The sequence below is a fragment of the Lepisosteus oculatus genome, chromosome 5 (genome assembly GCF_040954835.1).
Source record: "Lepisosteus oculatus isolate fLepOcu1 chromosome 5, fLepOcu1.hap2, whole genome shotgun sequence".
Taxonomy (NCBI): Eukaryota; Metazoa; Chordata; class Actinopteri; order Semionotiformes; family Lepisosteidae; genus Lepisosteus; species Lepisosteus oculatus.
The window spans coordinates 34,643,849-34,705,687 of NC_090700.1; the positions used below are offsets into that span (position 1 = coordinate 34,643,849).

General features: G+C 39.9%; 1 protein-coding gene and 1 long non-coding RNA gene across 8 annotated transcripts in view; both read left to right on the plus strand.

Annotated features, from left to right (window-relative positions):
• Positions 1-251: 251 nt before the first annotated feature.
• On the plus strand, positions 252-31,121 carry LOC102694203 (hematopoietic progenitor cell antigen CD34-like). Of its 2 annotated transcripts, XM_015342817.2 has the most exons (9): positions 252-501; positions 14,315-14,440; positions 15,793-16,061; positions 16,779-16,853; positions 22,472-22,592; positions 22,817-22,875; positions 24,073-24,225; positions 26,312-26,403; positions 27,278-27,367. In XM_015342817.2, exons 1-8 carry the CDS (start codon positions 420-422, stop codon positions 26,363-26,365), a joined length of 939 nt encoding a protein of 312 aa, XP_015198303.2. In that variant the 5' UTR covers positions 252-419; the 3' UTR covers positions 26,366-26,403; positions 27,278-27,367. The 2 variants fall into 2 exon arrangements, with proteins under 2 accessions (XP_015198303.2, XP_015198302.2); XM_015342816.2 differs by lacking the exon at positions 26,312-26,403 and having other exon boundaries at positions 253-501; positions 27,278-31,121.
• A 16,207-nt stretch (positions 31,122-47,328) lies between these two features.
• LOC107076865 (uncharacterized) overlaps positions 47,329-61,839 on the plus strand; it is a 23,881-nt gene continuing 9,370 nt past the window's right edge. For 2 of the 6 annotated variants that reach the window (XR_011189657.1, XR_011189659.1), the window contains exons 1-4: positions 47,329-47,526; positions 48,597-48,645; positions 48,955-48,999; positions 57,225-57,419. This is a non-coding gene — a long non-coding RNA (uncharacterized lncRNA). Of the gene's footprint in view, positions 47,527-47,552; positions 48,219-48,596; positions 48,646-48,954; positions 49,000-57,224; positions 57,420-61,839 lie in introns of those variants that run through there. The other 4 variants (XR_001477993.2, XR_001477995.2, XR_011189660.1 and 1 more) reach the window with 3 other exon arrangements.

The following is a 61,839-nucleotide window of genomic DNA, read 5'->3' on the forward strand; positions in this document are numbered from 1 at the left end:
ACCTTATAAACATGAAAACCTTATAAAGTAGTCCCAAAGGGGGTTAAAAATGTTTACCTGTGGACACACACACTGACGCACACAGAGAGCACATGTTCAGTTTGAGATCAGAGCCTTGTGTCTTCAGCCTTCACACTACAGCTCTCCAGCACGCTTCCAGGCCAGCTGAAACAGCCTAGCCAAAGGGTTAAAGGAGCCAGTGAGAAAAGGGGTGTGGAGTATTGGTAATGAGGGGCTGTATAAAACTGTCTGCCTATACTAAGACCATAAGCACTGCTTTATCCTGCTAGCTTGAAGGAAACCCCCAGCACAGTGCTGCTGCTACACTCACAGTCAGAGGAAACTCTTAACGCGGAGCTCCAGGAGCCCACACTGCTCTCCATTCACACAGAACAGAAAGCTGCGCTCTCAGAGAAGGGATGGCTACACTAGGAGGGAGAATGAATGAATCTAAAGGAAAGCTGGCTGCAGCCCTATTTCTTTATACACTATTTCTTCTAAGTGAGTACCACTTTCTACCTTTCTTTTACTGTAGCAAGCAATGGTAGTGTTTTTGACATTGTCTGAGGGAAATATATGTGATTTTTTTTTGTGCTACCTGCTAGGTATCTTGGGTTGGAGAGATGTTGAAATAAGACTGAGGTGTGTATCAGCTGAAATACAACATCTAAATTCTTCAAATTGGTTCAGTTTTCCAAGAAATTAAAATGCAGCTTTTTTTTCCTTTGGCCAAAAGGCTCTATATGTATTATACAAAATCATCTCATACAAAAGTTCATTTGTATTGTTATGTGATGAATGTATTGGCAGTGTGTTTACAGAAGTTGGAAAAGTGTGCCATGAAGTTACTAGTGTACTACTGGAAACTTTCAGCTCAGCTCAAATGCCGACCTGACTACATCCTGCCTTGGAGAAGTGGAGTCTGGGGATGTGTGAAATTAGTGGAAACTTTAGTGCATTTTGAGCCAGTTTTTTCCAAGGTTTGGCCATTTGCCTTGACACTAGCTCTTTAGTCATTTTTACAGTTTTATTTTCAGAGGTTGCCCTTGTTTCTCGCTATCAAACACTTTTTGTCCTGACATCGCTTTTTTTGATAAGTAGTTTCCACTGTTCGCAGATCTGTTCACATTGAGAAATGGTCTTTTTTCTCTAACTTCTTTTTGCCCTGTAAAAGATCCAAGTAAATTCAACAGAGGGAAGTGGTATAAGGAAAGGACACTGGGGATAGGGATGTGGCCGGGGTTCTGTCAGTTCAGCAGGGATTAAATTAAGGCCTGGGTGACGCCCGCTGGGTGAGACGATCTCCAAACCATTACAGCTGGAAGGTGAGCTTGCTGCAAATTTAACAGCAAAACCATTTGGGCCCTGGAAATTACAGGGCGAGGCACATTTTGGGAACAGGATTTCACAAGCTGTTGGAACTGGTGCAGCACAGATAGGGCAAAATTGTCACTGGGAGGGAGTGGGGGATATTCTGGCATGAAAGCTGGCAGTGTGCAGTAAGCAGGCATTCGCAGATAAAATTAGAAAGTCTGCTCATATTAAGATCGAATGCTGTTTAATAAGCATTTCTTAATATGAAAGCACATTTACTACCAAATAAATACATGTGTGCTGCATACATATAAACACACTCCACACATAAAAGACACAAAATAATGTGCAGACAATTAAATCTCTAATACTGTACAGTAGATCTGTATATATATATAAAACTGTATGAATCTGTATGTATTTAAATCACATAGTGATTCTTGTTTTTAGTTAATAAAATCCTGTCCTGCAACCAGGTTTTAATAACCTCCCCTGTATACATTACTAAACACCTTTAATCAAAGGATTTAGTTTCATCTGCCTGTTGTGATCTAAACACGTGGAGCAGTTTTTCTTTTTAACACCAAAGTCAGGAAAGCAAGCACACTTCTGCAGCACATGCCAAACTGAAGAAAATCCCAGCTCTTTAAGAATACAACGGATTCATCTTGCACGGCACAAACAAGCCAAATGATAGTCGAGAGACAGTCGAAATGTTCACTGATGGTATTGGATTGTGGCACCTTCATATTACAGCCATGAAGTCAGGAGCTCAGAATAGCAAAGTGCAGCTGCCTGCAAGCCTCCTCTTTCCCCTTCTTATCCTCCACCCCAGACACACCCTCCTTCGCTGCTAATCAAAGCCTGTTAGAGCTGTTTGCAGCTGGGTGCAGTTTGCACTATTATGTGTGAAAGCAATAAAAAAGGTGGAAACAAACAGCAGTCATCCTGAATGGAAGCTGGGAAAAGCCATCACACTACCAAAATATAGAAATGGATCAACTCCTAAACAGAAAGAGCTTTGAGATACTTGTGGATAGGAAATACTACACAAAAAGCAAGTAATTATTATAATCCAATAGGTTACTTGCAGAAAACTGGAGTGATTTGTATGATATTAACATATTCTCCTGACAGACCTCCGCCCTCACACTCTTTTTGATGTATCACAAAGTGCAAAACACTTCTCTGGAGACATGGAAAGTACTTTCAGGAAGGAGAAGGGTAGTATGTGTAAATCTGAGAACTTACAAACTTACATTGTCATTAATAAATGATAATGAATGCTTTGTTTCTAGCCCACTGTTCTTAGGTATTTGCTGTATTGATTCACGTCTGGAACACCTCATCGTGTTTTTTGAGTTCATTGTTTTGCCCCTGTTCTAATCAATGACATGCCAAATTTGGTGTAAGTGATGTAATTTATCCCATGAAAGAAAGCAGCTGACCTCAGATGAAAAAGCCCCTTGTGTTGGGAAAGTCTTAGCAAAACACAAAGAGAGTTTGGTTTTGATTAATTCAAACAATTAAGGAGTTGTTTTTCATTTACATTAGAGAACATATGTAAGCTTTATAAGTGAGGGTATGCTGCTATTTTACATTTTGTTGCAAATTCTTTAAATTAAACCTTCAAAATGAAGTGTAAAGTCCAGACAGATTCCACCTATTTGGACCTTAGGTTAGAATTCAGACTGAACCTCATAGCACAACCATCACCAGTTTATGTCCCTAAAGAACTATGATGGGCACAAGACGTTGAGCCAACCAAGTTGTCCTCACAAGTGTGGACCCAGTGACATACTGGACACACATGTGAACTTCCAGTGTTGACAGAGAGAAATGCATTTATCCTTCACTGTCAGCATGTGCCATCTCAGGCACGCACTTTGGGCCTTGCGGTGTTTGAAAAGAAGAAAATGCCTCTGGCTGTGCACATGCATGAGACTCGGCCTTCCTGTGCTGATCCAACAGCCATACAGGTAAACTGGGAGGATTAACATTTGGCAGTTCTAGAACAGGCAGGACATGAGCTAAGAATTAACTCCCAATTCCAGACTTTATTTTTGAAAACAAATATTTTGAGTTTCCTGATCTTCCAAACACATCCAAAGATTGTCCTGTACAATATGTGCCTTTCATGCACACCGGGCACAGTGGTCAAGCAGGTTAAGACTAGGAAGGCGGCCAGTTCAAGTGGAGTCTAGCTTCCAGTTAGGAATGGTTGGGTGTGAGTCCAGGAGAGAGGGAGGAACACATTCCCTGTGAAACGTCAAAGTGGGGGGGCACCTCTCCAAGGAGTAGTTTTCCTTTTCGTGAAGACTGGGAGGTTTTGTGTATAGACTGGCGCTCCCATCATGAATTATGAGGTTTGAACCTGACGGGTTTCTGTGAACAAAACCAGCCTCCTATTTGTGGCGTCGGCTGCTCCCTGCCCATTCCTGTCCACTGGTGGCGTGACTAGGCTTATTGTGACAAGGACAGCCACTCCCACATTTACTTGAGTGCCGGACAGAGATGAATGAATACAAAACTAAAAAGAATGAACATACACGCAGAAATATTTGATTAAACTAAAGATTAGCTACATCTATACATTACATCTTTCATCTCCATCTGTATCTGATTGAGGAGCAACATTTACTGTATTCTCTTGGACAATATGGAGATTTTCCTGTTTTATTACAGTTTCAACTGTAGATTCTATGAATAGGATGCACACCTGAAAATAAAACACGAGCCTGAAAAGTGTTTTGTTTTTCAAGCCCCTGATATCCTGTCATCCCCTCTGGTTTTATAGCAGTTTTAGCTACTGTGGAGCTGTAATTTAGAGAAACCTGATGCCAAATTCATACAGTACATTTCACAGGCACCGGCAATTCAGCTAGAACCTGGGTGTGGTCAGTAAGGAGGCATTCCCAGTGAACTAAATTTCAAAGGAAAAAGCAAACCCCAGAGCTCTCCAATAGAAGGAAGAAAGCTCACAAACTGATCTGTTTCCTTGTTCTCCACTAATGCTCACACAATCTTTGTTCAGCCAAAATCTGACCTAGGAATAGAGACATTCCAAGGCTAGACCCACAGATATACCCCAGCACAGGCACATGTAATGGGGGCCCATGTGTTAAATTTCCACATTGCACACATGAAAACAGAATACAAAAACAGATCCCTTTGTATAACTGCAGGTGAATTTTACCCTGATTTGTAGTAAAATTGTTTGGTCCGTCTTGCACAAAACTTATCCTGATCCTGGCAAACGTCTATATTAAATGCAACTTTAAGAAAAGTGTGCAAACAACAGGTTTAAATTATTAGGAAATGTATTCCATTTCAATGTTTTCCGACTTTAGAACTATCTTGGCAACAAGGAATAAAGAGGTTTCTTGTGGCCTTTAAGTAATACAGTCTTTGTGAGCTATGTCTTAAAGACATAAAAATGTTATCCAGTTTTTTAAACACTCTTCCTTATACAAAGCATGTGCAAATTGTAGAAAAGCACAGGGTCAGTTTAATGAAAATAATATTTCTACCAGTATGAAAAGGAACCACCAAATGAAACGACCAGTGAGGTAAGCAGGAAAAAAAACACTATTCCCTAAAGTCACAAACATCCTGTAATCTGAGTTCCCTCTTTCCTCAATAATAACCTATTCATGAAAAACACACACAGATACAACCAGGGAATTCCTTATTCTGTGCTTAACGTGCTAATGTGGAAAAAAATCTCCACCATTTCTGAAAACGTGATGTTAAAGTGTCTGACTAAAACAAAAATGCAGGTATCAGATCAGTTTCAGCTAGCAGAAAATTCACAAATAATGTCTCACAGAATCAGACATACCCCTTAACACTAGTCTTTAATTAAAGCCAACATGACATTGTTCATGATTTGCAAAATTAGCCCTCATGAAAGGCAGACCTGAAACTCAAATCTTTCTTCTAGAAATCACTGCTGTGCAGTTTTTGTTCCTAAATCCTCTGGTACTGAGAGGCAGCTTGACAGCTGTTACAGTGGTTTAATAAGAGTTAATAAGAGTTTGCATAATATTTTTATCATAATGCAGAATATTATGCAAATGAAGTATATTAATTCTGTTTACTTACAAATACCAGATAATGGTCTTTGGTCACTTAAAGAAAATCCAACTATTCAAGTTCAGCTAATGCAAATCTGAACAGAAAACCAAAAAGTCTAGGTCATGAATAATACATGTATTTGTATTTGTAAGGTTGTTTTTTTTTCCAATATGCAACACATTGCATTTACATGCAAACAGTGAAATATACACAGGAAGCTGCATGTCAAATAGCCTGGAAAAACAGTCCGATCTGAAATAGAATACAAAGACACTCAAGGAAGATACTGTAAGGTTCTTAAAAGAGGAAAGAGAACTTCATTATTTTAAAAAAGAAAAGAATGCCCTAAGGGAAAAAAGGAAGAAAAAAGATTTCACCTTCTTCAGCTGTGCCTGTGCTCTGCAAACGTTTCTGCCATTATGGGCTCTGAGTAATTGCTCCTGCTAATTAACGCTGTGCAACAACGTAAATATTCAGACTTTGTGTGGCTAATTGAAAACACATTACATCCTTTTCCTGCTTGGGACGGTATTGGAACTTTCTCATAGTTTTCTTTTCCTGTAGCAGAAAAGGGTCTCCTATCGTCAGTCAAGCAGACAGGAGGCTGAGACTGGGGTCAGGAACATGCTGCTTAAAATAATGTTTGACAAAACACCCCACTAAACACAGACAGCTCAGGAGGACACTGGCATTATTCCTGTTCTCTATACAGATAGTTTATTCCAGAGTTCCTTCCAGAGTATTGTATAGAATCAGTATGCAAGGACAAACCATATATCCTTTTGTAGCACCAGTATATAATCAATCCATATACTTGTATACAAAGAACTTGAACCAATCTCTTGCCATCTGTGTTTTTTGGATGAGAGATGATTTGTGTTGGAGTGAATTTCATGGTGTTGATTTTTTTTTCAAATGGAGATTGTCAGCACTGGCTCTATCAAGAAAAGGGGGAATACTTATACAGTGTTGCTGTAACAAAAGAGTTGATTTCAGATGTGTAACACATACTGTACAGAACAGCTGTGTGGAACAATTTAAAACATCTATGGGTAAAAAAGGGAAACTTTTTTTTTAAGTTGTGCGTTTCCCATTGACAGGAAGTAACATTTCCCTTTTATTTTAAAAAATGAATGAAGCACTTTTGACCTTACTGAGCAAGACAATTTGATATTTTGGTAGAAAATGTTCAGAAGTTCTAGTCATTCTTTTTATTTGCACCTTATATGAAATGAGAAGAGAGACAATCACAGCTGTTCAGTGTAAGCGGATGGATAATTGGCAGTACTAATACTGTATGTGGCACACACATGGATTAGCAGTGAGGACAATTTGTATACAAATACGGTGCCATAAATTCAGTTAAAGAAGACTTAATATCAGGCTGTCAGGCAGGACACAGAGGTTGATTCAAGCAAAGGGAGTACACCATTGCAGAAGACAACTGGATGATTTCATTCCTTTACGACCTCTCCTATTAATACACACAAATCACCCCTGACCCTCCTATGCGTGCATACTGCACTTGACTCAACTGCACATTCCACACCCATATCCTGTCTTAATAAGTGTGCAAAAATTCAATTTTATTATTAATATGTACTCAGTTCTTTATCAGAGTTTTATTTTTTTCCAGGGAGTTTGTTTGAAGGAATCAGGAGAATAGGATGCCAAAATAATATTTTCCATTTAAAAAAACTTATGGCATATGATTCTTATGATATCCCAAGGCAAACAACATATGAAACTATCGCGTTGTTCCTTTTCAGTGTTAACTCCAAAATTATCAATGTTTGGGTGTCATTTTTTCTGCTTTGTGTCTCACTGCAGCTAAAGCATCTATCTTATGAGGTTGGGTGGAGGTACAGTACAGTATCTTTAGAGTGCATTTGTTCTTGGTGAAAGCAAGACCACTAGGTTACATTTTGCCAAGGTTACGTGTGTTTTCTTAAAAACTTAAATATTTCCCGTTTCCTTCTTTTTAGTTGGTGAGCTCACATTCTCTTTTCTTTTTGGTATTTCTTGTTACATGATGTCATATTTTGGGAAACTAAACCATGTGCTAAAAAAACTCATAGACTTATATGCAGCCTCCAATCAGCCTTGATACAAATATAAAATAGGATTTTCCGTACCATCCAATAATGGGAGATTTATTTTATTACTGCAAGCCAAAATGGAAATCAGATTAATCTTCGCTTGTTCACTTTTGCATAATGTGAAAGAGAGCCTATGCAATCATATACCCATTCTGGTAAATTGTTAAAGTTAGAATTAAGGAGGCCTATTCTAATTTAGTGTTTAGACAACACTTTCTTTTGATCCCCTTTCTGACTAAGGCTGTTGTTGGATGTTCTAGCATAACCTGTGGTTAAGAGCTCAAAATAATAGTGCTCATCCATTGAAGGCTTCATACTGTACTTGCCTAAGATTTACAGCAAACACACTTTACTGTGCATAGCAACTAAATATCCAACCACAATTCAGACCTATTGCATTCCTATTTTTGGCAAATCGATTTTGACAATCCAAAGCAAATTCTGCGTAGCACAAAGCTCCATGGTCTCCCGAGACCTGTGTGTTGCGTGGGATGTGTCCAGACTGCGGGTTTAGGTCTACCACGACTCCACCTCCAGCTGACTGGGGCTTGGGCTGCGAGGTGGAAGGCCAGGGCTGAGTAAGTGATGGGCTCCCTCAGCAAAAGGAACCATCTGTCCTCCTCCACAGCACTAGACTCGCTGTGCATTCCACAACGTAAATTCCTCAAGAGATTAGAAAGGAGAAAACTCCCAGACAATGTTTTGCGCCCCTCGATTAGCAGACCCTGGTGGGGAAATCTGAGTAAATCTGAGTACTGGGCTGCCATGGTGATAGCTGCAGTCAAGAGGTTAGGCGCGCACTGATTTCTATCTGGGTGGGGGTCTCCCTACAAAGCCCAGGCCTTGTGTAGCCCCATTATGAGTAAGTGATGTCAGGCCTATGCTCAGCCTGAAAGCAGAAATGAATTTCCCAATGGGTATCAACATCTGTTCACTGGGAGGAACCTCCTCCAAGTGAAGTGAAGTCATGTCTTTTTTTTAAAAAAAAATAAAGGAAATACTTGTAGAAGGACACACACCAACCTGCTAGATCCTTTTGTCCATTCTTTGTGTTGTTCTTCGTCTCTTGTTCCTCAGAGTGTTTGTTTTTGTTCCTCTGCCCTGACCCCTAACGCTGAGAATGGCAGGAAAGATAAAACTGGGGAAGAAGGGTGGAGGGGGTAGAGAAAGAGGAAAGGAGGCTCCTAAAGTGGTTGAAAACAAATAAGAGAAATTCATGGGAAATCATAGGAGAATGAGCTGGAACTGGAGTGCAGCACGCATGTGAAAAACAGCCGTGGTGCCTGGTAATGGGAATTAGAAGACTGTCAAGAAGCTTGCTGATATTTTTGCTGTCGTCTTCTTATGGAAGGTCAGCCGAGTTGAACTGTACAGTATCACTTACCAGAATTAAATGCCAAAAGCCATTATAAAAGGGTGGTTCCCTGTCCCTCTGAGCCATCAGGAGGCTGCAGTGTGAGAACAAGTGATATTATATTATATTACGTTAAAGACATACATTTCCTTTGTGCGAGAGATCTCCTGTTTGATTTTAAGAACCAGCTTTTACCAGAAACCCAACCCTGAAAATATTGTGATATTTGTTTCTGATGAAAAAAAAAAACTGTAAGGGAGATTTACAATTGGCCTAAAACTGACAGTAGGCAGTGTTGCTTTGCATTTACAGTATGTACTGCTAAATAGGCCTTGAGTATGATGTGACACATGTGATATTGTAGAAAAAAAAGATCTGTTTGTTTTTACCATCTGGCAACCACATTTTACAATGTGGAATGAAAACTCTTAATTCCTCCAGCAAGCAATGTTACATTTGGTATCGCTTCTGTCATGACATTACTGTCATGGGCCAATGAAACCTTAATTTTTGGACCATTTCTACAAAGGCTCCTCCTAGCTTCTTGCTCCTTGAAATGCAAGAGAAGACATTTAAAAATTCAAACTGCTATTTTAACATTTTTTTACAGATACAAAATACATATGGAAATTAACTTTACAGTAAGATGGAGAATCGACTGAAGTCTCATAATTAAGCAAGGCAGTGTGCTGAAACTTATATCTGCCCTTTTTGCTAGGCATGGGGTAATGTGCTGAGTTTGAACAGAGTTAACTCTCAAATTACAGTACACAGCACATAAAACCAACCAGAAGTATAAGATCTGTTTTGAGGACAGCAAAGAGTACAGTGTGAGGGCCTTTCTCGAGGTGTTGGCTCTCTAACAGGCAAACAGAAATGAAGAACACTGGAGGTGAGAGGAAAGTAGATGGCCAAGATTTCTTTATGAAGTCTAAATGATTTTGAGCATTGTTTGTGAGCTATTCGGTCAGGAGCAGGAAAAAAAATGAAGAATACAAGCAGTATACATACAGTACCATAATTTGGCCTGGCATCCACACAAAAGGCTCACATCACTGAGAGCTGACTTGTACAAATGACAATTGTGACATGTTTCTCTTGAAATCTGTAATGGGATTCAGTGTCATGTTGAAAAGGGAATAGATTCCTCGTGCAGAAGTTTTTTTAAGCTCCTTTACAATCTTATCTGTTATAGTAACCAAATCTGTTATGGCAACAGTGGAAGTGAACTGAATTATTCTGACTGCTGTTACATGTTCCACATCTACTCTACAAACTGTCTGAATGAGGAAGGTCTGCTTCATTAGTGCAGATGTCTTTGATTTCTCCAGAACGTGTGTGAGGACACAAAAGACCCAGCTGCTTAATCTTGACCACATATGATTTTTTATGAGAGTAGCTTAAAGGCAAAGTAAACAGGCACAGACCCTAGACAAATGAAGACCTACTGTACAAAGTAAAATAGCCAGCTGCTATAGGCATTTCAGAAGAACAATGGTTGTGACAAAGTCAAAAGGATTGTTATAATTTCTAATAATTTCCATAACTTTTCTTGTAGTGGGTGCTGCACATATCATTTTACATAAAAACATGCTAAACCTTGTAAAGGATCAAGAGAAACATCTGTAGGAATTTGGTAGTCACATGCAAAATTCTTTTGTGGAGATCCTACCTGTATATAGCTATATATGTACTTTGATATATGTATGTGTATGCAGAAATAGTCAATATAAATATATATATATACTCAGTATAAAAGAGAAATATCCTATTATATACATATATATTGTAAAATAATAAGTATCGTAATAATGTTTTATTCAGCTAATACATTATGTTTATATAAATACTATACTTCTGCTACAGTATATTTGTCTGCTCCCAAAAGTAGAGTGTGAAACTGCAGTGTTACCATCTGGCACTTGTGTTTGGGTGTTACACTGTAAAAGAACATACTCTTTCTCACCATAAAATTATCAAAGGGCACTAGAGTTATAGAATGTTTCAAATGTATAATCCGTCAAGAAGATACTGAATGCAATTTAATACTTAGACACTAACTGCATCTCGCATATCTGTATAGGCTAGCCACCAGCACTTAGAACAAACCCATAGTAGTAATCTGTAAACTATTTTAATTAGGTGTTTGATCTTATGTTCACCATTGCCACCTATACTTACTTTCACTCAATATACGGTATACAGCAATTTAGACATTTTCCCTCTTTAGAGTAAAAGAGCACTTCAAAATCTTTTAAAGGCACACATTAACCTCAAACGTTTAACCATTTTAGCAGAAAACAGAAAATGGGGCCACATTTATGGGTATTTAAAGCCTAAAATCTTTTTAAATACAGTAGTCATTATGCTGATGGTGAGAAAGGCTCCTTTTTCTTGCTTAAAAATAACAGAAAAGCTCTTCAGTCATTTAATACATTATTAAGATAATAAAGTCATCATTCCTGCCTTAATATATTGACACAACAATGTCCAGATAAGAAATGGTCTTACTGCTGAACAAGGCTACTGAGAAATTAGTTAATGACTAATGACAGTCAGAGTGGCTGGAAGATATCTTGAGCAAGCACAGCCAAGACTGTCCTGGAAAGCCAACAATCAAGGGATAGATGAGGAAAAGGAATGTGAGACAAAGTCAGGACTCAGGTTGAGGAGGTTAATTAGCTCAGAGACCGTTCCTCATTCCCCAAACGTATTTGCATCCTCAGAGCCTGAAACGCAGAAATAAACTCCTGTCACATCTTACGAGCTGACAAAGAACAGAAGTGGGCATTGTGTATGTGTTGGGCATGGGAGCGAGAGAGAATTGCTAGGTCCTTATTAATTTAACTTAACTGACTGGCAAAACATCGTTAAACTAAAAACCTAAAACCACAAAAAATTTAACCCCTTGTTGTTTTTCTGTTGAAAAGATTAACTATAAACCTTCTGGCAGACTGAGTAGAAAGTATTTTAATTGGTTTCAAAGCAAATGCTTACAAGCAGTGGAGAGAGGAAGGATAGAGATTTGAGAGAGGGTGGGGTAAGGTGAATAAGCATGGGTTTTGGTAAGTCTGGCAATTGACTGTGCATTCTTGTGTGCAATTATTCTTTCAATAAACATTAATTTTCTGCCACCAGCAGTCAGAAAGCAGGTTTATTAACATAGTAAAACTTAGGATTTAAGCTTAGTAGAAGTCATTAAAATATATGGCCTCTCCTGCACAATGTCCAACACATTAATGCTACGATATTATGAGCAAAAATGAGTTTACACATTACACTTATAGGAGATCAACAGCACTCACAGTTTCCAGAACGTCTTTCTTCTTGTTGATAATTCTTGCCAATTGCAATGCATTCCTGGGAAATGGTAAATAGTTCAGGAAATGGTCCTTTTGTAATGTTTTACCAGAGTAAACTAAAAATCAAGAAATTCAATAATTAGTTACTGGATTTATAAGCTAAAGTACATTTTAGTATAAAGAAGACCATAAGAATTCTTCCAAATAATAATAAACCATAGAATCAATACCATACAGCATTGCTGTTGTAGGAATATTTTATTATTTTATTATTGTTGACATTGTCTCACCACTCTTTAGCATAGATAGTCAATGAATGTCTTTCAGTCTTGCTGCCAAAGTAGCTCTTTCCTTTCAAAACATGGGAACATGAAGACTATTATTTGGGTGGGTGTCATATTAACTGATATGTTTTGCTGTACTTTGCAACATTACAAAAAAATAACCATCCTTATGGGTACCTTATAAGGGAAAAACAACTATACAGTAGATCTAGAGCTGGCTACATTCTGAAGCCAGGGTGAGAATGAGTTCTGTACCAGACCTCTGGAATGTTTGAACCGAAGATTAGAATCGCATCTCTACACATTCCCTGGGCAAATGTGTCTTTATCTTAAACGAATAGCCCTTAAATATTACAATACATCATTTCAATAAAGCATGCATACCACAAAAATACAAAAGTGACATGGTATAAATCAAAAGCATTACTTTGTCAAATATTCTATCTTTTCTAAAGATGTAGTCTTCTAATTCAATGCCTTGAAGCTCCTAACCTTCATAAAGTGAAGTGCTGAAGAAATAAAAAAACAGCGAATTGCATTGTTGAGTACTCATTGATATCTTCTGTATTTTAAAAAATCTTTCAACACAATTACTTACTACCATTTAACAATAATATGCAAGTCTATCATGAGTATTGAGTTTTAGCCAAAGATGTTATTACAGACCAAAAATGCAAGCAGAAATCAAACATGCTGTCATGAGAAGAGATGATCGCTTTAGTTATAATTATTTGATCCAAATGTTTCTTCCCCAGAGGAGCAACACAGAGTCTAAGGTCATGACCTTTGGGGCTGTCACAGAGTGACATTTATTTGCACAGCACCAGGAGGGGGCATTACTCCACACTTAGGCAATTAATTACTTTGGCTCCTGAGCAAATAGACCTAATTGGTTTCAGGTCAGGTCCTGCTGTAGTCAGTCAGTCAGAGGGCAGATTATTTTAACCCTCAGCCCAATTTAAGCAAACACCATGTGTATGATAAAATTCCTGGCCAATTAGTCTTCTGCAACGGAATATTAGTTGCTACATAACAAAAGCGTGCTGTAATCATTATTACAAATTTATCACCACAGTATGCAACTGACATCTCTTTCACACATGCCTCTATTAGAACAAGGGTATTGAAATGTTTCACTAATGTGATAATCACAGCCTTGTGAGCAAAAGAGGTGTGGTAGGCATAAAAGTGAACAATGCTTGAAAAATGTACCCAGACGTTTTCATTTAGACTACTGAAATTCCTACCCAAATTTATTTTATGTGCAGCAGCATACTGTTCCTTTAGAGGACATCAGTCCTGTGAGACAGGCATTGCTCAGGCTGGCTTAGGTGGGTTCTTTACCTGTGGCAATGTAAGGACATGGGTGTCATAGCTGGAGTTATTGGTTTTAATTAAAAATAGGTTAATGGAATTTGTAGATGGTTGCAATACCATAAACCAAAAGGGCAAAGGGGGCTGACTGGCCTCCTCTTGTCTATATTCATTCTTCTTTTCTAATCTTCTTTACAAGACACAGACATGGCATGCTTGTCGCAAGACTCTCTTTCCAAACTGAAAATGCAAATACTACACATCAAATAGTGATTGATGACAGCGGGAGTTGTACCTGTCTAAAATATTATTTGTTGATAACCAGAAGACCTTTAGAAATTTCCATTGTGGGCGACTGAATTTTTACCTGTTTTAACTTTTGCAACATCAGATGTCTCAATTTGGAATACCAGATGTATGGTTCCATTCAGTACAATCTGCATCCTGGTAATCAAGTGGATTCTGCTTAATTTAGGCTCTTAGAGAGTGATGCAGTGTTCTAATAATATTTTAAAGCTCCACTTCAGATTAAACATTCATTGATTAAAGAACAAAATTGTCCTTTTTCAGATTGTGCACTGTGTGATGGTGAAGCCACGGTGGCATCTACTACTCCTGTAGCAAGTACAACACAACCTTCGGGCCCAGTCAGCACCAGTAACGGGGCCTCAGAAAGCACAGCTAGTGCTCTCTCTGGTAAGTTCAGCCATTTTCTTCTCCCCATAGCAACCCTATTCAAGAATTCATTGTCGTCCTTCTAAGATTCATTTCCTTGATTCAACCCTAATTAAATATCTACAATGCTTAGTTTGCTTATTAAACCAACTTCTTTCACAAAAGTTCTGTAGCCTTTTTATGTAAAAAAAAATGATGATGGTCTTATCGACAAATTCACAGGAAGCCTCAGCTATCGTTATTAATAAATCAGCTGTCCCAGGAGAAATGATTGCTACTGCATGTTCTTTTTTATGTTCTGAACATTGTGAAAGTATGTCTGTCTCTCTCTCTGGAGAGCTGCGAAATTCCTTGAGCCATGAGCAAGCTTTTTCACTGTAAACAAATCCAATCATACTGTGTTTATGTTTCTAGTTTTATGTTTCTGTTGGTAAGCTTTTATGTTATTTTATGAGTGTAACAACTTTGAGAATCTTGCCTGATATCAGAATAAATGACTTGCTAATTCGCATCATTTGAAAGAACTGGATAAGTACTGTAATTGAGACTTTTTTAAAGCAACTTGAAAAAGAGTGGCTAGGATATTCTCTGAGCTACAGCCAGTACCCAAATTTTAGTGCTTTTCCAATTGCTTTGAGATTGAACCAAGTCATAGTTGTGATAGTCATAGAACGAAGTTGTTGTAATCCCATTCTTGATTACAAATTTCTGCAATCTAGAACATAAAAACATAAATGTTCCTAGTCTTGTCCAGATTTGAGGTGAGATTATTGCTGCTGATTAATTTAAAGGGCAAACTTTACATCTAGATAACTCTTCATGATTGGAGAACATAACTGATGATAGAACTTTATAGTTTGTTGCAGCCATGGGCCATGTCACTTGCTGACCGTGACTGGGATTCAGAAATTACCCTTGCAACAATGCACAGTTGGCTCAGGGACACTGAGAGTTGAACGGAATTGGTCAACCAGGGCTCTATCAGTTCTCTGTGACACAGTGATCCCTGTAGTCACTTCCCAGGTGCTTGTAAGCATACAGTGCCGTTGGTACGGGATGTGCTTCCTTTTTGAATAGTGTTGATCCTCAGGTACAGAGCTGTGTTATCTCTGAGGTGGTGAAAGACGACTGGCCTGCAAGTGGGCAGGTCAGAAGAGTCCTTCCTCATTCTTTTGTTGGGGTCATAGCAATACATATGAGCAGAGATGTACAAAGCTCATGACTGGCTTTTGAGATTTTTTTGGGTGAGATTTTAACTCAGTAAGTTATCTTAAATAAATGGAGATTCTACATTTTTAAAAAAGGGCAGCAGATGTGTTGAAATTGTGACCCATTGAAATAAACTGATTGGTACTGTATGTGTGCTTTTTCAGGAATACAAGAGAGCACAGCTACTGCTGGCGTGGAAAAGAAGGAGTCCACGACCCTGTACATGTCATCAAGCACAGAGATGCATGTCAGCACAACAGAAGGCAGCACAATCTCTAAGGTGTCTGAGGGAACCACAGGATCACCAACAACTGAAACGGCAACAAGCAGCCCCGTTACCACCTCCCTCCCGTTTTCCACAGTAATGAAAACAATGTTACCTGTCACGTCTTCTTCAAGTATGTTGTCTAAATCACCTCTTCCCTTCCACGAGGTGAGGATAAGGACGTCTGCAGAGCAACAAAGGCAGATATCGTGAAGCTTTGCTTGTGTCATTAACAACATTGGTGAACTTCACTGACTCGGATTCAGCTCTCGTATTTCAGGTTAACACTGATTGAAGTCCACAAGTTAAACATTTAGATTGCTGTGATATGCTAAAAGAAGAGTCGCCTCTTCTCTCAGTTTGTTAGCACTGGGCTTCTCATTCCAATAAACAGCTTGTCTATTGAACTGTGGAAAAGACTAGGTCATTCAGATGGTACGTTTTAGGAGAAAAGAATGACACCAGGTCAACTTCAATAGTTTCTGTGATTGTTCCCCCCAGAATGCTGTGAGATGAAATTCTGTCACATTTTTGGGGTATGGTAAAAAAAAAAGAAGCAGGTTCTAGACAATCAAAATATTGAAGGGTCTTCTCATTCAGGCCTTGTTATCTGGCAACCTAAGCTGCTCTGGTGTACGCTATAAATCTCCCTCAGCTCATTAATCACTGTCTCCCGCCACCCTGCCCAGCTGAAAATAAAGTGCCATTCTGGACCAGCAAGCATTTTAATTAGAAATGCAAAATTCTCCATCAGTTTGACCAGTCATTCAAGACAAAACTAGGTGTTCTGTAAGAGTTGTACAGTGTTCAATGGCCCATCAAACACAAAGGATTTTAGAGGCTACTGCCTTGTACAAAATATAAACAATTCTTGTCCTGTTTCAGGTCGAGTGCGTACACAAGGACCAAATAAGGGACAGAAATGCAGTGAAGCTGAAATTGGAGCAGGCAACAGACTGTGTAAGTATTGCTGAAAAATGGTCAATTTCAGTCTGATTCCTTGAAGAAATCAAAGCAATTCCTAATTTTGTTGTATATGACAGTGTGGTTTGGTTATATGTATAAAGGCCCATGGGAAACAGGGGACAAGGGCCACCATTTTTCTTGACCATCCGACACTGGAGGTGGAGGTTATGTGGTCAGCATCGCACTCCAGCCAACCTATTAACCCCGGAAGGATTAACCCCCAGTACTCATTTGGAAAGCAAGGCTGGACCTGAGAGCCATCTGGAAGGAATTAGGGAAAGCTAAATTGCTTGCCCCTACCTGGGATTGACCCCAGGACCTTCTGATCAGGAGCCAGACACCCTTGTCTTCTGAACTACCACGGCTACTTGGTTATGTGAACGCCTAAACTTATTTAAACAGCTGAAGAGTACAACTTAATAATGCTTCACTTTTACATCCCTCCATGTCTATGGTAGTATTAAACCCCCTGTACCATTTATTGTACCATCATGTTTTGCAGCACAGTTATTAATAATTAAGAAATATAAAAATGCCTGAGATTTAGAGAAGGTGAACACTTGTACTGAGTGAATCACTCTAAATTGTGCCCAATATTTTAACCCAGAAACAATGCTCTCTTAGTCTTGCGGTACATAGTTTAGCGAGAAAGAGAGAGAGCTACTGTTTTATGGGAGTGAGACTGGACGTTTGTCAGCTTAACCAGTAATGGCCCATATTCAGAGCACAGGTGGAGGAGCTCTATGATCTAGACATCACTTGTTCAATCCTCAGTCATCATCTATCCATTTTCATGCTTTATCCACTTCAAGGTCACAGGGGTGCCGGAGTCCTTCTTGGCAATCAGCGGGCACGAGGCAGGGTACACCCTGGACAGGATGTCAGTCCATCTCAGGGCACACACAGACACAGACATGTACACACTTACGCAGGGTCAGTTTTCCCCAGAAGCCAATTTACCAACCAGTATGTCTTCTGGACTGGACCAGAGCAAAGGGAGGAACCTCATGCAAAAATAGGATATTCATACAGTACAAAGTCTACGCAGATGGCACCCCAGGCCAGGAACTGTACCCATTGCTCACTCCAAAGCAGCAATGCTAACCACTGTGCCACCTTGCTGCCCCCTGACTCATCATGTCACTAGCCAATTGTGAACAGGACTCCTGAAGCTGTGGCGCACAGTTGGTTGAGATTAGTTTCGCAGGAATCTCTCAGATATCTAGTAAACACTTACGCCCGTGACTTTCTGGGCAACTGTGGACTTACAGTGACATCAGGGAGGGATGCGGCCTTCGTCCAATCAGGACTAATTCACCTGTCAGGTGCTGTGGAGATAGCCGCATGAAAAATGGAAAATGAATCTGCACACGAGCACACCTGTGTCTCATTCTATCCTTACCACCTCCGTGCCAGGGCTTTGAGTCTTAAAAACAGTTGACAGTTTTTAATGATTCCACAATAAAGTAAAGGAAGCTAACAGCTCTGGATCTCAATACTACATCACATAGAGCAGTTTTATGATGAACTGGTTTACTAAATTAGCTGGTGAAGGCTTGTGTTGAACTTGCTTCTAAATTTCCTAAATAAAACTATAAATAATATGCATAGAAATATGCACTGTGACATTAAACAGTGTAGGCTGTAATCGTTGATTTATGAGATTTATGATTTATGATTTATGTCTCCATTGAGACATTTTTTATCTCAAGTTCAACACAAAAGAATAGTTGTTAGTGCAGGGGCTCCCAATCCTGGACGTGTGGACCCACACCTGCTGGCTTTTATTGGAGCTGAGCTCTTAACTTTAATAGGAGATCCTACTCTGATCCAACAAGATTTTTTCATATTCATAGGTTTTGCAAGGTTAAGACGTGTAATAGAAGGGAATCTCCTTCATGTCTAGGAACTGAAAACAATTACACTGTGCAGATTAAACCTATTATTGGGACTATTAAAGGTTCAATTATTTAATTGAGGCGCAGTTGGAACAAAAGCCAGCAGGTGTGTGAGCCCTGAACAGATGAATTAGGTTAGAGGATCCTTACTCTTGTATGCAGGAATATCAGCTGAAAAATTCTCAGCATTTCTAGTAATTATAGGGCTTCATTCACAAAAGGTTCTAAGGTGCACTGTATCTGATAATTAGCCTATGGACACATTTCACTTTATTGAGATGCTTTTATAAATGAGGCCCATTTACAAATCTAAACCAAAGCACAGAGCATTAGCATTGTATGCATTTTTTACATCTTCTTAAAACAACAGTAGCTATTTATTTCATGTGCAGTTCAATTTTAGCATTGAAAGTGCATGACATGAAGAGAGATGCAACAAACTTTCAACAACTTTAATTTTTCAAAAGTTTCACCTTTGGCCTAAAATGCCTCAAGTGACAATTCGTGAGGTCTTCCACACTACTTCCAGTAAAAGAAATGCATTTTGCCACTTTTGTCTCTTGAGTTAGATTTCCAAAAGGGAAAAAAAACATTTTGTTAATTTAACTTTTTTTGTATGTTATGAATTTGAATTTGATTGCCTTTTAAGCTGTGTTATGCTTAGTCTGTGTCTTTTACCCAGAATGCCTAAACTATGACAATAATGAATCTGAGACAGAGGTATGAAAATAAAAAAAGAAAGGATTAAAAACACCTGAGATAGCTCTCCAGTCCCTTTGCCAGAACAGGAAAGCCCATTCTTACCCTTCAGTCACCCCTCTTGTTCGCAAACAATAGGAACTTAGAAGTGACATGTTTAATTCACAGCCAGAGTGCCGCTTCAACATCCTTCTTCTCTAGCATCCACTACAAAAGTCTGACTTCCTTCCCCGATCTATAAACATCTTCTGATACTACAATTGGAAAGGGTTGAAATCGGAAGGAGCAAGCAAAACACTGAAAACAGATATGCAAGAGTTTTCCCACAGCACTGAATATTTTATAGCTCCAAATAGGCAATGTGTTCATTTGTGCTGTTTTGTTTTTACAGCACAAGCATCACCTTACTTGTTTTTTCTGCTGTAGCTTTTACACACACATAAATATTCATCTTACCGTGTCAGGATGAAAGTTCAATCAGTAGTCAAATGTAAGCCACTAGAGCGGTAAGCTGTAAAATCGTGTCCCAGGAATCCTTTATTGTTACATTTGCAAATCTGGTTATTTGCAAATGAGAGAACAAATAATGCCTTTTGAGGTTTTTGCTATTTAATTTGAAAATAAGGCATGTGCCACAAATATCTACTTTAGCCATAATGATTAATGACATATTTTAGCATTCTGGGATCCAGGAATGGAATTCCTGATGAAAGATGGTAATAAAGAGACAATGGAATAGCAACACTGTAACTTAGAGGACAGTGATGGATTTTACAATGGGAATACCACATTATGCCTTATCTGCCCTGTACATAGTTTCTCATGCTTCAGAACAATCTGATCAGGTTAACAATACAGAAAAAAAACATGTTTGAATCTTAGTAATAGGACACACACTTTGGCTTCATGTGAAGGAAAAGATAAATGAGCTTCTACAAATTAATACACCCTCAAAGTTGAAACGTACCTCTCTGATGCACTTCTACATTTAAAAAGCGAGACTATGACAAAGTAAAGGCAGAGTTGGTTTCTTTGAGGTATCCAGTGAGGGGAGTCAAACTGCTTTATTTTTAGAGGATTCTGGGATATTCAAGCCATCAGTGTGGATTGTAATGGCTACAGTAGCGCTGTACTGCCCTGCTCACCTCTGTTGGCTTATGCACTGGCCTCTTCAGTATGCATTGTATAAAAGCATTCAGAATAATCAATATCACCAATAGAGATATGCATACATTAGCCAACCTGAAGAGGATGAGTCAGTCTACAAGTTGTTCTGTGTTTCTCAAACCCAATTAAATACTGTACTGTATATATCTTTCTGTAAGACAGAAATACAGCAAAACCCTAATATAGGATCCTGAAGTAGCCTATAGTATTTTACATATAAGAAAGAACATGCTATCTAGGCATGTTCTTGATCCTGAATCTCTGAATTCATTTAAGAAACAGTGGAATATGATCCTCACATCAATTACAGTAGCTACTAGCAAACAAACAAGGCTAAATAGCCTCATCTAGCTTGTGTTTCCAATATTGTGTTTGCAGGTCAGCCCTTTGTCCTCACAGACATGGCCTAAAGCAGCCATGCTGGTGTATTGAGAACTGTGTGGGCTCTGCAGTGCCATCACAGACAAGGATCCTTCCATTTGTATATCTCGACATACTGAAAATGTTGCTATTTTCAGAGTTTCAGCATACACCGTATAAATTACTTAAGAGAACCCTACTGCAATTCCGTCCCAGTGATATATATACAAACACAGGTGACAAGTCAAATGAAACAGCAAGAGAGGAAACACGAGAACAGTAGGAATGGTAGCACTAGCCAAGAAAACTGTGTTGTAATCGTCAGTTAAATTACTTCGTCCCAAAAAGCAAATATGTGGCACAGATCAGATAAACTGTGAACCAGTGAATGGAGTGGAAACATTCAGTATGAGAAAAATCCAGGAATGCAGCCTCTAAAAATGGTTGTCCCACATTCCCATGAGAAAAGCAGCGACCTCTCTTTATATGTACAAGAGCTCACAGGAAGATTTCAAATTACACCGGCTGCGCCAAAATCACTTTTCCACAACAATTCCTCCATGCTAACGTCATTAGTCACGGAGAGGGCATGGGCACCAGCTTTTCACACAGCTAAAGAACACTTCCACATATCTCTCTGTACCTACTGTACTCATTGGACTTCAAGACAGTCAATGCAAAGCAACTGGCAGAAAGAGAGAAAGAAGGAAAAAGTCTGAAGTACAGTACAGCTCCTGAGAAACAGACATCATGCAAGGGCTGGGAGACTCTGAGGTCTCTGGCAAGCTCAGGAAAGAGAGAGTCATAAAAAGGCAGCTGCAGGCAGTATTAATGGGGATCCTGTGTATACGCACACACAGGCCTGTAGGGACCCCTCTGATTGTCTTATTGGATCACATTACATAAAGTGAGGATTGTTCTCTGGATTGTGCAACTGGGTGACATCATTTAGTGAAGGACAGAGGGTGTGGTGAGCTGGTACAGATCCCAGGTCTTGTCCAGTGTGGATTAAGACGCTCAGATGTGTGTCTTTCGTCTCATCGTCTCTAGTCCTCAGGTGGGACAGACACGTGTGTCTGCATACTGTGTGTGTGCACGTGCGTCAGGGCAGGCCAAGTGCAAGCCTTCAACGTTACAAAATCACGAAAGAGGTGGTAATGAACAAAAGGTTGCCTGGTAACCACAAACAAAACAAATACAAGGAGATAATATCTGGGAAGGAAAATAAAACACTGCATCACTGAGTCTCATGAACTTGAAGTGCTGTGCTAAGAATTTTAGATGTGAAACGCTCACAAATCATACAAAAAAATTATTTAAACTTTTTGTGAGAGTAGTAGGGAACTTTAACAGCCTGTTGGTATGATGTGGGACGCAAACACAACAGACAAGTTCACACACAGATAACATGACATAAAACTACTTTCATCTGCCACAGTGCAGATCCCTTGAGCTGGTCTTAATTATGTTTTTTTTTCTGTCCTGCAGGAGTCACTCAAGACAAAAATAGAAACCATTACTAACGAACTGTGTAGCCGTAAGTGCGATCTTCAAATCTCTGTGGATGAAAAGAACAAAGAAGCTCTTGTCACCAGCTCAGAATATACAGGTCTGTCAGATGCATGTCTGAATTTTTTATTGAGCTCAACACCTAGAGGGGAAGCGTCATTCAATTATGCTGTTTTAAGTAATAAATTTTAAAGAGTTGAGAAATATTAATCAATTTTAGGATTAATCCTTAATCAAGTTCACGTCCTTTTGAATATTTCACTCTTGGCTTGAAATGAGAAATGTCTTTATTTTTAAGTGATGCTTGATTGTTCTGATTTGCAGATCCCCTTATCGTCAATGAAAAGGTCAAAGAATTTAATTCTCCACAGATTGCTGATAAGGTATGTATGTTTTTAGCTAAGAGAATTCAAGATATATGTTCAAATATCTAACATAACTTGAATAAGTGTACCTGTTCCTATCTTAGAGACTTTATTCTCGTGTGTGCATGGGTAAGATTACCTATGTTTCTAATGACGCTACTCAATTGTGAAGGCTAGTCTTCCGATTCGGAAGCAAAACAGCTTTTACAGAAAGTGGTTATTTGTGCAGATTTATTGAGATTACTGTCATATTTGTTTTTGCAGCAGGAGGAGAAAGTTCTGTGCTCCCCATTGTTGGTCTCTTGAAACCAGCAAGTGATGTAACTGTGCGGCACTACACATGACATAATGCCACTAACAGTTCCAGTCAGCTGGAAGTAATTTCTGTTTTCATGTGCAGAATGTCTTGGGCTGCCATCCCCCCTCCCTGCCCACTCTCATCCACCCACCCCCCCCCCCCCCCGTACTTCCAATGTCTTGTTTTCTTTTTGTCCTATTGCACAAAAAAACTCAATTTCCAATAACATGCAGTTTCCATTATTAGTATAGTATTACTGGTAATAAGTGATACATTTCCCCTCTGCTACAGCAACATGCTCCCACCAAAGCAACATGACCTGTTTTTAAAATCTGCTTTCCATTACAGTACTTTGTGCAAGACTCGTGTAACCTAAAGGCCAAGCACCTGCGTGATTCAGTTTTTTGGCAGCCAGAGCAACCACTGATTTAGAAATCTAACCCTGGATTAAAGTAAACTTGCAACCATCAGTCCACAGCAAATTGAAAATCCAATATTCTATTTGATGGTGGATTGCAACTGTAAAGATGAACATAGTGTGTATCCAAAAGAAAGCCACAGCCAAGCATTGTGATGCATCTTGCTTCCATCAGTCAATAAAAACAATCAATAAAATCTTGAATGCAAGAGGAATTTCTTCATTAAAATTATATGCGTGTAACACATACTGCATGAATTGATTGTCAATGTTTCTTCTCCTTGAACTTCAGGGATGCTTTTAGTCCTTAAAAATAGCAAATAAAGACAAAATGTACATTGATATACAGACTTCAGGTTTCAAACACGTTAGTTCATATTCATCCTCAGAGAGAGAAAGTGACAGACAGAAGACATGCATTTTTATAACAATGAAATCTATGATAAGGCTGACTGATTCCATGTCATTTTAAACTCTTTATATATTTGTCTTTCTATAGGTGGGAATTGTGAAGGCTTTGCCCAGATGGAGGTCACACTCTCCCACTGTCCTGGTCTCCTTGTTGCTAGCTGGCCTGCTGCTGGCTGCCCTCCTCATCGGATGTTACTGCTACAGAACACGACAGAACCACAGCACCAAAGGGATGAGGCTGGTCAGTGTCTGAGAGACAGAGTGCTGTAATTAAGATGTTTATGCTTAAAAGGATGGTTTACATTGTCTGCCTTTCACTACATTTTGTCCCATGGCATTTTCTGTATCCTAATTATGTATCCTAATGAAATGCTCTCTTTCTTACTGACTTCCTCTCGTTCTGGCTGTGAGATTTATCAGTTTATTGCTCTCAGTTACCTGCATTCTTAAAGAGGAAAATGCCTTTGTGCTTTTAAAAGAAAGTGTTTTGACAATCTTCAGTCCTTGTTTTAAGCATATGGATGTAAATCGTGAACATTTATAATAATAATAATAAACTTTATTTTATATAGCACCTTTAAAGCACCTTCTCAAAGCGCTTTACAGGATGACAATAACAATAAATAAGAAGAATACAACAATAAATAAGGAGAATACACAAGATAAGACACAATAACAATATATAGAGGAGACCGTGGATGGTGGTACTAAGAAGAGCAGAGGGGTGAAGAATGGAACCAGTTAAGTAAAGGCTTTTCTGAAGAAGAGGGTTTTGAGTCTCTGATATCCTTGGCAAAGAGTTCCAGAGCCTGGGGGCATAACAGGAGAAGGCCCTGTCACACATACAATGTAGACGGGCTTGCGGGACAGTAAGGAGGGCAGAATTTGAAGAGCAGAGGTTGTGAGGTGGGGAGTAGGGCGATAATAGCTCAGACAGATACCGAGGTGCCAAGCCATGCAGAGCCTTATAGGTGAGCATGAGGATTTTAAAGTCTACACGGAATTTGACCGGAAGCCAGTGCAGGGACTCCAGAACAGGAGTAATGTGAACACTTGCACTAGACCTGGTCAGGATTCTGGCTGGTGAATTTTGGACATACAACTATAAATATTATACATTTATAATAATATGGGAACTATAACTATATCACAAGGAAAATATCATTTTAATTTTCCTGTCCTCCAAGGTGTGATGGGTGTCTTCCTGGAATAGCAACAAAAAACCCCAAAACATGTAGATAGGATCACAAACAAGAGTGTCATTTTTAGGGTAAAGAGACTACATTGATCTCTGGCAGGAAGCACAGATCATAAGTGGACAAAAGAAGAACCCAAGTGGATCCAAGGAGACAACACCTGATGAAGAAGACCCTCCAGAAGATGACAGGAAGCACGCTTGAAGGAAGCTGGTTGCAAGAGTCAGCCAAAGAAATCACACGCCAGAGACAGGACTTCCCCACAGATAGATGCTTCCACACTGTTTTATTGTTTGAGGCTGGAAAGAGCCAAAAACGTAACAGATTGTCCAGTCTAACTCATGAAAGAGCCTTCAGCCCTGCCTCAGAAGAGAAACAGTCAAAACTGGTTGAAAAGATACAAGCTCGAGTCATGGAGTTCTTTGGCGAGCAAGCAGAGGGAAGTTTGAAAAGATGGTGGCACAGCAGCAGCGAGTGGAGCTGCACTAACGAGCTGGTCCCGATGCGTCCGATCACTATAACAGGGGCGTGGCCATCTTGTCACCGGTGGATGAGGAGACCCGGCAGGAGATTGTGAAAATGATCCAGCAATACATCTGCAAATGGTTTAAGATGAAAAGAACATGTGTGCTGGGAAATCAGTGAAAAAGGAAGTGGAAATGTGTTGGCGCATGCGATGGAAAGGCATTGTTAATCTTCAACTTTAACATCCTTCAGCTTTTCGTAAGACGTTTCGGTGGTTGATTTCTGCTAGAAGGGTTGCTTAGCTGATTGGAAAAAAACATTGAAACAATGATAAAGAAGCCTTGAAGTATGAATGAAAACTTTTGTCCAGCACCTCCAACGTGATTTGGGCGTCATCTAAAAGTTTTCAACTGCTCCATCTTAATGATGATTCTTCAGTTACAATCAAACAGCTGCACTTTTTAGCAAACATCAATTTTCCACAGCTGTGTAGGGCTTGAGATTGCCTTAAAATTGCCTATGGCTGCATTCATTCTCAGAAACTGAAAACTGAAAAGAAGTACACCTAGATTACAGTTCTGCCAGTGCACACCCTATGAGCCCATGATCAGACACATCCTCTCTTTTCCTTGAACTTTGATTGATTAACCCTTTATTCCCCTTGAGCCTTTCATGTGGGGTCCCCAAGAGGGAGTTTTGCTGGGGCAAAGTCTTCACTGATCCCAGCAGATTCTACCAAGCTAAGCCCTGTATTGGAAGTAAGTGGGCTTGAAGCATTGTGAAGTTTATGTTTCGTGACTGCCTCAGTTACTAACAGATTGATAAGATGGAGCACTTCATTAGCAAAGGAATGACAAAGGTCCTTTAAAGTGCAAAGCCACTTATAGCATGATCTTATTTTCACAGTCTTGTTTCAGTTACTGCCACAGGTGAGCTCCTCTGTGTTGAGAAGCTTGTCTTTTTATGTCTTTTTAGGAAGAACTGCAATTCAGGATTTGCTGGTTATCTATTTTCCAGTCTTATAATTATGTCAACTGGCAATGGACAAAAGAGAATCATTTATACAAACATGTCCTGTTAAGGAGGTGCTACAACAACCATGTGCACCTAGATTTTTGTTTACTTTCCAAATAAACACAGCTGTTTTCCATACAGTGTACAGCATCATAAATAGAATACCTTTTAACTGGATAAACCCAAACTGAAAGCACCTGGAAAAGATTATATCATTACTTTACAACTGCCCATAGATGCTATATCTGTTTTAAATGAAAACCAGCACAATACTGTTTCTATTCTCAGATGTTTGGATTGTTATATTAATAAAAAATACTAGTACACATGTTTTGTTTAGCATGGCCTTTCTGGACACAATTGAGGACTTGCTCATAGATTTACTTTTCTAATTGCAGAATATGTTCTTGTACCCAAGGTTGTCCTAAAGCGCCTGGGCATAGCAACTTTAGCATGAAACATGACAAGCATTCACCCTTCTAAAATACAGCTGTTTTTAGATTTCAGCTATCACCAACACCTTATGTATCACTGTCCTCTCTTTCCTGCATTGTAAGTAAAGCTGGACAGAGCTGTCTCACTGAGTGCATTGAAATATGTGTTCCTATGTACCCACAGACTGAGGAGCCCTACCAGGCTGATGAGGACCAGGGCAACACTCTGGTGTCAGTGGCTCCACTGAATCCCCCAGAACCTCAAGAGAAACCCAGCATCAACGGAGAATCTCCTGAGGGGGCAAAGAACCAGGCACCTCCCCCTGGTACCACGGCTCCTACCGCCACGACCAACGGCCATTCAGCCAGCAAACAAGCCCCTGTAGCTGACACAGAGCTGTAACCTGGGCGCAGACAGGACACCACCATCTCTTTCACAGGCAAACTAACAAAGACAAAGCAAAGAACGACACAGTAGTCCAAGACCAGGAGAATTTTCAGCTGTCATGTGTTTCTCTTTTATTGGCGTTACTTTACTGTCTTGGCTGCTGCCTACCTAATGAACTTAATCAAAGAGTGACCCCCACCCCCACCCACCCATAAAACAACAAACTAATAACTATAATACTACAGAAAATGTGAAGAAATGTATGCACTGGCATGCTGGAAAAAAGAAGGCCAATTTAACTGCAGAAGAATAATTGTATGTTGTACTCAGACTGCAGATTTAGCACTGCAGTAGACTCCATTTTGGAGTTACACGTGTAACTGTAACACTGTTTGTGCTGTACACTTTTCACAAGTTGTCCTTCAAAAAAGGCTTTATCAGCAGATTGAGTTCATTTAAGATTTGTTTTGTATGTTCTGTTAGAAATAGCAGCAACATAGCAAGTCTCATTTGAATAAAAATAATTACATTTGGAAAACATCACTCTGTAGAGGACTATATTACACATTATACGTACTGTAAGGTTCAGTAATGCTAAAGCCACATATTAACAGAAAACAGGCACTATAATTGTCAGCACTGTTTTCTCACTTTGGCATCTAAGGTGTTGGGCTCGATTCAAGCTTAGGAGACTTCACTGTGTTGTGTCTGGATGTTCTCCATACCTTTAAGTATGTTTTCCTGCTATTCAGGCAAGGTTGCCTACCTATTTTACTTTGGCCGTTGTCCCCTCTACGCCTGTGGCACTGTGATAGACTGACATCCCACCCAGAGAAAGAGAAGTCGCTTTGCTTTGGGAATTATCTGACTTACACCTCCCCCTACCAGAACAAATAGCTGATAATGTATGAGGCGGACAATCCAGACATAAACATTACAGAGGTCACTGCCCACCTTTCAAATATTGTTCCCTTTCTTCTGTGGGTGTATTGAGAAATTAGCTTTTCTTGCTGAAACGAAGTTGATGGTAACAAAAATGAAATTGTATTTTTGTATTCTGTTATAGTTGTGTGTCAACTAATCATTCTGGCATCCGAGATATAGTACAGTAGACACACTGCAGTTGTTTGGTTATTTTGTTCTATCAGTAAGCAGTCTGTTTACAAGCCTCTACAACTCCTTCTTCTAATTAAATGCCGCACACTTTTTTTAAACTTTACAAGTCTTGTAAATTCAGACAACGTGATGTTTTGGGGAATTAATGTCGGGGAAGAGTAATAAATGTTCTTAATGGTGCTTATCTTACAATGATTTGGGCACTTGTAAGAGATAAAACCAAATAATTCTCCACTTCATTACCGCCAGCCTTACTAAGACCCACAGTGTCCTGATATGATGAACACAGATTCCAGTACAAGCCTCCATCCGAACTCTAACTAGCAATTTAATTGGTTATTTCTTTCAGCAAGCTTGCCCTCATGTATCTTGCTGCAACAGAAGCCTTAAACATGTGCTGGAATCACCAGTGCCCTTATCAGGCATTGTACCTGATTATTTTATCATTATACTTTGTGTTTCGTAATTTTGTGTAATGACGTAATCGTTTTCACTCAGCATATTATTGTACAATGTGCAGTGTCAGATTAATGTGGTTTTTCTCAGATTCTGTCTTTTACTATAGCACATCCATAATTTCAAGGAAAAACACTGTGCTTGCCACTGGCCGCAGAGTCAGAATTAATAATTTCCTGACTTGTGAATGTGAAGTTGGCTATTGACCTTGGACTTGTGCAGAACGTGGATCAGCGGGTGATGTGCATGAATGTCTTGACTTCAGACCGAGCTTCTTTGTGTTGCAGAACTCTTTTTAGCTCACGTTGCTTCTTATACAAAATCAACTGGCCAAGCACATTTTGTTCAAAGGGCTCGATTGTTTTTCGTTTGGAATCACCGAATGTTTTTCTGTTTTATTCTGTCACATGCAGGAGATGTCAATTGATGATCGACATGTGTAATTGATAACATGTGTTGACCAAAAATTGCAATGGTTACCCAGTACAATCCATTAATGAGTATTAGTGAAACAAGGACTATGCTCATTCTTTGCTGTCCAGCCATTTGCTTTTAATACACTTCTAGCTAGACAACACAATAGAGCAGAATTAGCAATGACTGGAGGAAAGATACATAGTAACAAAGCAATCTTACAGGTTCGTAGAAAATCGCTGGGCTGCTGCTGCATGGTCTGTCCATACCAATGATCACTTACTTGTGCCTCATTTAATGCCAATCATAATCAGCAAATGACAAAGCTGTACATCTGTGTTTGTACCAGTGATGTCTGTGCTGTACTTGTTTATTTGAATTCCTTATTGAGGAGGCATTACAAATAAAATGGTGGTGGATTCACACAAAAAGCTACTCCTCCACCTTTCTTCTTGCTCCATGCATGGATGGATGAAACTTCTCATTAATATTGAGTACCAATTCAAGCAGTTTACAGAGTCCTGCCATATTAAAATGGGCACTCACCATTACCACCAGGCCACTTACTGTGCGCTGCCCAGAGCCATTACACGAAGTATATCATTTGTTTGTGGGTGCTCCATTTTGTGTTTGGTGTTTTTGGCAGATAGTGATGTTCTCTGTGTGTCATTCTGATATAGCATGACTCTGAGAGGGCCATTCATATCTGCCTTTTCTTTTTGGTGCATTTGGTGTAGGGAATGTTTATCAAAGCCTTCAGTCAATGACAATTTTGTTTTAACAATTTGTGCCATATCCTACTTAATTATGTACCCTTCTCTTCCTGGATCAGTAAAAATCACTTGGTGATTCATAGATGAATGCTGTACTTGGGTTCTAAGGTTGCAAGGGCCATTCCATTTATGCAAATGCTGATCTTTGAACACACTCTCTTTGGTAATTTTCCATGTCAGTTAGCTAGCTGAATTACTTAAAAAAGGAGGCTCTTACACAGACTGGGTCATTATTAATATAAAAATGATCTCTTGACTTCCAAGGTATCATTTGAAGCTTCTGTTGTGATTAGATCGTCATTTAATGTTCTAAGAACGTAGTTTTGGTATATATATATGTATGTATGTATGTTTTTTGCAGCAGTGTGTCAAAAGTGTAAAAAGTTATTCTTTAAACCAGGTGGCCCAGAGATGTTGCAGCAGAGAAACAGTATTCCTAGATTGTGAATGCAGCTGACTTTTTAACTGGAAATCGAGATCTATTTTTGCAAGCATGCAGGAATTGTTTCAACAAAAGGTGATGATTTGACATAACTGGGTACATAAATGTGTTTCTTTTATAACATTCCAAAAAAAACTTGTAATGCTACTGCCAGTCTTTTAAAAAATATTGGATAGGAATAAATATTGGGAATAAATTAGTTTTGTATGAATGCTAATATTTTTCATAAATATTGTATATGTAAATAAAACAAATGAATCCATCCAATATAAAACACATTTTCTGTATGCATGGAAATAGCAATTGTATGTTAATGAAAGCCTTTTTTTCTGGGTCTCTCATTTATTGTACAGGTTTAAAAAAAAAAGTCCCACCAGAATTCACAGCTGCATTTTGTGGTTTTGTAAACATAACAAACATTACATCAAGTATCAAAAGACTGGTTGTGTGCTGTCTTTTCTTGTGCTTTTCAGTTGAATGAGAGTGTATTAACCATATTAACTCCTGCACAAAAGAAACTTTAATTATAGGATCTTAATATTGTATCATTGATTGCTTATGAAGTGTTGTGATTCAGAATGTTCTAAATTAAAGAATTGGGAATTGTGCGCCCCTACATGCCTCACCCCAAAAAAGTTGACATACTAGTCACGCTGAAGAAAGCTTTTCTGATTTTAAGGTCTTACAGTAAATCGGAGTCATCTCATGGAATAAATTTGGTTTCCTATTCTGACTATTAGATACAAAGTTCTTTAGATTTGGATTTTTAAACACACGTTGAAAATCAATCCCAAATGGCAATGCCTTCCACCCCACATTCCTTTCTTATCCTTTACAGTATCTGGGTCATACAAAAAGCTATTGGCACATGTTTTCTTAAGGCCACCGGGAGCCACACAATCACTGTTATTCTCTGCACAACAAAATAACGGTGCTGATAAGGCCGGAGATAATCATGAGTTGAATGTTCCAGCAGACCTTCATACTGTGCTTGCTCTGCTGTACCCAAGTTTTCTATACTAACCTGATATAAAAAATGAAGACATTGCTTTCTGGTCACTTTCATAAGCACCCATATGATAATGGATGAGAAAGCTCCAGTGTAAGATGCTTTAGAACAACACATTTTATTTAACAGTACATAAAAGTGTAAGGAGGGAGAATCATTGAACACAGGAAATGTATTGTGCAGATCAAGGAACCCATAATAAATCTATAAATTAAGACAAACACAAAAAACTTCAGAGAGATTAAACTTTATCCGTATTATCTGGAGCTAGAGAGTTCAGTGCCTTATACAGTATGTGAGCAAGAGAACATTAAAGGCCGCTCTGAATTTCTTACGGTAGTAAGTGTAACTTAAATTTAAAGTGCATTCAGCCCACTTGCATAGGCTGCAAAGGAACAGATAAAGGTTCATTTCATGCTGAAAGGTAAAGAATGAAACACAACGTTTCAGCAGTGGAGCCTTCTTCAGGTGTGTAATTTAAAGTGGATAAGAGTTATGTACTAAAGCAAAGTATGTTCACTTAGCACATGAGCTGCAGGACTCTGGATATAGTCAACTTAATTTAGTGCCTTACAGGAAAGCCAAGTAGATAAGGCTCTACAATAGTCTTGAAATAAAGAAGAGGGTTAACTAAAAGCATGCCTCAACATTTTAGTACCAGATAGGCAGAGCAAGAGTCTTAATCAAGTCATGTTATGGAGGTGGAATAACAGGTGATTCAAATGTCAACACAAGGTTACAAATGAAAACTAAAGTTTCTCATTTCTGTCTTTAGTTTGATTTCAGCATCATCAAACACAGCATCGAGCTTACCAATTTTGTGAAAATGATGTTGAGAACCTGGGAGTGTAACATTAAGCAGTTTAGCTTAAGAAATCTCTGTTAAATCTATATTTTATTATCAGACACCTTTAAAGTGCAGCAACTACAGCAATAGTAAATCTGTCACCAGTTTAGTGTAAAAACCCTAATCCATTAATGGGAATAATCTGACAAAAAGACAATATGTAAATAAGAAAACAGTACAGATCCCAGCACAGAACCCTGTGGAACGTCCTGTGACAATCAGTATTTATAAATTGGCCCTTGTTAAATAGGAGCCAAACCAACAAATGGAAGTGCCAGTGACCCATAGATACTTTTCTGTGTTATCCAGCACGGTGTTGTAACTGATAGTATCAAAAACTGCCCTGAAGTTCAAATGGAGAAGAATATCAAGTGATGCAGAGCCAGAAGACATTAATAATTCATCACCTAAACTATGGCTGATCCAGTACTGTGTCCGTGTCCGAATCCCAACTGAAAAAGTTCAAAGCTTGATTTGATTAGATATGATATGCGATTCTGCTAATTGATATTCATATATATCATGACCAATATGAATAACACTGTATGAATGTAAGGAACTAGCTCATACAGGGAAATAAAAATAAATAAAGATGACTTTAAAAGACGGTCCAGACAAACAGGGAGTTTATCCCTTCAGCAGTCCCAAAACACATTTAAATTCATCATATTAACCTACAAAAAGTTAGTCTGACCACAGGATGAACTTGAGGGGAACAAAGATCTCAGCGTCTATTTGGCACTCCACTGACAGCACTTATGTCAAAGGGGATGTCACAGATTATGAACACAGTCAAGCTGTGGTTTTATTCTTCAGCACTAAGGGTGTGCTCCTGTGTTTCTGCAGCTGTGAGGCGCGTCATGTTTTTCTCACATTTCTCCAGTCATAAATTAATCTCAGGGAAGTATGAAGAGAAGCTGTCCAAAAAAAAATAAGCCCTGTGAACCAGAAGGTTGAGGACCGCCCTGAGTCGAATTTCATAGGATCTAAATGGCATAAAACCATCAAGAGACACGCTGAGACTTTTGTTTTTTATTAGAGATTACACACTCTAGGGCCAGAATTCTGAAAATATTGTATAGACATTTATGGGAATTTTTTTTTTTAATTCTTATGATTACATGGGATTATTTATTTCTCTCATTATTTGTTCAATCTCTACTTTAATATTCATTTTTTTAATATTCAAATGTGTCACAATTTCCCCACGTAAAGTCGCAATGGGGCAAAATGTCGTGTATCACCAACATTTTAAACAATAATCTTAAAAGACACTTTGAAAGATAAGGAAGACAGAATTTGGAAAGTTGAAATAAAGTAATTGAATTCATCTTCAGTATGGGACACAACTAATGTTCATGGAGGTTACATCAGCCATCTTGCCTTTGCTGTCTGTGATATAGTGATATATATTCCTTCAATCCTTCTTACTTTTCAAAACATTAAAGAAAACTGGAACCTCCAAAACCAAGCAGGCACCCACACAATGAAGAATATAAATAAACTACTATCGCCTAAAGGAGACATACAACATATATACTGTATAAAACTGAGTTATAGGATCAAAATGTCTCTTTTGTAGATTTTTCTCTTGAGATCTTCCTAAGTGATATTAACTTTTCTTCTGTTTTTGATTGAGGCTTGAGAGCTTATCACTTAAGAATTCCTTTTAGTTGGATCCTGCAGTGCTTCAGCATTGCTTTTTCCATGGCCATCTCTTACAATGGAAACCAGTTTGATAGAAATAATTGAACTGATAAGATGGTGATAGTGCAGTCTGGGAGTATAACACACCCACGAGTAGCAAACAAGAATCTTAAAATTATTTGAAGCTGACCTCAGGAACCTGGAATCAGTGGCAAAGTTCCACTGCAACATAAAAACACATGATTCTGACAACCAGCAATGGACTCCCATGTTAAATAGCTCCACAGTCTCACCATGAGTATGATCGGCACAGAAAGGTGACGCTCATGTTGAAAAAGAGAGTCATCCTTCTCTGAACAGTAGCTATGGATCTGTTTTTCTTCTGACAAGATGTCATCTGAGTGACCTGGAATTGTCCAGAGGGACCTTGAATGAGCATGGTATTGGATATATATTTACAGGTGATGCAGTGAGTTCTGTTGCTGGGGGAAGTGCCTGGTGTGATTGCTGAGGGTGGTCAAGGTTGCTGTGAACAAGAAGGTTAGGCAGATTAGGTGGTCGGTGATATGAGATGATGGGATGGTCAGAAAAAAGGGTACCAGTGGAGGGATCATCCTGTATGATGGGGAAGTTGTTATTAATTATTAATGGTCCTGGGGATAGAAAGGGTGTTAGGGTGGTAAGGAAGGACCAATGGAATGTGGGTGTGAGGCCGGGAGTTTCTACTTGAGTTGATGATCCGAGGGCTGTTTTTGGCTCAGGACAGGGCCCTGTCAATAACATGGGTGGGGTATCCTCCGCTGATGAAAAAAGTGCTTTTTGAGAGCTTGATTTTGGAAATCCATGTTGTCACTGCAAAGTTGTCAGAGCCTGGGGTACTGTGAAAAGGAAGGAGAATTAAGTGAAATGAGCTGTACAGGAGATAGTTGTGAGAATCTGTGGGTTTGTAATAGGCAGAAGTAGAGAGTTGTGGATGGTTAATGGATAGGTTTATGTCTAGAAACGGAAGAGAAGTGGGAGATACAGTATGTTTAGTGTATACTTGAGGGGTGGGTGGAAGTTTGTGAAGTAATGCAGCAAATGCTCTCGTTGGTCGTTAGAGGTCAGGGACAACGCCATCCTAGGAAGCGAGAAGCAGTATTCTACCCAGCTGACAAAAATGTTAACATACTAACTGGAGTTGAACCTGTGGTACTAAACTGGTGCATTACCTAAAGACCAATTGCAATGAACTTGGGTGCTGAAATTAGTCATCAGCTCCATACTAAAGCTGTTCTCAATTGCAATTAATTCAACGCAACAGCTGCTGCCCTCTGGAGGGTGCTAAAGTAGGAAATTCTTCACTCTTCACATGGTTTAAGCACCACTGGACCACATTAGAACGTTCCAGAACATAGTGGAAACAATATCATCACTACATAATGAATTTATGCATCCCTTGCTTGGAATAGTATTGTAATAGTAACTAAAATTGCTTTCCACTCACACCACATTTATTAATAATGAAGTTATAAATATACATTTATTGTGTTTATTAATAAAAGTGTCATTTATTAATAATTAACTTTAATGTAGATCTTCATTAGTAGCTGTGTGTAGAGACCTTAGTATGCAATAGTGTATTTTCAGATATCCTGGGGAGTGAAGAGAACTGAAATTAAGGAAAGACATATAAATGAGGTGCAAATCTTAAATGTGTTCTGTCACATCTGGGTATCAGTTGAATAGATACAGCATGTTGTATTTTTATTGTGATAGCAGGGATATTCAGGAATTGGGGAGAATAAGTTTTGCAGGCAGATGTAAAGGTATGTTAAAGAAAAGAAACTCTTATCGGCATCTTTTTAAAATGATTATTTGTGACAGTTCTTCACAACACCATCCCTTCCCTGTCCTGTGGTTGTGGTCCAATAATAATGGTGTTGAAACAGCCCAGATGTCTTAGAGTCGGAACAAGTTGATCCAGTTGATAGCTGACTTACTATCCAGGTAATAGCAAGGTTATGTAGGTCTGCACAAGACACAGTGATTGTGATGGTTCTTAATGGACTTTTACACAGACCAAATGAGAAGCATGCAAAACACTGTTTTAAAATTCTAAATGCTATGAAGTCAGAGAAACAGCAACAAACTTAAATAACCAGAAAATATTTGTTACAGCAGTCTCCAAAGTTTACCTTTTTAGAGCTGCAAATATCATTTTTCTTTCTACCTAAAAGTGAAATCCACTCCATTGTAATACTACCCTATATTAATGCTAATTCTGTTCAAAAAATAAAATTACTAACGCTATTGGACTTTAGCTGGGTCTTTTGCAATAATTTGCTAATCCGCTGTAAGGCATACTGTAAGCCTTATTCAGTCATTGTTCAACATAACTGTACCAAAAGAACAAGTAAAGGTTTATTCCATGATGAAAAGAGAAGAAAGGAAACACGTTTCAGTTGTGGAGCCTTCTTCGGGTTACTTATCTGACTCACAATTATTAAGCGGAGAATATCCACAAACGTAGATCCTCTAAAACATCCTCTAAAATGAAATGCAACAAATATAGCCGCTGAAAGTGCCTTAGACCTATATTTATAGTATTGTCGACACACGTACCCTATACATAAACCATTTGTCAGAATTTTCTCCGTATGAATCTATTTTAAAAGCCACCATAATACGATACATTTTCAAACTCAAATCAGCAGTTGCTGTTCGCATCTTTTTGGGACCAATTGCAATTGAGTATCGCATTAGTAATTACGTAACCTTCTCTGGTACAGTATATTTTAACACAAATGCCTTTCTTAAATTAAAATGTAACAATACAATTGTTAGGGACATTTAGTTAGATATATAAACACGGGACTAAGAATTATGTATTAGCCTGGCCTACGTATTAATTTACTGATTAGATTAATGGAAATGTTTTTGATTCAGAACCTCCTGCAGTCCGTGCAAATTAGAACAACAATGCTGCGCACTCAGCACTGCACCGAGTACAAATTCAACTGGTCTCTAACTTTATTTATTACTTTTTTATTTTTGTTGCAATTGATCGCAGAGCTGGAGGTGAACTCCAGATAGTACGGTATTAACTAGTCCGTAATTTAGTATGCGTTCTAAATCCGAAAGTTGGTTGCAGTTGACCTCGTGTTTCTGTGCAGACCCTTGGGACCTCCCTGTTTGAGGGTGGGATCTGACACTGCGCGTTGTTGTTGACATACAGTACGTTCTAGTACTACTTTACGAATTAAGTTCTACAGGTCTTTAGATTCTGATTTTGTTTGATCAAAACTACTGACTATAAAAATGGGTGATTATGCTAAACCAATTTGCTTGCAAATAATTTATTGTATGAATATACATTGTATTCTATACAGTTCTACAAGCTACAAGTAAGGTAGCTTAAGGCACTGGTAGGCAGTTAAATTCCATATCTTGTTTTGTCCTTTCTGTTTTACGTGCTGCTTCTCATGGGATGGATTGTGCCGTTTTAATCATCTTGGACGCTATAGTCTTTTTTTCAGAACAGACCTGTGTGTTTTTAGTTCTATTAACTTGGTTAATTTTGAGAGAATAGGTAATTATTCTGTATATTCTGGATGGCTTATTCTATGTGTGCTTATTCATATAGTGTGGATCTTTATAGCCATACAAGTGTTTCACAGTTTTATATTTCCAGCCTAGGTGACATTAATGCTGATTTTATTCAAGTTTTAATCAGGTATCTAGTTGATATTTGAAAATGTCAACATAACAATTGAGATAAAAAAGAAGTTATAGTACTAGGTTCTTGGCAATAGATCAAAATGACAAAATCACTGGGTGTTTTGACTTCACACGATGAATCTAAGAGTAATCTTTGACTCTGAAAAGTGTGTTGCACTTTAAATGCATGACTAAACTGTGCTTCTGTCATTTGTGTAATACTCCTGAAAAATAAATGATTCCTTTCATTTTGTGATTCTGTGAAAGTATAATACATGCCTTTATTACACCTAGACTAGACAATTGAAAGATGATGAAATGAGGTATCGCAATTTCCTTGTTCTCTGTAAAGAGAACATCTCGTAAGATATTAATAAACAGAAATACAATACTCCTGTATTGGCTGGAAGTACAATATATGGAACTGTCTTTTACTTCACATTTCCTTGAGTGGGGTTTCAGAACTTTGCACTTGTTTCCTGTCTAGAATAGACTGCCTGCATATTTACTAACTTCCTGTTTCCAGTTTCCTCTAGGATTCTGCAGTATATTGTTTTATTTTTATTCAGCCTATATCTTTAGGCAGGAAAGGATGACTATCTTTCTTAAAGATGTGACATAGGAAATCATTCACTTGGCAACTTTCCCTTTTTTCTTCTGTCAGGCGATTACAGAATAGATGAAGTATAAGCCTTTGGAGAACCTCTTTGTAAAACACTTTAGTGTTGCAGGTCCAGTAATCCATACCACTGCTGGTTTGACAAGTATGAATTTGTAAGTCAGTCTTTAACAATTATAAACTTACAAGCATTGAATTGATTTGATTACCTTATTACCATCCCAAGCCCAATCAGGATTCCAGTCTATGGCTATGATAACAAAGTTAATAACTCTTTTGAAAACTGTACATATGGACGTTATAAAGATATAAAAAATATATACTGTAGATATATGCATAGTGGATAGAAAACCAAATGGATCTGATACATGGGCCAAAAATACAACTCCACCATCAATCCATCAACATCCATTTATAAAGTCTGCTTAACCTAGTGGCATTCCAACTGGACAGACTGCACATGCCTGCTCTCTCTGTAGGTGGCGCACCAGTCCATTGCAGGGCCAAGTGAAATGGACCATTAAGAGTTGCTGATTCATCCCAGCCACTATGCACAGTGGGAGAAACCGAGTACATCGGGCACAAACCCGTGTGAGCAGGAGGGAGAGCGTGCATGTTGTATTTTTAGGCCAGAATCACATCCGCTGACCACCACGCTACTGGGTGGGCCACCTGCTGCAATACCAAGACACAAGTAGAATCCTGAAATAATTTACCCTCCCACCCTCATCCTATCAACAAGCCCTGGGCGGCAGATGCCAGTATTCAGTAATGTGTGTTTGAAGCCTGTCTGTGTAGGCATTGTTCTCATGTGGACAGAAAAAATGGAAGGGGGAGAGAAGCCGCAAATTGCACAAAAGCACAGCCAGAGCGGACTGTGGCCGTATGGTGACGTACGCAGTGAGTGACTAAACGTTTGATTGCTGTAAAGAACGGAAATGACTTTTGCCTCACAGTTTCTATTTTTGCAATCTATCCTGCGTTATAGCCATCTTTTTTTCTTTTCGTGTCAACTTCTGGAAGGAGCATTTTAGCTTTTCACGGCTGCTAAGGATCCTTCTAAGCTTCTCAGCTCAATTCACAGAAGACCCTGCAGCATTATCTTTCAATGCCTTATAATTCCTAAGCCATATCGCTCCAGTTCGCTGATCAAACTCATTCAGATCTCAAACACTGAAAACGGACATTTACAGAATACTAAAGAAAAGAGTGTTTTTAATATTTTCCCAACTTTCATTCAGTTTTCAGCAATCAATATGTTGTGGGAAGAGGTCCACCTTAGACAGGCATTCACTTCTTTTTCTGACAAGTGTAATTAGTATACCGTTTAGGGCGATAAATGGATTTAAGGATAATTTTGTGACTTGATTCATTCCAACAGATTTCTCTATGCTGCACTTTAATATATCACAACTACTGCAGCCTTTTCTTTCATCAGGAGGTGGTCAGGCTTACAGGACAAAAGTAATCTTGGGCAGAAAAGTAAAAAATGCAATTGTCCAGCTCCATTCAAAAGCTCAGCAACTCCTGATAGAAATCCCTGCAGACGATGGAGGTAAATCAAGGGTGTAATTCTGCTGTACCGATGAACAGAAAGCAATGGAAAGCAAATATGCCGATACAGCTTCTTTAAGTGGTACAGATTAAATGGTGTGGAATAATGAATACTCAATTTCAATCGGAACATAGAGTATTGTCAGAAAAAAACGTAAAGCTGGGAGAGCAATCTCCATTTTCTCAGGTTTTGCTTGAATTAACTGCCGAGCTGGGCTCAGGGCAGAGTACTACATTTTCAGCCTTAATAAACCATCATTACACTGAGCATAAGGAGAGAAAGACCAGATGTTATTATACTTTCACAGGATAATATTAGCCAGTAAAAGCTAGAAGAGTAAAAGCATTTTTTTTTAATTTTACCCAGAAAGGCCTCTTAGCATTAACCTAAATCTAATTGGTCCCAGGATCTCATTGCTAACTGGTATGTTTTCATGACTCCAGCAAAGAATTAGCATCATGATTGCCTTTTTTTACTCTCAGTACTTAGAGTGAACTGCAGTGAAACAGGGGGTTAATGACTGTAAGGAATGATAATCTAGGTTTGTCATCAAATAAAAAATTGGAATAATCAAAAAGCCCCTTCACTTGCCTGGGTGTGCTCATTTACAAATAAATGACACTAAATGCAGGAAGTCCCGCACTGTTAGAAATATTCAAAATCCACAGATCCAGGAAAAAGTCACAGAAATGTGCCCTCTGGAACCAGGTGTCAGTTCACAAATATTTTAATTGACAAATCAGATGGTGGCTGTCCTGTACAAAACAAATGTGTAGTCTAACTTTACTTTCTGAGTATGTGCCCATGGTAAGCCCATTAAAAAACTTAAAAATCTCTGAGCTGTTTTATGCTGTACATTATCCTTGGTAACAGTACAACTGTTCCTTTAAAAATCCTGAAGATCATATGTGGCCCCTCTCCCTGGAGATCTTTAGAAATACTTGCACTGTGAAATTCTGTTACGCTGGTGCTAAAACTGATATAATGCAGTCAAGCACCTCCATACTGACGTCTAGCATATTCAAGCTAATTAAAGTTTAATAGGCGCACATGTTGCATGGAGTTTTAATGACCAGCAAGGGGAACAGTATTAAATCTTTTTTTAAGGAACTGCAATCTTAAAAATATTAATAATTAATATCTAATAATTAATAACTGACTGGAAAAAGGTGCACAGACAGGAGAGGCAACAAGAGCCATTATTGGATTTTTTGCAGATGTGCTTACGAGCAAGACGTGTAAGAGTGCCTACATTCTGCACATGTCATCTGGACCACATGATTTTCAATCTGTTAAGGGCTCATTCCTGGGCATTTCAGTTAATAAAGCTACCACTTTTTAAAAAAGAAACAGACGTGATTTATAGATCGGAATCTGGTGTGAAACATCTGAACCATTTGATAATGACCAATATTTGTGGGTTTAAAATAGAGTGTGCTATAAAGTAAGCTGCCACACAGTCATCAATGGCCACCCTACCCTTCCCCACACTGATCTCCTTCCCCTCATCTGGTTTTAACTGCTTGCTTAATCAGTTCCACTGCAAATTATCCATGCACGTAAGTGTTTTTTCTTTCCATCAATTGCCTTGTTTAATCTTTTTAACAACATGGGAATATATATGATAAATGCTTATGTAGGGGAAATAACTTTTATGCCAGCGCTGTGAAGCATAGAGAGGTCAACATTTTCATATCCTCCCTGTGACTTTACTCATGTTTTAAAGATGCTGTAATTTTCAACAGAGTATTGCATACTTTGGATCTGATTTGTAATTTTTATAGCACACCATGCTCTTGTTTGGAGTTGCATTCAAAGGAACCGAGTGCCTGGCTGTCTAGATCCTAGTCTGATTCTGAAATTGCAGAGGTAAGTAAGTAGAATCGACAGAGCTAAACCATTTTTGACTAAACAGGTCTGTACAAAATGTCAGAAACAGCTTTATACATGAAAGTCTTACCATTTGGAAACTCTTTAATAATCTATTTCTTTCACTGTCAAACAGGAGCGAGACACTAACTGGCATTAACCTAGGCACACTCCTTGACCTTGCTGGCACTACAAACAGGTTAGGTATTCAAGGATTTTGTAGATTTTAAGGGATTACATTATAAATAAACAGACTACTGGGTGACATGGTAGCCCAGTAGTTAGCATTGGTGCCTCGCAGAGCTGGGGCCCTGGGTTCATTTCCAGACTCTGCTACTGTATGAGGTTTGTATGGTCTCCCCATGCTCTTGAGGTTTTCTTCTAGAAGCTCCAGTTTCTTCCCACAGTACAAAGACATACTGGTAGGTGAATTGGCTCCTGGGAAAGTCTGCAATAGGTGTGAATGTGAGTTTGTGTGTGTCTGTGTTTGTCCTGTGTCTGCCCTGTGATGGAATGGCTTCCCATCTTGTGCATCCTGTATTGCACACATTGCTTGCCAAGACAGGCTCTGGCTCCCCCTGGAATGGAAAAAAAAAGTTTAGAAAATGAACAGCACTATGAACTTACTACTATATGTGCAGCACCATGGACATGAAAGGGGATAATATTTTATGGTGTGGAAGAGTGTAATTGGATATGACCATAAGCCTGACAGGCTCCGTAGCATGTTGATAGAATGCTTGTATATCCCTACAGGGATAGAAATCTGGTAGGGTAGGCACCTGTACGTAGTAGGGCATCAAGATTATTTTACCCTGTTTTCAAATTCGCCTGCACTTTAAGATCTCTAGGCACAAGCACAGCTCCTTAAATGGGTGACACCTGGTCCTGAAGAAGCACTCGCTTACGCAAACAGGAATGAGCTGGCAAGCAGGGCTCAGGTCCAAGCTTGTAAATGTGACAGCCGTTGTCCATAGGAGCTGTGCAAAGCTTGCAGATTCAATCCCTAGGAAGAGCTCTTTTCATCCCATTGGAGATCAGGGCATTACACAAATGCATGCACTCCCTGTCTAGAAGATCAGCAAGATTTAGGTTTTAAACTGGAGATTGTACAGTAGCCTGGCCAAGAATGCATCATCAGCCAAATTGAGGTTATATCTGAATACGTCATTTTTATCTTCCAGTAAATTCTCAACAGATCCAGTCAGGATTCAGCTCTGAACGGGATCATAGACTGAAATCCAGAATCAGCGGAGTGTAGCTTGATCCTGTGAGTGAAAAGCATCCAGGGGGGTCCCTGGGGACTGATGTGGGCACATGAGTGTGTAAATACAACACATTTTCCAACCACTACACAGCCAGCACTGAAGACTGTGCTATAAAAATAAATCACAGCTCACACATATACCAAATGACACACGACAGGCCTTCGCCACCACATTTTAAAACCTGTCATGTCTAAAATACGATAAGGGAAGATTTTACGATCAACATCGTGTGCTCTGCAGTTTTAATTCCATATATCGTATGCTGTGTACTGTAGATGTGAGTCCACTCCCATGCTACTGAATGCTTGATCGCCCTGGAGTGTGATTTTAATAAACATTTTTGAGGCAGCTACACCTGTGTCACATTACAGTGCTGCTCTGTGATGAACACATCAGATCTCTGTCACACAGCCCCCTCCCGCAGTCAAATAAGATCTTAATCACAGGACTTATCTTCTCTCCCAGGGGGCCCAGGATGAGATCCGTGCTGAAATGAAATCCATTTAACTTCAGTCATATCAGCACACAGTGACACATCTATCCCAGACGGGAGGAGCACTTCAGAAAAACAAATTTGTGTCTAAATCACCTTCTGTAACACTGTAACACACTTAGGCCCCATCAACTGTTTCAATTAATATGTGTTTCGGAAGAATATTATTTCCAATTTCCATTCACTTCAACTGGTTCCTTTCACTTGTTGTAACACGTCGGAAACGGTTATATTTTTAGACCTGAAACCCGATTGTTCAAAAATCCCAAACAAAAAAAAAACATTACACATGGTTCTTCATCCTTCACATGACAAGTGGATTTCAAGACCTTCAAAGATCAGTAGGACAGTTAAACATACCCTTTGCGCATTATTCACTCTTTATTACAGACATGCAAATTCCTGTTTACACATGTATATAGGCATATGAGTGACGCTGAGGGTTTCTTGTCAAGAGCAAGAGCGGATTTCGTGAAAAAGAAAAAGCATTTCTAAAATAATACAAACATAAAAATTTACTCCTCCACCCACTTTCAGGAGAGTCACAAAGTGTTCTACAATAACTAGACCACTACTGCTGCTACAATGAATATACCAGAGTGGTCTCAATTTAACTGGGCAAACGCCTTCCGTCATTGTTGTTTGCTTTTCTTAAAGATGCACACAGAACATAAAACGGCGAATACGCTGAATGTTCTCCAAGGCAGTACTTTGTGATGTCATTAAATCAACACTAGACCTCCTCTTAATGCGAGAGGAGTCTCCCTGCAAAGCCTGCAAAGAAAACAAGAGGAATCTGGAAAACATTTTCTCCTGATTTCTACTGTTACAATGTCAAGGATCAGCCCTTTTATTATCTATGGTCTCCAACAGATGCGACAGTCTTGTTTAATTTTTGGAAATCTTTGTGTGAATTTGTATCTGGTGTTCTCAGACACTCTTATAGTCTGAAAAGGTATTTTCTCCCTTCACTATGAGGCACTTAAATTTCCCATCTTTCCTTCATGACAGTAGTTATGTGATTTGGAACATGTATGTTAGTTAAACTGTTCAGCTAAAACGAGCCTAGCAAAACTCATTCTTAATTTAGATTTTATGTACAGTATATGTATATATGAACAAGTAATAGGTTTATTCCATGCTGAAAAAAATAAGAAAGAAAACACAACGTTTCGGCCGTGGAGCCTTCTTCAGGTGTGAGCTATATGTATATATGTGATGATTACATAATCCAAAGTAGGGATCCTGTCCTGTCAAGAGTTGTGGAATGATTCAGCACATAGATTATTCCTGACACTTGTAAACTAGCAGACCAGACCGTTTCCAATGAAATTGGATATAAAATACTTGTACAGTATTAACAACCCTCGTAATCTTCTCTGTTCTAGCCTAAAAAGGTTCAGTTCTTTCTCTGTCAGTGTGTGTACAACAGACATACAATACAGTACAGTATACTGTTGCTACTTGCATCCATCTCACAAATTAATGCTCACACGCAAGAAGGTTTTGCTCAGTGTTGTCAAAGCAACCATACATTTAAAGGTTCTTTATCTTTAGGTACTTTCTACTACTTGAGGTATTGACTACCAGCAGCTATAACTGCAACTCACAACTGACAACCCACTGAAGCTCAGCAGGTGTGAGCCTGGTCAGTACCTGGATGGGAGACCTCCTGGGAAAAACTAGGGTTGCTGCTGGAAGAGATATTAGTGAGGCCATTGGGGGGTGCTCACCCTGCAGTTCATGTGGGTCCTAATGGCCCAGTATAGTGATGGGGACACAATACTATAAAAAAGGAGCCATCCTTCAGATAGGAATTAATACTGAGGTCTTGATTCTGTGTGGTCATCATAAATCCCAGGGCATTCCTTGAAAAGTGTTGGGGGTATTACCCCAGTGTCTTGGCCAAATTTCCCATTGCCCTTTACCAATCATGGCCACTTAATAATCTCCATCTAAGAACTGACTTCATCACTTTCTTCTCCTCCCCACTGGCTGTTGTCGCATAATCCAGGTAGGCTGTTGTGGAGGGGAGTCCCCATTACCTGTAAAGCGCTTTGAGTGGAGTGTCCAGAAAAGTGCTATATAAGTGTAATTATTATCAAGTGCCAGGTATTCCCGTTCTGAATAGTCTCAAACTGTTCCTTCGGATCACATGATAATTCACTATATGCAGACATGATTAGCAGCAGTATGTAAACCATCATGTTTTGTTTTTGGTAAATTGTTTTGTTTTTTATTATTAACAGAATAAAGCCAGTACCTGGTACAGTATATGCACTTTCCCCATGTGAGATCTCTTACCAATGATCTCTTACCAATGACTGTTGAACAATTAAAGACGATGTTCAATTCCTGATACAATATTGCCCTCTCCTGTTTTATGCGCTTTACTGCTTCAAACTGCTGGCAAGGCTTGTATTTCTAGTACCAGTAACTCTAGCTGTGCTTCGAGACTTAAAATAATAATGATGAGTGGACTGGAGGAAAATGGGATTAATTGTGAAATAGAAATGAATCTCTATATTAATATGAGTAATAACATCAATTAGGTATATGTAAAAAACTTATAAATCAGGAAGACAAGTTTCGCTGAACACCACCTCATAAAAAACACACTTGCTTTCAAAAGCGAATTAACGCAATGGCTACGGAAGAATAGCCAATTTTTCAACTAAAAGCGGCCGAAACCAAGGACCTGGCATTGACGCAGTCAAGCAACCTGGGTGCTCTGTTGCAGGGTTTACTCTAACAGAACCAGCGAGCTGCGTCATTACCGTCTTAGAGTCACAGCCCTGCCTTTAGCGGAAATTTCCACAGCCCACTGCAGCTCCTGTCCCTGGACAAGGGACTTGACATCCCCACGCACAGGACAGGAGAGAGCCAGCTCATTCCAGAACTGTCGGAGCGCCGTGTCATTCGCTCTGTGCCCCGCGCATCAAGGTTGAAGAGCGGTTGCGAGTACAATCCACTTATTGTAAATAGTGACTCAGAATGCAACATTTAAACCTATTTTTTATGATCGATTATTCATCATAAGGCAATTCTGACGGGCACTGACGTCCTTAGAGGGTGAAGTAACAAGAAAACTGTCCTATTTTAAATCCTCGTATAGTTTTAACTGCATCTTATTTCTTTGGTTTTACAAACGGGTCCCCTACATCCTTTTATTGTACAGTGCTAATTGACTTAATACACCGAACAATGCAGATGCTTAGACACAATGGAAAAACACATGGGAATGATGCAATACATTTAATGCTCGTGTTACACTCGGGTAAGTATTCCATTGCACATTTTAATGTAACAACGATGTTAACCTAATTCTCCTTCTTCATACGTATATATTACATTGAGTATCGTTACATACGCTCAATATACCTAGTTTTATGCTGGCATTGTCTCCGGAATGCTTAAAATTTGAGAAACGGACCAGTTGAACTAGATTGCCGCGGATTCTGATGTTTACAAAAATGTGAAGGCGGAGTGTGATGGACTTTACGGTAAATGGTTCCCAGAACCACGTGATTCTATCAAATGTTTGTAAACATGCGTCAACCGCATGTGATTGTGACGTCAGAGCAAGAAGTTGCTGAGAGGCCGGCCAATCGGACAGCGGGATAGTGTGGGAGGGGCGGGGTTCGACTATTAAGCTGTGGAAAAATCGATAGGGATTCTGTAATAAGGAGGAGGGGGGGTATGAGAGATGATTCAAGATTGAAAATAATGGAATTCGAGAGACAGGAACGGAGCAGGTGACAGTCCAGTTCAACAAACTAAAAAAGAAAGACGCACAAACTGAGAAAAGGGACACTGATCCCATAGTTCATTTATCAAGGTGAGTCTATAGTTTCGTCTATAGGAAGTGATGCGGAATTCCTTAGTGAGACTGAGCTGTCCTGCGTCCATACGTCATGCTTCTTATACATGTAGCTTTTATTGTGTGTTTACGTATTTTCTTTAATGCGAACATTAAACTTTCACATATTTTATGTTAATATTGTAATCGGATATATTTAATCCAATTATATTTTTTTATCATTAATAGTCTTATTGTGGGTGAAATAATTCATGAGCCACTTACGCAGGGTTGCGAGGTGTGGTTTCGAAACAGAATCTTAAAAGGCAGTTTGCTGGGCTTTGCGCGGTGGAGAAACCAGAAAGATCCGGCTGTAAGGGTATTTCTACCTGCGTATGATGTGGGCAAGTGCGCAGAAAACGGGCCTTCGAGGATAAAAAGCCTTGTGAAGGATTGCCCAACGCGACAGCCTGTGGCGGAGACGGGGAGAGAGAGGAAGGTTGTCGATCAGATGCAGTTCAGGCAGTTCAGCACATTGAAGGGCTGCGTCACAGTGGATGGAGAGCGCTGTATCGTGGCAGTGAGGATACTATACGCAGTTTATATACCGAGTGTGCGCTTGTGGTTCACATACGCATTTCAGAGCCGCGTCCTCATCCATCCTGCGCACGCACTGAAAACACTCCGATGGAGAGAGAAACCAAACATCAGAAGCACACTGCTTATATACGGTATTGATTTACAGATTCACGTTTTTTTTTTCCTAGAATGAGAAATATGTCGTACCTCGAAATTGCTTGCCAACCACCTTTGCCTTTGCGGTATGTGAACGTACACATACATGAATTTAAACGAATACGCAGGTGCGGGTGTGTCTGGATAATCAGAAGCGCTTCATCTTTTAACTATGAAGACCCTGAGACTTTGTTTCACTAATAGTGCAATGTAAGAGCTGAATGTATACAAATAGTGTTTCCCGAGTGTTTTGGGGATTCAGTAAAGTTCCTTCTGTATTACATCGTTTTCAGTCTTGACTTAGCTTTAAGTCAGTCAGTGAATAAATTTGTTAGAAACAAAGATTTACATTTTTCCCTGTTACACACTTTCAGCTTCAAACTCCTTTGAAATTATGAAAGCATCATCATCATCCAAAAGCAGGTAAGTAGAATTTAGTATTTAAGTTTTTATTCCTGATGTTACTCTGTTACTCTGTGATCTTACTGTTACTCTGTAGATCTTCGTTTGGGCTTCACTTAAAAACGTAATTTTCCCAGTTATCACTTAATTGGTTGGTTGTTCATTAAACGTAATTGAGATTTTGAATAAAAGTCTGGGTTGCAACAGACTTAAGAAGTGTCTCATTTTTATGAGCCCATTTTTAACACCTTGTTTAGCGTTTTGAATTTTTTCAACTTTAAAGTTGTTGATTGTTTTGAATTGTGACAATTATTCCCTTTCCAAAATAAGAAACAGGAGACAAGTCTTGAATAACCACGCAGGCTGGGCCTTGAGGTAAGCTTATACACACACTGATTTTAACCCCCAAAAAAACCATAATAAAATGAAAGCACTAATCTTTACCATCACTGGGTGTCACTGTTACTGTTCAGCCCCAGTCCTCTCATGTAGGACTGCGTGCCTTTTCACATTCGAGCTCTTGCACTCTGCCAGGTCAGTCTGATACTGGCATCGTCATGTTCTGCATGTAAACTGCGGAGCTCTGTGAGCCACGGGCAACTGAGAATCAAGAGAAAGTTTTAAAAGTTCAAACCAAAAGAGCACTTCAATGAGTAAGTACTAACACATAGAAATAAGAACAGATGTGATACGTATAAACATCAGCTTGCATTTCTATTATGATTCAACATGCACTTGCGTTCTGAATTCCACTGCCATGTGCACAGCTAATGATAAATACGATGTAGTAATACAGTACTTATGAGAGGAGAGATTTCTACTTTCTGGTTGATTTGATGGTTTTATGTTAAACCAGGTCCTCTGACTTTGCCAAATGCACCTTCCCTGCCTGATTTAGTAAGTGCGTCAGCAAAGGACGTTGAGGAAGAGGCTACTAGGGTGCCCATGTGGTGGTCTTCCCAAAGCGATCGTGGGTACCAACAATCTGAACTTTCGGAAACGCGACAGTAAAAAGTGGCCGTTGTGTCCTTCGTCTGTTTGGCGTCTCGGGTGTCGCAAGCACAGGCACTCGAAATTTGGGAGGACGGGGAAAAAAAAGCCAGGGTTGCAGAGGCTAGGGAACATAAGCCTGACTCGTGCGTCACGCGCCAACACTGGGGCTTTCAAAATGAACGCCGCTCCTCTTCTGCAGGAGATTAAGGTTTAGGAAGAGGAATACTGCCGAGAGATGACACTGCTAAAATTAACACCCTGCCTAGTGAATGATGGAGTATAAATAGACAGCAGAAGGAACAGTGTGAAGCATACTGCATTATCACTTGAGCCCCCGCCCTCCAAAAGAAAACTACAGCCTTCATCACTTAATACTTGTGAATGTCTCTTTAATACTACCTACTGTCGAGGCATCGCTTAAGGTATGGATGATGACATTACATGGCCTAAAATAGAAACGTCTGTCCTGCAGGCTGTACAATTTCAGAGCATAACCACCAGGTTGAAAATCCATTCACTTAAATATACCCTCTCCTGCCCACTATTGTTACTCTTGATACTACTCTTATCAATTACTCTTGATAATTTAAGCTCCCCCTCCCCCCCCCCACTGTGATGCAGGATAACCGGCTTTGATTGCCCGAATAGTTTGCATTTCCCAAAGGCTGTCAGTGGCGGAACAGAACAGGTTGGAGGCTGATTCTTCAGTCAACAATTTCCCTGCTCCTCCCATTAGTCAAACACACAAGGCCACTCCAGCAGGCAGCAGTGGGAATAAAACCACAGCAACGTCAGAGATTTGTGCCTTTGGGAATCTTTATTTTTCTCCCAAAACGGATACACGCTCATTCTTTCTGCACATTTTGAACCAGAGCACGCGGCGCCGAAAAACGTTCTTAATGCCGTTTAGGTTTTTTTTAATAAAAGGAAAATAAAGGTGGAAACATCCGAGCTGGACCTGGCAGCGTCTGTGTTTAAGGAGTGTTACAAGGCCCGGTGTTTGTAAAAAAACAGCAGCGGACTGGCTTACAGAGGGAAAAAAAGTCCTCCTTCCTGCCACCGGTTAGCGCTAAAGAGTCAGACACTTGTGGTTTGGGAAGCTCATTGAGAGAGACGGAGCAGCTGTTTCCCGGCTGGCCTATGAAGGCTGGAAGACGTGCTGCTGCTGTTGCCCAGTCTGTCTGTGAAGGCCCACACAGACGTTGCACTACAGAGATGCTTCAGTGTTGAACTCGGGCAGCACAGAGTGTGTTTTGTCTAAGCACACAGCAAATCAGCATTTTAAAGTCCCAGGGTTTACTCTAGCTACAATTGAGGGAAATGGCTCGGTGGCCAGAGAAGCTGTTTGATGTGGTTTCTGAAAGTGGGGTGAACTATAACATACGTCTTTTTACAGTACTTGCAAGGGCCTTATCCCCAGGTAGTTTCCGACGGAGAGTAGTGGATTACGATGCCGATGTAAATAAGAGGAAAGTCAGCCGTGTTCACGGCTGCCTTATCTTTATTTATTCTTTTTATTTGAACACCAAGGTGCTGTCAAATCGGCAAGCATCACATCGAATGCTGAGCGTTTAGCTCCTGTGGCGCACGGAAAAGCATTCCCATCCGGTTGCTGGAAGCGTTTCATTCTTCCGTTTGATTCTGGAGGCTGCCTTTTTCATTATCTCCATGAATGCTCACCCCTCCAGTTAAATTAGGAGCTCTAATCTGTAAGAAGCTTAGACCTTCTTTGCAGTGGTGTCACCTGCCTCCCAGCATTCCTGGAGGCACCGGCACGGCTCACCTGACCTTGTGCTTGTCTCCACTGCCTCCAGCCCTTCCCTTCTCCCCCGTCCCCCTCCTCTGTGACTGCCTCTCACTCACAGCCTGCCAGTGCATTTCAGGACACCAAAACACTGCTGGGGGGGGGGAGAGCTGCATCATGGGGCTTTGCAGGGATGCTCTGAGAGTGAAAGCATGGCAACAAAAAAGGAAAAGAGAGAAAACGGCCTCGTTCTTTCCTATGGCTTTTTGCGGCAAAAGCTTTGGCTTGTGCTCGTTATTCTGCAGAGGACTGCAAACGTGCACCAGAATGGAGAGGGGGTGGTGGTGGCATTATTCATTGTTGAAGAGTAACAAAACAATTCAGTCTCTATTCCCCAGCCATTCCTTGCGGCAACTGGATATTCCCATTAAAAACTGTGATTCCCCTCATATCACAGGAACAAACTGACCCAGTACCTCCAAATTCATTCCACCTGTGTGTGAGCGAGAGGATCAAAACCCTCACCCCCTCACTGTGCCAGAACCTTTCGTTGCTAAATTGCTAAGTCATCCTCAAACGACAGTGCAGTGCTTTCGGCTTCACGGTGTGCTTTTCTCTCAAACACAAACATTTTCCTCCTGCATCTAGGCAAAGAAAATTCACCTTGGGATGCACATGATAAGAAATCTTGTTGCTGAGGCCACTATAAATAGCTGACAGTAATTTGTACAATGTGTGGTGGAACCTGCACTGTGCAGCTCAGGACTCAGAAATTCAAATGCCTCTTACCTCATCACCTTTTTTGGATACTTCTAGAGGATTAAAGTCTCATAGACAAACCCCCACAAAGATGCTGAAAGGACCAGAAAAATAAGACTAATTTCTGCCCGCACAAAAATATCCCAAGGCTGACACTGTGAAAACGTTGTTTCCTCTCCCTCTTCCTGTCATACCACACAAAAACATCTTAGAAAATCCTCAACCAGCTTTTACTATTCAGACTTTTTTGTGGGAAATGTAAATTTCAGGTCATTGTGTATCTTCTTTTACTTCTTAAATGCAAAAGATATCAGCTGATACCAGACAGCATTAATAATTTCAATATTTTTTCACACCCAATCAGTTTGGTTTTCCCTTTTAAGAGTATCGGTGAACTTTCATGGGATCAAAATGTGTTCTAAAACGATAAAAATAGATCACGTCTGAGTAGTTTTTCAGGACAGTTCTGTCTTAACTCCTGGGCCTCTTGTAAAAACGCAGACCAAATAGCTGCATTCAGCACATTACTAGGATACAATGCTGATTCCAATTTACATAAAAAGATAAAAATATTCTTAGTTATTTACAGTAATTATTCATAACAGATATATTGCATCCTTTACTGTACTTTTTCAAATGTGCTCTAAAACCTGCATAAAGTCAGAAGCAGAAATCTGGCGACTTGTGTTGTGCGAATGTGAGAAGTCAACCATAGCCATTTGATCTCAATTATACTAGATTTCTTACTCAGAGTATCAGGTTAGAAAAATCCTTATATGGCCATGTCAGTCTTCATCCTAATTATGTCCCAACTTCACATCCCTGTCTGTCAAGACTGTGTTCTGCAAACACAGCCAACAGATAAGCAGACACATAGGAACTACACCAATGCGTGCACTGAAAACAACACACTTATCTCATCGCATGTCTTGAATGAGAATTTCAAACCCTGCAGTGGGAAACCCTATGATATATTTATATATGCCATTTAAAATCTTATTCAGTACTTTGGCCGTCTTATGGGAACCACAAATGTAGAATGGGGATGTGTTTTCTCATAGTGTGCAGTATATGGCTAGACTGAACACTGCTCTTAGTGGTCCACAGTAATTCTAAATTATGCACACAAAGGATTGAAAGGGTTAACAATGAATTTGTGTTCAATGGATCTAGCTTTATCCCATTAACACTGGGAAGGAGAACAGTGCAAAAGAGTCACTGAAAAAGCCTACCGTACACTCAGAAGGTCAAAGTGGTTTGAACTGGCCAACCTCTATTCCAGGGTTAGACACTGCTCTGGAGGTCTTGATCATATCTTGTGCATTATCTCCGTTTCTCAAAGAACTCCAATTCCCATCCACCCTTGAGGTGTCAGGGCCAGTACCAGTGAAATGAAAGTAATGTGAAAGAACATTAGGAGAACATGAGAGAAATGGAGTGCTATTACAAGTTGGTTATGTCTGAGGTTTTTAAAACTACAGTACTAGCAACAACATAACTTCCCATTCTGTCTTTTAAGGCTTGAAATTACCCCTTGGAAAACAAAGCTGAACGACTAATGTTATATAATATTTTCATCGTAAAAGAACGTGTTTCTACTGAGGAGGCGTATAAGGCTTTGCAACATTTTTTTCTGCCCGATAGTATTATAATTCATTACAGATTTGGAAAAGCAGACTTTTAGTTGTTGTCTCATTGCTGAAATGTCCCTGCTCAAAACCTGGTAGTAAATAAATTCACTAATACATTGCTAGGAATTGTTAGAACAGGGAAATTGTTGACTGACCGAATTAATAATTCAGTGTCTGATGCGGTCTTTGGAGTATTTATTGTAACCAAGTTCTATAATCATACACAGACCAAATAAAATACCATACTTGAATTGCTATTTAAAGGAAGCGTTGTTTGGAAGAAACCGCAGTAATATGTGGTCATAAAACAGAGGTGTGCCAGCTCACTGTTCTAAAAAAAATACCTGAAAAAGTCCATAATAATAACAGCTTTGTAAGTGGTTATTGACACTAAAACAGTTTTGGAAGAACAGGTGTCCCAAAACTGTTGAGAAGGAACAGAAGAAGACTTGATGAGTGAGTTATGGCATCTTTTCTGTCCCACGTCTTGCTTAGTTTGGAATGGGAAAGGGGGATTGCATCCACGAAAAGTTTGGCTGAATAACAATAACGGGAGCAATGCATCCAGGGATTGTGCTGGGTAGAGAATAGGCAGCTTCTCTGAAGTTTTGCTTTGCTGCCATCATATCATCTTAACATTTTCATTCACTTCCCTGTTGCATAGGTAGTGTGCAGATTGTGAGCATGTACACAGATGTTGCACAGCTGGAGAGCAGCTCCTGGTTTGTGTCGAGGGCTGAGGAGGGTTAACAGCAAGCCCAGGTCGAGCCTTCCTTCTCGGTTTTGTTTTGTTTTTTCTGTGTTTTGTTTTTGTTTTGTTACAAATGGGGACAATGTGCCTTTAAAACCAGTAGGTTGTCAGGTGACTGAGGAGGCACAGACGGCTCAGTTAGCTTGGAGAAGCCGAGTGCAACTGTGAGCAGTACAGAGAGACAGATAGAGAGCGAGGGAGAGAAAAAGAAAACGAGACAGAGGGAGAGAGAGAGAGAGAGACCTGGTTTAAAGGGTGACACTGAGAGAGGGAGGGAGCGGAGAGAGAGGTGGCTGCGGCCTGTTAACAGAGTAGCTCCGGCTGTGTGTGTCTGTGCGGCAGTGTGCTGCTGGCCTGAGTTTTTCAAGGAGCTGCAGTTGTGTAGCTACAACACTGGGAGAAAGCCTGGAGAATTAAGTGCTGCGTCACACTAAGGGAGAGAGATTGTGAGTGTGTGTGTGTGTATCTGTTTGTGTGTGTGTGCGCGTGTGTCGGAGAGAACTGGCTCTGTTGATGTCTGAAAGAGCAATACTGCTGTTGCTGCAGCTAGATGAAAATAGAGAGAGATAGAAGGAGAGAGAGAGAATTTGAATTAGTCGCTACGTCACTTTTTCACGTCGAGGGGAAAAAGCAGCTAAGATACCAGGAGCTCGGAGTCCTGTGGCTTTCTACCTGAGAGTGGACGGCACATAAAAATATCTCTTTTTTTGCCTTTTCCTTTTTCGTTCTTTTCTACTTTACTTTTATTCTGGGTGTTTTACTGTCTCACCGTCGGTCTTACCCACGTCAGGAATAGCGTTGCGGAGTTGTAAGAAGGATGCTGAAGATGTGACGTACTTTACCTCGGTCGGAGGCAAATGTTGAGGCGCTGGAGGGAAGGGGGCGCGGAACGAAGGGTTAACGCAAGAACGGTTGTTCTGGAAGGTTCTTTTTGATGAGACGAAGAGCGCAGGGGGAGCATTAATCGAGAATAATCTAGGTTATACAGAATACTAACACTTGTATTTTACATTGTACATAGAGAGTGATGGGGAATAGGGAGCAAATATACATATGTAGGAAAGAAATCTATATATAGGCAGTTGTCACCTAGATGATACAGAGGCACAAGCTAATGTATTTCTCCACCTAACCTACTGCTGCCGGCCTGTTATTTTCCTGTAGGACGTATAACAGTATGGTAAGTGATGATGTTTTCCTGTAAACAAGGGATCATGCATTGTCTTGTTTTTTCTGATTTTTCCCTACGATTAACTCTTTCTGGGACCAACGACTGACTGTATGGGTGGGGAAGGGCGGCATTCTGAACAGGGACGTGGGGAGGGTACATGGGCATCTTTTCTTTGGCTGCGCACCGAATCGAAATCTGGGCGTACCGTAACGAACGCTTTCAGGCGATCGGTTTTTGCTGTTTCTGACAGATTCGGGCTGATCCAGACATCTCCAGTGTAATTCATGAGGTTATTTAATCATCCTGGTCACAGGGAGACTCAGGGCTATTGTTGCTTCTGCTGCTGCGGGGTTAAAAGAGTTCTAGCTCTGAGATTTGTTGCTGCGTAGTTAATGGAAACAGAAGTGGTGACGCAGTGATCTTTATTTCTCTGTTTGGAGAGTGAGAGAAGACCGGTTGTCTCTTCCTGTTTCTCCCTGGTTTTCTTGCACTGGTTAAGTGCTGGGGATTCTGTTTATGCCTTTGCAAATTAGTTTGCCCCTGAAAGCAGAACCAGGGGCCTAAATGTCATGGCTGTGTAGCAGGAAAGTTGTTTACCTTGCTCTCTTGGTGACTCCATGTTGGCAGTTTTCCAACTTGCATGTGATAGACTTCCTAATGCAGCTGCATCATCAGCTAAGTGGTAGAGCTTGTTTCCCATTGGACTTTGAGAGGCCCCCAGAGTGTGGAGGCAGTGTGTTCTCATTGGCTAGACACCAGCAAGCAGGTGGAAGCCTGCTTCTGATTGGCTGAAGGAGAGAGATGTCATGTATGAATCTTCTGTGTTGTTGGTGTAAGGAGTTCTTGCTGCATGTCTCTGTATAGTATATCTCTCCCTGCTTTGACTTTCCTGATTCAGACGCAAATGAGCCAAAAAAAATTTTTTTCTCATTTTTTCTATCACATATTGAGGCTTAGTTATGTTCTGTACTGTCAATGAATATTAAACCTGTTCAGGAATAAAAGCGTGATGATTTCTTTATGATTCGATCTATTAAGAAGGAGCGGCACAGGAGGCAGTCTATTGTGTTTTGAGTCATCTTGACTACAACTTGTTTTCCAGTTTACATACTGAGAATTGTACATTAAAGTTACTGCAGCAAGAGCATCAGACTTCAGTTGTTGAAGAAACAAAACATTTCAACCAGGGGGCAGAAATTCATGTACAGTGAGGTTTAATTTACTGTCAAGAATCTGTGTCGTATCCTGCGCAGCTTTGTATGTGCCATACTGTCTGTTGTCTAAGTTGGGATTCTGTGATGATTCTGCAGCTATTGCTGTGTGTCACGCCATTCGGCGTGTCTCTTCATTCACGTAGAGCTTTCCAAGCGCTACTGAGGGTGATTTTGCTCCTCAGTAAATGGGGGATATTTTAGCACCCCAAAGGACAAATAGGTGCATAGTTATTTTTTGCTTTGTAGGATGCCTGGTTCCGACTCCGGTCTCTCGTGGCTTTAGATCCTATTTTTTTGCGTTGAAATCAAATCAAACTGCGCAGCTGGCCCTTTTCAGAATTCGGGATTGTGATGTCACAACCAGCGAGCTCAGGCGATGATGTAAGTGGGTATGCGCCTGCCAAGGAGTTGTTGCTGCAGCATACGCCACAGACTTGTATTTAAACAGACGCCCTACGACGGAAGCAGAAGGAACAGGCTGCTCACCTTGCCTCACCTCACAGGAGAGAAGTAACGCAAAACTGAGCTAAAGGTAAGAGCGCCTTGCGTGTTGTTTAGTACAACACTGTCGGTCAGTATCATGAAGCAAGAGGAAGCCAGCAGGGCTCAGTGACCCTAAAGCTCTTACTGTTATGTACAAATAGTACAGTGTCGTGCAAAGATACGCCTTGTTCTTTAACCGTTCCAGCAGGATTCGGGTTAGCAAAAGGAGGAATTAAAAGGATACGAGACGTGCTGTAATATTTGTATCTGCAATAGAGCGAAGGTTGCTACTGTGTAATTTTACGCAGGGTAGCGATCTGCATGCAGGAGGGACAAATAGAGTGTTCCACTACAGCTCTGAAGGAATGTCAAACCCTTTCCACAATGTTCTCCATATTTCTGAATTTGATCAAAATAAAACCAACAGGTTCTCACCTGTTCAGCCTATTTTTTAGTTATGTCCTCTGACAAGTTCACGGTCAAGAATTATGTAACTAAAACGCTTTTTGCTGTGTTTACCACACCCTATTCGTTTTTTCCATTGTCTCCATCATGGTAAGGACTTACATGTCCCGATTTCAGAGGCGATGTTTCACCTCAGCAAACTGTGCGGATTAAGGAGTCTGACTGCGTCGCACAGAGGCAAGTGGAGTACACTGGCGAGTTCAGCCTCAGATTAACAAACTAGATCTCAAAGCAGCCAAGTGGGTTTAGATGAAAAGCTGCACGGAACATTTGTCCAAAATCAAATCGCAGCTCTGATGGCTGAGCAAGGTTCCCACAAAAATGGCTCCCGTCTCACATAAAGCACGCACCCCTGGGAATATAGACGACAGGAAATACAGCTTTTAACTCACTGTTTTGCCTCTGGCACAAGTTTTACAGTGAAAGGCCTGCATGGTATAGTAGATGGAGTTTGGACCTGGAATTGTACAAAAACGCCAAGCAAAATAATACAGGTAGATTCCTACAGCTCCCTAGTTAGGAAGGCTGACAGAGCAGCCTAGATTCAGTAGAGTGGGTTGTCAACCATGTGTCTGAGGAAACCAAGACTCTTCAAAAAGCCCAGCCTGGCGTGAAACCTATCAACAGCAGCACATTACTGGAGTTGGCAAGCACACTGGCTTGATTAACATCAGAGATAAAGGACTGTGGCAATAAATCAGAATATGGCCATGCTGTTACCCAAACAATCCTGGCATATCAGTTGGCTCTTGCCAGAGGGCTATAACTTTACAGTACCTTGACCAGTCTGTCTTACCACTTCTGTTTTATAAAGCCAGCAGTTCTGCTTGCCTTCCTTAAATTTCAAGGTCAGAATTTGAGATTTTTATATCTGGGGAGCATGGACTGTAAAATATTAAAGAAACAATGCATACAAATACACTCTACTTAGTTTAACCTTACAAGGAGGAAAATACCATTTAACCTTACAGTTCTAACTTACTGACTTACTCTAGCTGACATATAAACCTCTAAAGAAGCTTTCCTGAAAGAGAACCAGCGACACCTCAAGCCTGAATTGCAGATTGAAATGCGTCATGTGTCGCTGGGCAGAGTTCGTTATATAAAGAAAGTTACAGAAAGTGCTTTGGAGACTCAAATTGTACAAATTCTAAACAGTGTTGCAGGGAACTGTTATTATACTAAACATTATGCTTGAAACAGCAGCTGGAGATCGAATAGCCATGTCTGCATCCAACAGACATATGAGGTGACATTAAATTATCAGAAATGAGTGTCACGTTTCCTCTTAGTATTACTGTACAGTATGTTAGCGGAGGAGAAATTTAGGTGACTACATTTTGACCTGAAATGACTAGCTCTGTAATGTGCTTCAGGAACAAGTTCAAAAGACTCCTAACTAGAAGAAACGTGTGTGACGTACTGCTAGCAGTAAGTATGAGTTGCTATTTTAAGTTCACCATTAGCATGCAAACTGATGGAGGGATTTTTGGAGAGCCTGTGTTTAAAAGGCTAGTCATAACGTACAAGTCCAGAGTGTCTGAAATGCAGCCTTGTGTCTTTTCCTCAGCTGGCATTGTTCTTGCATACTGTAGGCTTTGAATAATTAACAAGAACTTTAAAAAATCACAACAGCAGAGAGAGAAAAAGGCAATCAGTCACACCTGCTACCAGTAACATGTCGGCCTAGATAGTCAATAAATGGCAGTGCTATTGGCCGACGATGACCAGTAACTTAATTTTCATTTCTTAATGCTGTTGCAGAGGTCTGATTCGTGATATGCTTTGCTATCATGATGACAAAAATGCTAGCTGTTTTGCTTTCTTCTCTATCAAGAACACCACATTCACTCCTGTTTTTCTAATGCAGTATAATGAGACCTCATCATCCTGTGTTACCACTGTATCACCATGGCAACAGCCCAGTGAGGCTACAGCAAGCACACAAGGGTTAAAGTGCTTTAAACGTTTTAACTGAAGGGTGTGTTAATAAAGGAGGGGGGGTGAGAAAGTGGTTCGGAAAGGGGAATAGCAGTATATCTGACCCCTTTCCCACTGAACATCTCTGCTCAGTGGCCTTGCAAATTCACACACAATAACAGGGCAGCATGGCAGATTCTGCCTCCTAGCTCTAGCATGCTGATGGATTTATTCACTTTGTTGATGGTCGGTTTTATTACTATATCTAGTAATTTAGATAATCTTGCAAGGTTAGTACCAGGATGAAAATAGCCAGCCTTCTCGAACTTCTTTTTATGTCCCATAAACAAACGAGTGTACTCTAAGACATTGTATAGTGATGTCTCTTATTCATTAGTATTGAAAGGTTTGATGTGATCCCCGCCTTTGACCAGCTGGTGAAAATGTGGATCTTGACTTGATTTATTTCTAAAGAAATGGATCACGACAGAATGCTCAGTTTAGTAGCTCCGAGTACCAATACACACAACGCCAGCCCTACAGACAGAGGAAAGGCTGTTCTGTTTTTAGAATGGTGTTCTTTTTCTGGCTCTCACTCGAGTCGAGGGAAATAAAATGAAAAATAAGGCTGCAGGTGAAATCCGAGGCAGCTGGTCTGCCGCCTAAATTTTTTTTCAGGTTAAGGAGGATTTGTTTAGGAGGAGGAAAAGTGTGTGAAGGAGGACAACCCTGATGGGGAATAATAAAATGCTAACACGATCAAGGCTGGAATTTGGGAAAATCTTGCTCTGACTTGTTGTTGAACGTGACACTTTCCTTCCACACTGTATGGGTTCATCTTTTAATTTAGAAATGCAATGAATGTCAGCTAATCTATCCACTTCTTCCAATTTGGGGCCATGTGGAAGCCAGAGTCGTTCGTGTCAGGCAACAGGCACAAGGCGGGATACACCCAGGAAGGGACACCGGTCTACTGCAGGGCACACACAGACACACACTTACAGTACATCAGGGCCAATTTTCCTAGAAGCCAATTAAACTACAATTATGTCTTTGGACTGTGAGAGGAAACCCTGTTTCCTCACACAGGTATGGAATTGAATCCAGGGCCCGAGTGCTACAGGGGGCTAACCACTGCCCCACAATGCTGCCCAAGTCTCATCCAGTTGATATAATTATCATTTATAATTGTAATTTTAATTTATATATATGGGTATAATTAGAATTAGAGTTCTACATGCATATATCTACAGTATACATCATAAATGATCAACGAATTAATTTCCCTTCTCTTTTGGAAAGTAAGGAATAAAAGTCACTAGCGTACTATACTATAGTATAATCTCCAGCTGGGATTTTCACTGGGAAGTTGGACAAACTGCTAGTTTCTGCAAACAAGTTAGTGATGGATCGTGAATGCCAGAAAGGAAGGCACTCTTTATGGGAAATCAGTGCAGTTGACGGTGGAAATTCTGAAACTTGAGTCCTTGTCAGTTTTGACATTGTGTGAAGTTCCGTCCCATGACGGAGCTCTTGCTATGGAATACGTCCTGGACAGATGCATTTGAGAGGTGCTGTTTGGAAGTGAAAATACAGCATGATAAAAAGGAACGTCTCACTACTCATGTGAAGCATGAGCAGCATGAGCATGTGCAGCATTTCCATTATTTTATAACTTTAGGCACAGCCACTGAAATGACAGTTAATGGTCAAAGATCACTGACCATAACAAAAATAATGCACCTGTGGAATGGCTTCTGTGATGTAACATTATGATAAGGAATTGTCCCTCATCTCAAGGCCTCTATTGGAGCATGACATTACACTGTGTTTTAAACAGATAGGCTTTACATAAAACTTTACTAGATGTCTAATTTATGATTGTACTTAGTTTACAACCTCTACTGTGTCCCCTTCAGTTATTTTTATTAGTATCTGAAGCGCAAAACGTTTTTAAACAGCTGGATTTGACCAGGCATTTTAAAATATTATTAAAGTGTCAAGTCGATGAACAGCATTAAGTTTATCACTGTTGGTATCCCTCTGACCCTTTCTTACAATGACAACATGGGGGCTCTGCGATT

Bases quoted from the DNA above. Each gene is read 5' to 3' on its own strand.
- LOC102694203 (XM_015342816.2), top strand. From the start codon at position 420: ATGGCTACACTAGGAGGGAGAATGAATGAATCTAAAGGAAAGCTGGCT. The intron at 16,062-16,778 runs GTGAGGATAAGG...GTCCTGTTTCAG, and splicing joins CACCTCTTCCCTTCCACGAG to GTCGAGTGCGTACACAAGGA. The intron at 24,226-27,277 runs GTCAGTGTCTGA...ATGTACCCACAG, and splicing joins GCACCAAAGGGATGAGGCTG to ACTGAGGAGCCCTACCAGGC.